The 72,089-nt window shown below is 34.7% G+C and overlaps 1 protein-coding gene across 1 annotated transcript; it reads right to left on the bottom strand.

Moving 5' to 3' along the window:
* Positions 1-20,186: 20,186 nt before the first annotated feature.
* LOC138700438 (uncharacterized) lies at positions 20,187-47,423 on the bottom strand. Its single transcript, XM_069827055.1, has 4 exons — positions 47,152-47,423; positions 33,657-33,759; positions 31,075-31,224; positions 20,187-21,503 (listed from the first exon to the last, which is right to left on the bottom strand). The coding sequence occupies exons 1-4, from the start codon at positions 47,421-47,423 to the stop codon at positions 21,312-21,314; spliced, it is 717 nt and encodes a 238-aa protein (XP_069683156.1). The 3' UTR covers positions 20,187-21,311.
* Positions 47,424-72,089: the final 24,666 nt, after the last annotated feature.

Raw genomic sequence — 72,089 nt, 5'->3', positions numbered from 1 at the left:
GTATTTCTGGATTCGCCCATACGTGCTACATGACCTGCCCATCTCAAACGTCTGGATTTAATATTCCTAATTATGTCAGGTGAAGAATAAAATACGTGCAGTTCTGCGTTGTTTAACTTTCTCCATTCTTCTGTAACTTTATCCCTCTTTGCCTCAAATATTTTCCTAAGCACCTTATTCTCAAACACCCTTAACCTATGTTCCTCTCTCAAAGTGAGAGTCCAAGTTTCACAACCATACAGAACAACCGGTAATATAACTCTTTTATAAATTCTAACTTTCAGCTTTTTCGAGAGCAGACTGGATGACAAAAGCTTCTCAGCCGAATAATAACAGGCATTTCCCATATTTATTCTGCGTTTAATTTCCTCCCGAGTGTAATTTATATTTGTTACTGTTGCTCCAAGATGTTTGAATTTTTCCACTTCTTCAAAGAATAAATTTCCACATCACTTTATTAAAATTTGAAATAGTCGTCAAGTTTGCCAAGATTATTACTACATAAATGGAGCACAGTGGTGGATTTTGTATAATCAAAATTCCACCTGCAATTTTGGCTTTCGGTATATATCGTTTTGACACAAACTTTTAGGAGAAAATGTGCTTCTGACAAGTTTGTAAATACAGTAGGTGTAATCATGTTTCACAGTTACATTTTATTACACAGAAATGATTGTGTGATTGGAATGTTATTTATGATGGCAGTTTACAGAAAAAAATACTGCAATTATTTAAGATCAGATAATACATATTTTGTTCGCTTATCCTGCTCCATCTTTTACAATATATAGTATTCTTTTATAATACTAAGTAGTATAGCTCATTATATTAATATTTTATGTTGACATGAATGTTAAAGCAAGACGAGAAAATATATTGTAAATGTGATATCTCCTAAACCAAATTCATGGCTGAAAAAGGGCATTATATTGTTGTTGTTTTGTCAGATGTTAGAAGACAGGTTGGAACCTCATATGTGAGACCAATAAGGCATCACTCATGAGGCAACTAGACCGGATTTTATGGGGTAGAGTGGCCAGTTCCTTTCTTTCTCCATCGCATACATCTCTGACTATTTAGATCCAATGTCTGACAGCAGAAGTAAACATTGCCGGCAGAGGAGGAGAGAAGTTTAATTGCTATTCAACCAATAGCAGAAGTCTCATTCCACGCTTGTCTTGAAATTGGACGGGGGTAGAACGCTTCAGACCGTCCAACTTCAAGACAAGCATGGAATGAGACTTCTGCTATTGGTTAACTAGCAATTATAGGCCTACTTCTCTTCTCTTATGCCGGCAATGTTTACTTCTCCTTTCAGACATTATGAACGAAGGTCAGGAACATATTACGTTAATTAGACTATGATATTATTATTATTATTATTATTATTATTATTATTATTATTATTATTATTATTATTATTATTATCATCATCATTGTATTTGTTAGTAAATTTGTTTCCCTCCTCCTTAGTTCTTATTTCTACTGCCAGACGAGCGAGAAAGTCTTTTTATATACCACCTGGGATTCAAGATGCGTCTACCACAGTCAAATGAACGAATTTGTGGTTTTATTCGATAGAAATACTCTTCAGTTATTTGTCTCATTTTTGGACTAGTATTTTCCCTGGACCAAATATACAATATAAAAGAAGTAAAAATTAACCAACACTTAAATCGACATCAAGTTGAGACAAAATTATTACATAAAAATATTTTCTTAATTAAATCCATACATGAAGTCGAATACATGATCTACCAGATTAGCAGGAGTTTGATCACAATTAACATAATCAAATCGTGTAAATCTTTCACGGACTTCATCACTCAGTGAAACATATCGCACAACAGTCGAGGCTAGGGATTTATTATAAATGTCAACTGTGTCACCCTTAATAGCAGCAACAAATGATGTCTTATCCACTTCGTTTATAATTTCTGCAAGTACAATGTTAGGAGTGCAATCAGTGACATAATTTTGAATATCAGTTGGAAAACTGTTCTGTTTCTAAATGATTTGAAACGCATTCATCCTTTTGCGCCATAAGCCCTTTAGCCACTTATAGAATCATACAATGTCACGGCATCTAGATTCTTTAATTTTCTCCATTACACCTCACACAAGTCTAAGCACTTTAATAATCTTGAATTTGGAGTGTAGAGAGCTGAATGATTGGACAGTTTTATACTTGGTATGACTAACACACAGCACAGTAATTTTGTTCCAGATTGTTCCATCTCAAACTCGCATTATGCTGGCAGTGAGTATTGTATTATTTGCAAGTATTCTTTTTGCCATTGCAAGACTTATTTTGTGCTATTATACATATATTACTCATTTAATTTGCTTTTGTTTGCTTTGTTTTAATGGGAGATATTGCAGAAAGACATGTCTTGCAGGATGAAATGAAAGAACACATACTTATGAACTAAATTTTACAGGATCCACCAAATGTAGAAGATCAGGTGGAAAGCAATGTTGTAAAAAAAAATTGCTCACAAGAAAAGAATTATTCGAAATCCTTTCTGCCCAAGTCCTTAAAGGTCGGATGCAAACCAAAATGCAAAATGAAAAAGCGGAATTCAAATGATTCCAATGAAAAGTTTAAACATAGCCTCGAAGACAGAGACCACTTGAAAAGGAATGTGGAAGATTTAGTAGAGCAAATGCACCAACTTAACCAGGACAAGGAAGAATTAGCCTTTGCTTTGGGTGAAGATAGGAAAATAATAACCAAAATGTCAAATGAAATGAGATCTTTGATGGAGGAAAAGAACATACTTTATCTACAAGGTAAGATAGAATCATTATCTTTGAGCATATGCTACAAGTATTTATTTCGGTCTAGATAGATTAGTAGTTTACAGAACATTATGGCTCTATTCTGAGGATAAGTAATATGCTATAATTATCGTTGTACGGATAATTTCTCATTATTATACACTTACTCTTTGTACAGTCTAAAGCAATTGTTAGTCCACAAGATATAGAAAGAACCTGTGAAATTAAATTTAAAATATCGAGACAAGATAAGAAAGATTTGTTGATGCCAGTCGATATTTTTCCTGGTTGAGTGGAAGAGAAGGCTCTGGAGCCGTAACTTTGCCAGCTAAAATAAATTATTATTATTATTATTATTATTATTATTATTATTATTATAAGATTCCATTACATGTTTGTTTTTTGCCTTTGAGTGTACACAAAGTTCAGGAATATTGTACACCATAGTTTTCACAAGAAGTGTGACTTATATAAAATATTACAGCTAATGCAGTGGAAGAACAGATTCGACTTCAGTCTCGAACAGTTTGAGAACTAGAAGAAAAAAGAGAACTCGAGAAGGAACAGTTCTCATGTATGGAGAAGAGACTGTATCAGAACTGTGAAATAATACTGTAAGTACCGGATTCATATGTTTAATCTTTATTACACATAGGCCTACGTTTAGAGCAGGGATGCAGAAGTGGCGAGAGAGGGGTGGAAAGCATGGGGAAAGCATTGGTTCCCCGTCCACAGTCCACCGGCGTTGAATGACGTATCTCTGGCCCATACGCAATCACATAAGACAGACACTGAATACAAATCCCCTCTCCTACAAAGTCAATGACGCGGGGATGGAAGGAAGGGGTGAGTGACGTATCCAAAAAATGACGTAACGCCACAATTGTCGCCCAGTTCTCCAAGCCTGGTTTCTTACTTACGACTTTAGAGAACTCGGAGATTCATTGCCGCCCTCACATAAGCCCGCATTCGATCCCTATCCTAAGCAAGATTAATCCAGTCTCTACCATCATATCCCACCTCCCTCAAATCCGTTTTAATATTATCCTCCCATCTACGTCTAGAGCTCCCCAAAGATCTTTCTCCCTCCAGTCTCTCAGCTAACACTCCATATGCATTTCTAGATTCGTCCATACATGTTACTTGCACTGCCCATCTCAAACGTCTGGATTTAATGTTCCTAATTATGTCAGGTGAAGAATACAATGCGTGCAGTTCTGCGTTCTGTAACTTTCTCTACTCTCCTGTAATTTCATCCCTCTTAACCCCAAATATTTTCCTAAGCACTTTATTCTCGAAGACCCTTAACCTCTGCTCTTCTCTCTCAAAGTGAGAGTCCAAGTTTCACAACCATACATAAAACTGGTAATATAACTGTTTTATAAATTCTAACTTTCAGCACTTTTGACAGCAGACTGGATGACAAAAGCTTATCAATCATATAATAACGGGCATTTCCCATATTTATTTTGCGTTCAATTTCTACCCGAGTGTCATTATTTATATTTGTTACTGTTGCTCCAAGATATTTGAGTTTTTCCACCTCTTCAAAGGATAATTGTCCAATTTTTGTATTTCCATTTCGAGCAATGTTCTGGTCACGAGACATAGTCATTTACTTCGTCTTTTCGGGGTTTGCTTCCAAACCTATCTCTTTACTTCCTTCAAGTAAAATTCCCGGATTATCCCTAATATCCTTACCAAACAAAAAATGTTGAGATCTCTTTGAATGTTGTAATTCTTTGAAGTGAGAATATTGTACCGTTGGTTATGTTAGTGTTACTGCATTCTTTTGTGTTTGAATAACAGCCTTGTTAGCAAGAAATTAACTCAGTTACTGATGTTATAGACGTGTTTGTATGGAACTTCTGTTTTGTATTATTATGACTGCTGTGTGCATGATATATAAAAAATAAAAAGGCGTTTATTTCTGTTAGTTGGGACAGAAGTAGCTAGTTTTTTTTTATTCAAATAGTTCATTTTATTTGCATAATCATCATCATCATTATCCACTTCAGGCCTGTTGGTCTGTTTCGTCTTCAAGAAAATAAAGTTGTCTCCATCTCATCAAATGTCTACCTTCACTTCGAAATCCTGTTGGATTGTATGAGTATATTATTTTTGACATCCGTTCTTCTGTCATTCTCACTAAGTGTTCTTGGCAGTTTCTCCTCATTTCATCTATTCTTTCTGTTAGACTAAATATTTGTACTTCGTCCCTTATTTTCGTATTCCTCTTCTTATCTACAATGGAGTAGCCTGCTAGCGATCTAATGAATCTCATTTCGACAGCTTCAATTCTTCTCCTACTATCCTGTTCAGAATTCAGTATTCACTTGCATACGTTACTATTGGGACTGCCATTACTTTATAAAATTTTTGTTGTTTCTCTTGTCTTGTTTTATGCCTTAGTGTTCTTCTTGTGATACCTACCACACATATTCTGGAATTTCTGAACTTTTATATTAATGTCGTTTTTTGTAGTACAAGTCTACAGTAATTTTTTTTTTATTTACAACTGGTAATGAACTGGAATGTCCACAGTTCACTCCTAGGAGGTGAAAAAATTTTCTCGTTGCCGAAACATCTAAAATAGCCCCGACAATTACTCAGCCTCCCCCAACGTTCCTGGGGGCAAAGGTGGTCAGAGCATTGTACAGGCTACATCTCTACATTGTCTGCTACACTCTGGTCTTCTATTCAGACAGCCGTGATTCGATCCTCGTTGACATCAAGATGGGATTTGTAATGCAAAGCAGTCGTTGCAGAGGATCTTTGTTTGGATAATCCCATTTCTCTCTGATTCTATCAACAGTCTTCACCTCCCAATAATTTCGTCTATCATCTGCATTTGTTAAATACAGGTTAGAGTGAAGTTATGGATTTCTGATGCTGATAAAGGAATAGCTTAGGCCTCTGGGCCCTAGATCTTTCAGGCTACTCATCTGTGATGAGTAGGGACCGTACTTTGTCCCAGGAGGCTTCAAGGTTAAGCATTAGTGGAGTTCTTACTGTAGCGGATGAGTGCGTGCATGTAGCAAGCGAAGTAGGGGAGGTTGGGGCAAGTTCGGCATGTTAAGCTAAACATTCACATACATACAGCAAAAATGCAATTTATGTTTCAAAATTTTAATGATAAATCCATATGGTATATTTATATTATGTATATGGATTAAAATTTACAAAAAGTGAAGCATTGAATTAAACACAAATATAAATTAAAGATGCTACATTTTCCGAAGTTGCCCCACATTCTGGGCAACTTCGTCAGAATTTGTATCCTAAACAAAAGAACGTAATTCCAAGTTTCGATTAGATTTACAATATAACAAACTACCATGGGGCTAAATTCAACATCTGCACATATCACAAATGAAATGTCCAAATACATTCTCCATATCTGTGCCTATTCATGCGCTCATAACTTACACTCTTTGCAAGTAATCCATTCTTCCTGTGTAAGTTCATATTGTTCGCTGCAGTATATGCAAAATGTTTCTTCGTCTTCGGTGTTGTGTTTAATTCTGTGTATTTTTTGTTTGGACAATTTTCTGACTTCATGAAAGCCTCAAGTCAGGCAGATCCAGCCATATTCCTGTTTATGTTGAAAGGATGCTCTATATCAGGGCTGCAGAACTGGGGAAGAGAGTGGTGAAAGCATGAGGAAAGAGTTTGTTTCCCTGTCCGCAAGTCCGGAGTTTTCAGTGAGGTTTCTGTGAAGTTTGGCAAGCACAGTGAATACATATGAAGAGTCCACTGCAAGAATGATGGATGTCACTTTCTTGTCGAAAATGAACCAAGACTGTCAATGCATAGCTTAAGACATAAAGAATGTACATAGAGAGTTATATGGCATTAATACTGATAGTCATTGTCCAGTAATGATCGGAAAATCTCAGTTAAGCTTTGAGTGCTAAGCATTTCAAACTTTCATTTGCTTCTCCTGCAAAATGTATTCCAAATGACATCCATCATTCTTGCAGTGGACTCTTCATATCTCTTCTCTCCCTACCCTACAATGAAACGAGGGTTGAAGGGAAGGGATGAGTTACGTGTTCCGGCTTGTGACGTCTGCTACAATTGTAGCACAGCTTTGCATTCCAGCTCTATATGATTGGATTCTGCGAATTCGAAAGTTAGTCTTCAAAATTTCATTCCAGACTTTCCGAAAAAACATTTTCTTCACATTGGTTGCACGCTGTTTCAAATTTTCAGCCATATCTGAAGCAAACACTCTTTTAAACGAGACTTTATTTTGTACACGTGGTGCTAGAAGATCTACTTTCAGCCAATATTGAAGTGTAGTTCATGGAATTCTATTTTTTTTCAACAGAAGACAGGCTGATCTTCCTTTCTTTATGTTCACGTAGAGCTTTGTTGAGTGCGTCCTAGTCATTTTTTTTTTTTTTTCAGTTTTCCTCTTGTAATTTCGAACCATTTTACTGGTAATAAATAGGCAACTGAAATGTATAATTATTTTAAATTACTTTAAATGTCATAATTATTTATTGTACTGTATATAGTTAACAAACAATACAAAACCCTATATTCTTCTTTCTTTCCATTTGGCAACATCGGCAGCTTTTCGGTAGGAAAAAATTACTAATCAGCACCTTATTAGAGGCTTTCAACTGCCTTGCCAAGCTCATAATCTGATACAGATTTGGTCATTCTCAATAATGATGCCACTCACTATTATCATCAGTGTTCTCCTTACAGGTTCCTTAAGACATTCGATATCATAATTACAATAAGCCAGGAGTTAAAAAAAACATATTTACCTGTCAGAACTGCAAATATCTCTCCATACCACACAAGCGTTATTCACATGAAGCGGCCATGTTTTCTCAACACGCTAGTCTCGAAACAAACTCCTATTTGCTCAGGTCTTCAAAACAAATGTTATGACGAAGTTGTCCCTAATGCCGAACTTGCACTGACCTCCACTACTTGTGTGTGCTCGCGCAACTCCTGTTTGGTCAAATTGGGCAGAACAAACCCTAGATCACTTTAACAATTTCACTAATTTTTATAATTTATATTATTTACACTATGTAGGCTACACTAGAATACGCTATTATTACACTACGATAAAGAATGTAGGTCTACATTGATCAAACAATATTTACACTATTACGAGTAGCCTATGTATACTATTGTGTATTGTAATTAAAGATCCTCCATTTCATAATACTATAGCCTACTTATTTTAGAAAAACTGATAAATGGGCTTCAGACATTGACTACTTTCAAAGAGAATGCTTTTCCTCTTTAGAATATGATCTTTTTTCAAAATTAATTTTTAAGAATGTAATTTTTATTTTTGATTCTCTTTTATTACGAAATGTCATTCTTTTGACACAAATTGTTTTGTTTAACATTAAATTGTAATTGTTTAACTCTTTGAATTACATGTAACTTAACACATCTACATTTTATTATTATTATTATTATTATTATTATTATTATTATTATTATTATTATTATTATTATTATTCCATTGCTTTCTGTTTTGTCGTTATTTCTATTTTCTATGCTTTTTTATACAACTTGAGTGCAAGAGAAGGCTTTACGGTCTCAACTCTGCCAGCATAATAAATTAATTAGATAAATGAAATAATTTAAATTGTATGAAACATAATCGTAGTATCAGTCTTTATCACTATAATGCATTGTAAACAGTCTATGAGGTCTAGTTTTGAATCATGAATAGAACGTCAAATTCAGCACAAACAAGATGCTGTGGCACGCGTCAAATATGGCAATCTATGAAAAGCTAACCTTATTTCTGTACGCCCTGGGAAAAAATACGGTCCTTAGTGATGACTGAAGAGATCTGGCTCTATCAGGACTGAGGCAGGATGGCCAACTTGTCACAACCGGATTCATGAATATCACATGGGTCACCTGTGGAACTTGGACAATAATCACATTATACAGGGCACAGAATGGGTCAAAATGAGTCTAGTGCAAGAACCCTTTCTGGGTCCAGCGGCCGAAAAGCAAAGCCAAGCCAAACCTAGCTCCAAGGTGATGAAAGCATGAATCTCTTCCTCCATGTTCCCCAAACACCTCCATATTTATTTATTTATTTATTTATTTATTTATTTATTTACTTACTTACTTTTCTCACAGATTTGCGTACGATATATCTTCTAATACCTACGAATTCTCATTACAATATTTGTGATGTGTTTTACGTATGTGAGATTTAAATTGGAGTAAAAACGTCTGTGTTATGTAGCCTAAGTGTCTACCATCACTGGTATTTCTGTTCCTTTAGAGATATTATGATAGCATTGCATTATTATTATTATTATTGTAGGGATTAAGGAGTAAAACATGGTAAGTGGCGTTTTAGTATTTTGAAGTTATTAGGTAGGTAAACATATTTATACATGCTACTTTTGTATAGTTACCAGGAAAGTAAAATCTGCATACTTCTGCCATCTGTTGAGATATTGGACAACTAGCTACTGCATTAGACGCAAAATGTAAGATACCATGTTATAAGCTACATATCTAATTTTTGGCCAAATTGTCAGTTACCATGTTTTACGCCCGAGTCCATTTTATCTAAATTTACTCTTGAGCATGTTGTATTATTTGCAGTCGAACAAAGTTAATTACAGTATAAATTGCACAAGTTTTTAAATAACCTGGTAACTTTATTCACAAAAAAAATTGCACCATGCTTTATTTTTATTTAAAAAAAGTAAGATGATGACATTTTATTTCTTCCTTATAGTTCAGCCTTAGAACAAGAAAAGGCAAAAACATGCCAGCTTGAGAGTGACCTGTTGAAAGAGAGATATAACTTTGAACAATTGTACTCTCTGTTGCAATCAGAGATGGCAAGTGCTGAGATAGAAAAGCTTAATAGCGCTGAAGTAATTCAGGTGAGGCTTCTTATAAATTATAAATCTGTTGACATTGTAGTTTATCGAAGACATTGTGACTACTGGACAAGGTGGTGAAACACTGGATTTGTATTCCGAAGGTCGCGAGTTGAAATTCTGGGCTGGCCATTCTGCTCGGAGTTAGTCAGTTCTTAAAAATGTCAATGCCAGATTGGTTCCCATTTCCACTACAAACCAACAGGAAATTTTTACAGGACATTAATCCTTACTAGTTGTAAATATGTCTACTATATGGCATAGTAGTTCACAGAGGTGTTGAAAGATGGCATCTTTTCTAAGTATCAACAAATGTTAACAGTTGTTCAGTGACAGCAACAAATAAAATTCAACTTTAACTGATCACTTACACATAAACTGAATATACTGTACATTGCAGAAATGTGTTTTCTTAACGTCCATTTCTATCCATTTCTTGTTTTATTTACATATTTGATCATTTATGCTTGTACGTGGTTATGAAACTTACATTGAGCATAATAATATGCTAACTAGAATTTACATTGGTACCGCTATTAAAGGAATCCATTTATTTTGTAAACTGTCAGTGAGAGTGTAGGTTTACACGTGATGACATTTCTCATGCACGATTCCGCTCTGTTTTTCCTGTGTTTTGTTTGTTGCTTTTTCTGTCTGTTTGTAGGTCAAGTGTTATGAATAATCTATAACAAAGATACATTCAAGGAGTAAACTAGGTGAAAATAAACATCCTTTCCCCAGTCGTGTGAATCAGGCTCTGCCCGAATTGTACAAATTCACGCTACAGGAGAACCGTCATTTTTTGTATCTGATGCTGTATATGTCAATCAGAACCGCAATGAGAGGATAATATGCAGTAAAACACATAAATGGTTGTACATGCAAGTGACAAACATGACAACCGGGATCCGTGTAGGGTCGATAATGCAGTTATCTGTAAGAAATCGGCAGACCTGGTCGATGCGTCGTGTATGATTACAAAAATTATGAATAATGTGCTTCATTGCAACACAGTTTTTGGAGTATATTATATACATAGGTAGAAAATCATAAGATGAGTGGATTTACTGTGTTAGCTTACGACATATTATACGTATATTTTATTACAATATATTAAATGTAAAATTACATATTCTTCAAAGCCCTTACCTGCCTGGTATGTTTTAACATGAACTGTGTGTTGGCTATTATCCAAACAAGAAGTAGCTGTATTACATTTGTTTTAGCAAAAGGATATGTTGCTTGGATATGCATTAGAGAACGAAGAGAAGTTGAAATTACAACTTGAACAGGAGAAAATGCTACGGGAAGCAGCAGCAACAGGAGAAATACCAGTCATAACTCAAGAAGTTCACACGTACACAAAAGAAACGTGTATTATTTATCAAACATCAATATCTTGTGATGTGAGTACATAATACATATTAATCATACTTTCTAGAATAGGGCTTTATTTTAGCGAAGTATTAGTTCCAACTTCTTCACATCCATTCTACTGTCACAATATATGTTTTTAATCATAAGTCACCGTTTCTCAACCTCTGTAATACCTCAGCCCGGAAAATTCTTTCAAAAAAGAGTGAGGCTCCCGGTTATAATTATTTTTAGGTATTGTACATCTTTAATTATTTTTGAAAATATTATATTCCCTTGGAATTAAATAAATAGTTATATTATAATCACAAAAATAATGTTTAGAATCTTAATGGAGGTGTTGTACCACATGACCGCTCCATTCAATCAGGAAGGACATGTTGAATGATCACAGTGTCTTTCATATAGTCACTGTACACCAACCTAGCTAGTGAGCCAGCGAACGACTGAGCGAGAGTGCACACAGGGTTCCCAGCATAATGAAATTCTAATAATGCATACCCGACTTCTCTTACTGTTACTTACAATTAAAATAGTATAAAGCTAGTTTTTTCCGATATGAAACATGTTTTATTTTCGCAAAGACTTAACATAACTTAATAGAATTATTAAACCATAATACTTGTCTAAACTGTAACAATTATATTGCTAACTTAATACAACGTCCATAAAACACAAATTCCAACATTTTTGTCGCAGAACTGACTAATCGAATTCCAACCAAAGAAAAAGTATTGAAGTACAACTTAGGGTAAGGTTGCCTATATCGCACCACTTTAGCATTTATAATTTTTATTGAACAATGCAGTTTTTATTTTCTGCATTCCTTTACAGAGATACATTCACAGAACATTTACCTTTCATGTAAAGAGGAATCCTTGGATTTGATTTAATATTTTTAAGTTAGAATGACATTTTCGAAACACTTGTAAGTGATGCCATTTAGGAAACTAGTTTGCTAAATAACACTTGCGGTTTCTTAAATCGCACCTCTTTATCTGCAGGGAACAGGATGAAAGAAAGCTTTTAATACTGAACATATTGAACAGTAGGCTATTAATATGAATAATGTAATAAATGCAAATTACAAGTTTATTGAAGTTAATGAAAGAGAATAATAATAATTGAAAAAATAGAGCATAAATTACCTAACATTTAAACTTCCTGAATGCGTTCTTTTTGTTACACATTTGCCATGTGCTTCACCAGGCAGTTCAGACTGTAAACCTTTTCTCCGCGATTAAGTCGAAGCCGCCTAAGAATTGCTTCATGATATAGCTGTCTGAAATGGTTTGAAGATAGAGATATCTAAAGGCTGGGCCTATGAGTATTATGACAAAGAAGCTGAAACAGGAGCACACCATTTCCCCAATATAATCTAGCTTCTAAATTTTTGGAATAAGTCGTATAGATGGACATACAGAAGCAGTACTTTTTTCTATGGCAGGTTTGAGTGACAAATAAAATGTTTAACTATTCGACACTGTTGATGTAACCTGACTCAGAGCAAACTAACGATCCTGGAGGACCATCAGCTGCTAATGTAGGGTGCACTGTGTGATGTTTAAAATATATCATGGATGGGACAAAATAACTGGTGCACTTGTACAACACACACTTGTTGTATTAACGCCCTTTTCACCACTTGATATTGCACCCACCTGATGCATTCTTCGTTCATTTAAAAGTTTTGGGGCCTTCTTTTGTACGGCTAGAATTGCTACAGTTGCTCATATCGCACCGGTGCAAATTAGGCACCTACAAAGTGGTGCGAATTGAGAAACTTCATTCTGGCCTATAATCACCACATGTTCGAAAATCCTACTAAGTTAAATGTTCTTTAATATTTCTTTAAACCAATAATATCTTAAGATTAAGGATTCCTTTGCATACAAATCCGTTATTTAGTTACAAAATGTTAGCTAAATATAGGCCTACATCCACCTGAGCTATTATATTAGATAACTTACACAATCACCATGCTGCGGACACAAAGAAATGGCACAAATCAAGAGACATGGTGGAAGTTCATATGGTAGATTGTAACAATACCACTAGATGCCACACTACTACAGTAACTTGTTTTAAACTACCAGTGGTGCCATTTAGGAAGCGGTGCGATTTACGCTACTCTCCCCTACATATTTACATATCTGACTGTATGAAGCGTTGCAATTACCATTTCTTTTGCAAATATACTTGCATATAAATAAGGAAAAATTAATGGCCACCTTGACTCACGACTGATATGGACGCGAAATTACTGATTTAAACAGAGCGGGTCTAGCATTCGGGATGTCTGCAGTTTAAATCCCCTGACCGAACAACCAGCATGTGCTTTTATCCTTGGTTTTTACAGTTACTTAGACAAATACCGGGTTGGAATTTTCATTGCCACAATCCATTTCCTTTCCTCTTCACTGTAGAAAAAGAACTTCGATTTCATATCACATCATTCATCTTCACCATCTCATTCCATTGGCATATTCAGGTCATAACGTATGCCTTCGTCCGCTTATGGGGGAGGGGGGGGAGCGTCTCTTCGAAATCGTCTTTGGGTTCCAAGACATCCGCAATATCTCTGCCAGGATTAATTACTTAAGAGCTCTTCCAAGGGTGCTTCGACATCTTGGAAAAGCAGTTGGAATGGATCCTGTGCTGCTTGGTTACCTTGGTGTTATGAACTTAGGGAGGGCAGGGGGTGTAGGGAGGCCCATTGGGTGAGCGGGTGAAGGGTCTCATGCGGCTGGTGGATTGGTACACCTCATTCCCATTTATCCCATAATTCGGCGTGCATAATAGGCCACTGTCGATACGACTTGTTGAAGGGTCGTTCCTAATCCACCCCTAGCCACTCAATACTACTATTACTACTACTACAGTAGAACTTGGTTATAGCGACTTCGTTTTGTGCGACACCTCGCCTATAACGTCAAATATTCTGTGGTCCTAACTAATTCCCCATAAGACATATGCTTTTCTACCTTGCTTAATACTACAAACGTATATGCGTTTACCTCGCATATAACGTCATTTTCAAGCTCAGTTTGGAATACAATTTTCTAAGAACCAAAGTATTTTAAGAAATATTTTACTGAAATCTGGCAAATCCTTCTATCGTAGACCTCTGGAATGCAGGCAGATTCCCCATTCCATTGTAAACTGCCCAAATTCATGCGGTATTAATAGTAGCTGCATGCAGTTAGTTTCGACAGGAAGTTTTCACTAAGTGCATGCATTTTAACGCAGTATGGCCACTAAAAGAAGTGAGTGACACTTTAGAAGCCATTAGAATTGTGAACATTTCTATGAAGCTAGAGCAGGAAGCAGTGAAATTGCAACTGAAATAATGAATGTAATTTAGAAAGTGTATATTGGGCAAGTAGGAGACAACAGAGTATAATGACTGATTACTTCACTCCCCAGTAAAGAAGTTTGGTGAGTAATGAACAAACTGTTTTAATACAGAATACTGTATTTATAATTGTACGTGTATTTTGTGTTCATGGTATGCTTAAAAGTGAATACATAAATTTAAAATAAGCCTAATTATGTTTATTATGTTTAATTTTCCACCCCACTAGACTGATAATATGATTCTCGGTTACTACGACACTCGTTTATAACAACATAATTTTCAAGGTCCCTTGGATGTCGTTATAACCAAGTTCTACTGTACTACTACTACTATTAGCAGACTCAAACTCAACCCTGAAAAGACGCAAGCAACCTTTGTGGGAAATAGTCGTTTGTTGATATGTTGACGGCATTAAATATCCTAGTAAGCAGTTAAAGTCTAGGAACATACTTAGAATGCAAAAATTACGCAGATATGCAAGAAAATATTGTTAACTGTTCCATGCATTACAGCGGTTAAGAAATTTCTTACTGTCAACACTAAAAAAGTGTTATTACAAACACTTGTTATACCCCATTTTGTTTATTGTGGCATTACATTTATTAACTAAAAAGTGTTAATTTTTACAGAATTATCTTGTTCATAGTGTGAGTTTAAAGTGGGGATAATGAAAGTGTAGTTTCTCACAGTCTAATATGGCCATCACTCCAGTGTTGTCAACTAATATGAAATATCATCAAATAGGGTATAATCACAATGCTACGTACTGAAATAACAACAATAATAATAATAATAATAATAATAATAATAATAATAATAATAGTGTTAACAATAATAATATCTTGCTTATTTACCACATCTCATCTTTATGTTGCGAGAAATTTCCTAAATGGTTCAATAATTTATGAAATGGTACATTTTCCTCCTGGACTTATCGCACATTATGTTGGCAATTAGAATTAGTATGATCTAATAATAAAATGTATTTTGTCTGGCAACATGAAATTCATTGCTTTGAATAAACAGTTTATGATTCGCGAGACCTAACCTAAAAATGTATTTTGTTTGATCATGTGAAATGATTGTCCCTCGCCGTGGCATCATGGTCTAAGGCATCCTGCCTGGGACTCGAGTTTTGGAATGCGAGTTGTTTCGAATCCTCATGGGGGAATAAATAACTTTCTCATGAAATTTCGGCCAGTGTATGGGGCCGGTGCCCACCCAGCAACGTGATGCACTTGGGGAGCTATGATAGGTAGCGAAAATCCGGTTTCGCAAACCAGCTATAATGGCTGGGGTATCATCGTGCTAACCAGACAATAGGCTACTTCCATTCTGGTTGGATGATCGTCCACCTCTGCTTCGGCATGTGAACGTGAGGCCAGTAGCCGCCTGGTCGGTCTTGACCCTTCATGGGCTGTAGCGCCACGGATTTACTTTTACTTTACGTGAAATGATTAGTACGAATTCGGAAAACAAAATACCACTTTTAAATATATAGCCTACTTAAAATACTTACAAGCACTTTCTATCTTGGAGAAGTCACTACCATGCTATTTCCTCTCTTGGATATTTTAATAAAAATCTAAACACGAGAGAAATTCAATAAAATGTGAAATACATTTCCGTCCATGTTTCATACCAAGTAGGTGTTGTGTTGTTTAGTCAACTGTCCGAAGACAGGTGTGAACCTCACAAGTGATACCAAAAGGCATCACTTATGAGGCAACTAAGCCAGGAGATAGTGGGGTAGGCTGGCCAGTTCCTTTCCCCCTCCATTGCATACATCGCCAATTAGCTACATATTACCCTGATCAGACTTCAGATGCATACAAACAATTGTTCTTCCTCTGACACACATCGTCAAGTGAGATGTACTATCTTATAATAGAGGTACATATCAGCCAGAACCTCAATCAGAGGATCAAGTAGGTATATAAACTTTTTTTTTTAAATTTAATTATACTTGCCTGAATACGGAGTTGAATTGGAATCACAACGCAAGAGAACTGAATTCTGTATTGACATTAATATTCATACAAGTATTACTAACTAATTATTATTAATTCACAAGCTTAGGTACTTGAATTTTCATCAGTTTCCTTTATTGCAAACCGAAATTATTGCTGCCAACTTAATAGTTAGAAAATAACTGCCAGTTGTAGTATTTGTCTGTACCCGAAATTCGAAACTAAGTTGGTAAAAGAAAATTCAACCCGAGAGCTAGAAAATCACTATAATTGACTAGCATGTGTAGTATTAGGGAATCATTCATCAATAATTTATTTTATTCCATAGATCTTACATGAGCAATGAAGCTTTAAGATGTGGAACAAGTCAAAATTTTACAATATTACAATTACAATTTTTACAATTTTTATAGTTTTACAATTTAGTCATTTTCTACAATTTTTACAATTTTGTGCAATTTTTTACAATATTTTGGCAAAATGTAGTGAGATGAGGTGAGGTCCGAGGATTCGCCAAAATATTACCCGGCATTTGCCTTTTGGTTGGGGAAAACCTCGGAAAAACCCAACCAGGTAATCAAATCAAAGGGCGGTAATCAAATCAAAGGGGTTGATGACAAGGACTCACCATAAACCATCCGACTTCAGTCCCACAGCTGTGGAAAACCTCGGAAGAAACCAAAGACCAAAGGGGGATCCAACCCAAGCCCGAACGCAGCTCCAGATCAGCAGCCCAGCGAGTCTACCGACTGAGCTACATCGATGGCTCTACTAAAAGTATACAATACATAGCCAATCAGATTATTAAATATACAAACGCAAACGATCATTCATCAGTTGAGCTATATGTATAATACAAAACAAGTAAGTTAATTAAATTTAAGGCATAAACAATTCAACCAGTTGTGATATACAGAAATTGATAATACATATCATGCAAACTACTTCAAATTACAAACACAAACAATTTATCAATAGAGCTATATAGATTACTATTCAATTTAAAGCATATACAATTCATCGGCCAAAACTGTACAAATATATACAATACAAAGTAGCATACTTTCATAAAGCTATACAAATTTGTGCAATTAATATCAAGTAGATTAATTCAATTTATAACCATAAACAATTCATCAGTTGAGCTATACAGACTACTAAACAATTTACAGCATATACAATTCATCAATTGAGCTATACAGACTACCATTCAATTTACAGTAGGCCTATATACAATTCATCAGTAGAGCTACACAGACTAGTAATCATTTTAAAAGCATATACAATTCATCAGCCAAACTATACAAACATATACAGTCAAATTAGTTCAATTCAAAAACTTATTTTCGTTAAGCTATACAAAATTGAACAATTCATATGAAGTAGATTAATTCAATTTATAAACTTAAACAATTCATCAGTTGACCTATACAGTTTACTATTCAATTTACAGCACATACAATTCATCAGTTATGCTAAACAAAAATATACAGTGCATAGTAAACAGATTAAGTCAATATAAAAACATATTTTAGTTGAGCTATATAAAATTGTACATGTCATTTAAGTAGAATAATTCAATTCACAAGCATAAACAATTCATCAGTTGCGTAGAAGGTATGAGTATGTAGAAATTTGGTTAATTCTTTTCTGAACCTTTTGTCGTGGTTCTTCAAATCTTTAAGATAATTAGGAGTGTATTGAAGACTGTTATACATGAATAGCAAACTCCTTTTTTAAAACAGCTTAGACTAACAGAGGGTAGATGAAGATCTGATTTATGTCTTGTATTAAAATGATGAATGTCTTGATTAGTACTGAACTTATCTTGGTTCTTAATATACAGCATCATTAGGGAAAGAATGTATTCACAAGGTACAAGATTTCTAAGTTTCGGAAAATATTTTTACATGATGTCCTTTTATGCACACCAGCCACTCTTAAGATATTAATTAAGTAAGCAGATCCGGACTACACAACGGAATCATGTGAAACTTTAGAGTACATGTCGCAAATTGCAACACTATTATTAATTGTTTTTAAAATTTTGAAGGTGTACTCAGATGTGAAAACCGCGGACATCTGCATTGTTAGCAGCAACCTGCAAGAAAATATGCAGGAATACATGGAGGTCGCAGCTCTTCATCAAACTGAAGAGAGATCGTAATTTTTGAACGCTAATGCATGGTGAAAATTATATTGTTACAGAGTCAAATATTTTAATTGTATGTACTTATCTATTCGACAATGTCACAACTCACTGTTAAATTTATAATTTACCGTGGTCAAATAAATGATTCTCTTATGATAGTCTGAAATTATTGCTTTAATATAAGGCAATTCAGGGAAAGTTGCCCCATTTAAAGTTTTTATCGTTTAAAAATTAAACAAACCAAAGCAGATATTTTATTCATGTGTTACAGCAAGTGAAATACATTAAAGTTTTATGTAAAATATGAAACAATCGATGATTCGTACACAATAAGTGGTAAAATAAAAATTAATCAGATACGATATCATTGTATTATACATGCATATAGGGGAGAGATGCCCTGCTGTGAGAATTGCCCAATTAAACTATTAATTTGATAATAATAATAATAATAATAATAATAATAATAATAATAATAATAATAATAATAATAATAATAATATAATAATAATAATAATAATGATAATATATTATTATTATTATTATTATTATTGTTCTTATTATTATTATTATGTTATGGTATGTTTATTAATATTATTATATATTACAGTATATTCAAAATGTGAATTGTCAATTGCACGAAACGTTAAACAAACGTTTCACAATAAAGTCAGAACTCAAACTAACGATCGGATGAATATCGCTCTTAAAATGAATTTAAAATCGACAATGCACAATGCTTAACATCTGCACAGCAGAACTGTCAAAACAACCTTTTCAATATGTTCCACGAGTTAAATTTGATATTGTGTCGGCTTCATTTTAATACAAAATCGGTTCTAGGCGGCAGGTCTCTCTGTAATAAAGATAGCAGTTTGTTATAATTCGAAAGTGCCGCAGCACCAAGCACGGCAGTCATTTCAAACTGTTCAATCTGTGACGTTGGAGCTCGGAGCAGATCTAGTAGAGCACGTGAGGGAGGGCAATGCTGTGCCCCGCTATTTAAACATCTCCATCCCTTCCACTGCCACTCCACTTACTTTGCTCTTTCACCTATGCTTCCCCTCTTGAAAAGAACGACAGCAGAGACGTGTGACGTCACAGAGCCACCAGTACGAAATGGCTGGAGTACAGGATTATGTTGAAGGACAATAATTGTCTTAGGTCGATGTAGATTTTGTTACGCTGAATTAATAAAAACAGTTTAAGAAGGAGTTCAAACCCGATAACCCTACTTGCGTACGGCCCAGAGGTACACACAGTCCTGTGAAAGAGTATTTCAACAAGTTTAATCTTTTCCAATGTTTATTAGAGAGAAAAATTCGTTCCGGGGCCGGGGATCGAACCCGGGTCCTTGGTCTACGTACTAAGTGCTCTAACCACTGAGTTATGCCGAAGTTCAATCCACAGCACCGGATCGAATTCCTCTCCTCTAGTGTTTTTCCCTTTGTGGCCTGACTCCAAATTCGACATATATGTAGACATAAACCTATTAAGTCCACATGCCGACGCAGAGGTGAACGATCATACATGAAAACTACATCAGGTAAAATAATTAATTAAAGTGTACTACTTAGAAAAAATTATGTAAAATTTAATTTAATTACTAGTCTAAATAATAAGTAGTACAAAACTTCTTTTTCTACTAAGCCAATTATGTAAAATCAATTTTTTAGGTCATTTTTAAGGGCATTTTTTAAAGATTTTTAAGTCATAAATGCATTGTTTTAGGACATTTTCTCATGATTTATAGGTCATCAAAATCCTAGCCCTAATCATGAGTTAGGCTGCAACATGTCACTCAAAGTCCACTTCCTCCACTCACATTAATTTAGACTTCTTCCCCAGCAACTGCGGTGAAGTGAGTGATGAGCACGGTGAGCACTTCCACCAAGATATTTGCGCAATGGAACACCGATATCAAGGTAGGTGGAACGCTGCCAAGCTTGCTGACTACTGCTGGACACTTGTAAGACACGTCCCATAGGAGAAGTACAACAGGAAGGCAAAGAGGAAGCGCTCACGTCAATAAAACTTTATTCAATATAATATGTTGGCACTATGATACCATTTTTGTAAATGATTGTGATTTATGTTCCAGGTTTCTTTATGGGCATTAAGGGAGGCAGAGGTGAATATTTCAAAATCCACAAAATTTATCCGATTTGTTTGAAATTGATCAAGGATACTAAGTATGTTATTAGTGATGGACATACCAAGTTTCAACTTTCTAAGTACAATAGTTCTGTAAATATTAATAATTTTATAAAACTTTATATTGTTTGATATAAAATGCTCCATGCATCATATTGTAAGAAATTTTCAATATTTCTTTTTATTTATATGTTCAGAGAAGGTATATAAATAATGATAAGTATTAGTTTATTATGGGAATAATACAGTAATACAGTTGGTTTTAATTTCATACTTTTAAGGGCACGAAATCAAAAACTAACATCGGAATATCAAAATAAAGATAATAAAAATGGAAAAAACCAAATTTTCATTTTTTTCTTCAGTTTTGTTCGAAAATTTCACCTCTGCCTCCCCTTAATAGTATGACACTGAGTGTTGGAAAAACAAAACAGGCAAGTAGACAAGAATGGGTATAATGTGTTAATCAGAGCAAGAATTTTTGGCAGCTCTATAGGCTAAAATGTACATTCGGAAGAAAGAGCTGTGTCTAATACTCAATAATAAATTATGAATGCTGACCACGTCCAAAATACAACGGACACCAGAGTTTGCATTAAGAAGCAAGATCTTTTGCTAAAAATTGCTTAATCAAACTTTTTGTCTTCACTGTTCTGTTTACGACTTGATTTTTTCCATTTCAATAGCTTGCTTCGTTCTTGTTCCTCATTAGTTGTGTCCTCTTCATATGTTTCTAAGTCTTTATATTTTTTCTTCTTTTTGTTTTCTTTCCCAGCTCCTTTCCCTCTTTTAATTAGTGCCTTTTGTTGAGATCTCATCTACATAAATCAAAACAAATTAAATGAGGTTACTATAGAATTAAGGTACAATAGTTCATGTAAATTATTGTTACAGAATGTGTCATCTGTGATGAAAAATACTTAAAGAGGCTGGTTTCGGCGAAATATTTTAATGATAATGCATTTTCTCCTGTATGTGAAGTCATGAAAACGTCTAATACTGCATGATATTACATTTAATCTTAAAATTTCTACACTCCCTAATAGTAATTAGCTACTACATGATGATCTCCAGCCATCTTTGCAACTTCGTAAAAATATATTGAAAATGTAATTCTGTAAGCTATTGTTCATGTGATACACTCATAACATTACAGTACCAGTATGTACACTACACAACAAATTTTTATAAAAAGTAGAATGCATAAACACAGTAGAGCATTCATACAAAAGTTATTTGAATCAAAGTATTCAGAGTAAGTAAATTATGTCTAAAGGAAACAGTATGACGTCCGACATAGCCCTGGTGGCAGCACGTTTGCCTGCAAATCCAGAGCTTCAGTCGACCGTGAATTAAGTTCCTGATTGGGCTGATTACGTGGCCTTTCCCAATTCTAAGGCGAATGCCAAGCAATCTGTGGCGAATACCATCTTACTATCACCAATTCCATCTGCGCTAAATAACTTAGTAGTTTAAACATTGTCATTAAATAATCAATTAAAAAAATATTTCCCAAATATGGTATGTCGCGAAGCCCCAAGAAATGTGTCGCGCAATTCTAGAATTTAAATTTACACTTTTTGTCATTCAGAAGAAATTCTCCATACAAGACCTATTTTGTATTTATCACAAACCTTTTAGTATGGTACATTTTATTTTGAGACAGACTGTACCAAATGGTCAACATCTGCAACAATACTAAGTTTACTTTTTTCACTTTCTGATAAATCGATGGTGAACACCTACCACAGTCAGTGCTGTAGTTGGGCCAGTTCACTGTATTGTCTAAAACAGTGGTCGTCAGCACTCGCTGAAATGGGTAACAGGTAAGGTGTGTATCACGATATGCTCCATTGTGAAGAAGAAAGCATACCTGCCAGCAGCCACAGATACACGCAGGTGCTGTAAGAGATCTGCAAGTAAGAGACACTAGCTCGAGAGTGCACTGTGCTACTGACGGCTGGTCTAAAATAAAAACTCGCTGTTACCATACCGGTAAAAAATATAGACTCGAAAATATGTTTAACTAGTCTCTAATATACTTTAAAATGAAGGATGTTAGCTATTTGAAAAACATTCTGATTTTAATATCTGGCATAAAAGTAGCAGCTTCCATTTCATATCCTTTGCTTAAAAGTTAGTCCACTCGTTTTATCGAAAACCCTGGTCTGGCACTTCAGTAGTTGTGATTTGTTAATTTCAAGCTTGGAGACGTCGTAATTAACAAGTAATTAACATTAACCTTATGGTATGGTGCCTCAAGAAATCTGCTACACTGATTCCCTAATTTCAAAACTTACATAGATACCTTCGCATAACACTATCTTATGATGTGGCGCCTCAAGAATTCTGCTGCAGTGATTCGCTAATTTTAAAACTCGCTCAGGCTTAATGCTAACAGTTTGCTAGAGGAGGGAAATATTGTTACTTTTCGTGCGTTCATGACTCTTCAGTTTTGAGGTAGTGGTTGAATGTCGATAGCATTGAATTACCTGATAGTGAAAAGATACAGAACATAATGTTCACAATGAAAAAAGTGATAGTGACAAATGTCAGATGTACAAAATTTCCCAGAACATAGCGAGACTTAGGTTTGAAGGATGGCTGGCTGTTTAAAGCTATGTTGGAGTCAGACGAAGTAACTTAAGTGAAAATTTGAAAGTTCTACCAAAAGATTTTCCAGAATGTTGGTCAGAAACTCAGTACGATTAGCCTATTTTGAGAAAGAAAACAGCTGGTTGGTTGTACATACATCATACATAAGTGTTCTGTTCATGGGTAGGTCTTTCACTGAAAACCCAGAATTTTCCAATCTTTCCTATTTTCTGTCTTTTCTTAGTCTCTGCATATGATCTGTGTTCAAGATTGTAAGCTGGGCTTATGTCCATCTCAAGGCACTTGCTTAAAATCAGCCAAAGAATGGGTCGATTGTGATGTTAGAGGTTTTGGAAAAACTAAGGAAAAACAGCAAAATAATCTGCGAATAAAGATACATGAACATAAAAGCACTACTACTCATACAATATCAGAACAAATTAAGAGTGATGCTAATAAGAAGTCTTTAGAAAATGGAGTAGACAAGATGAATTTGGTACAGTATGAAACAACTACTAGAGTTTAGATGAGCATATAAAATTGGAAAATTTGGTAGACCATTCACTAATTTTCCAGCAGACATTGAAGTTCAACAGTTAAATGGATTAGGCTACACATGGACAGAGTTTTACACTCCAAATTTAGCTGCACTAATATCTTGGATCACATCTATAGAAATGAGAAATTAGAACTAGCCAAGCATATAATTTCAAACAATACTAAATTCAGTGTCATGATAGACGAATCAACAACTATCAACAATAAGCCCGTACTAGCCATGTTTAAAATGTGCAATGACAGAAAGTACACCTGTGCATTCTTTCGCGACATAATTGAACTTAAAGACACAATTAGCAGTTCGATCAAGGATGCTATAATACAGAATCTGATTGTCTATGGTTCTGATTAAATTTCTCTTCAAAATCTTATTGGATTTGTTTGTGATGGAGCATGCATTGTTTTCAAAAGGAAAAACGGTGCTGCCACTGAGTTACAAAACCTTTCCACAATTTCAATTTATGGCCTTGTGCTAACTAGAGATTAGAACTCGCAGTCCATGATACAAAAAATGAAGTACATGTGAGCCTCAACCATTTTAATATTTTCTTTGACAAATTTTATCATACTTTGTATGCAGTATGCCCTCAAAAAATCAAATATAACTTCATGGCTGCAGCTGACTAGAGTGAAAAGTTCAGTAAATTTGGGAAGATATTTTCTATTAGATGGGCTGGTTCCAGTACCAGGACAGTGAAGTCAGTGTGGGGAAGCTATAGAGTTATCAGATTTATCTATATGTCTGCAAAGAAGAGAGATAATCATTCCAGAAGCTGATAAAGTTATCAAGCATACCGGTACTGTTAGGGTCTTTGAATCTATGGTACCTACATTTGCCAGAATCTTATACTGAGAAGGTATTCTCTGCTTTAAAACAAAATGTTTTCAAAGAATTGAACTACAAAGCAGCACAAAGACAGCTGAAATAAACACATCAATTTCACCGAAGCCTGGCAGAAAATTTCAAACAGAGGCTTATTATCAATCCCACACAAGCATCTTACTTACTATAGATGAACAACGCTCGAGAAAGCAAGACTAACAGTGCCCGCAAAGCCAAAAACCCGCATAACAATGTTGTACATGTTGCATCGTTGACGTAAAGACTGCTTGTGAGTATTTCGAGACGTCGAGATTGATCACTCCCGAAGTCTCCAACATCAAGCAGCTTTGAATCACCACAGTTGTTTGTTTATACCTGACTGAACTTTTATCTACTTTGGCAACTGTTATATATGTATAAACAATCAAGTAGCCTATTTGAAACATCATCTCTACCTTTCAGTGTATAACGATCCATTCCCCAGTCTTTATTTAATTACTAGGCCCTTATTAAAAGGCTAGGAATTTTCTTTTCATATGTTTGAGATCAAGTGTGCAATCTCAAGTAAAAAGATATTCGTGTTACGTTTTATGTTTCCTAGAAATGCAAATTTATTTGAGAATTTTTTTTTTCTATTTATGTAACCATAGGTAATAATATCATATAATAGAACCAGAACATTTTGATAACTAAGATACTGTTCTGTTTTGTCTTTTTGTCTCATTTAAACATTTATAATGTTATTTATTTTAATGATGTATGTTATTCAATGTTACGAAATTTTTCCATACCGACCAAATGCTATTTCGAGAATGATGAGCGAGACTCGAAGCGCCAGAGAATGACGAGACGAGACTCGAAAGACAAATGCAACGAACACAGCGAGAGCGAGTTTTGTTCATCTCTACTACTTCTATTTACAATCTAAGATCAGTGATACAGAAATGGAAGACAGGCAGAAAAACGAGAAAGATTTGGCTGTTGTAAATACAAACAGATATAACCTGTATTGATACAAGCATCTCAAACTTGTGTGAATATTTCCATCTTGAAGGCAAGTGAAAGTACATTCAGACCTTCAGTAAATATACTGACATCATCATGAAATCACCAGAGCTTTATAGTTTATTATGCATTGTTGTTGTTGGTTAGTCAACTGCCCGAAGACAGATTTGAACCTCATAAGTGACACCAATAAGACATCACTCATGAGGCAACTAAGCCAGGAGATAATGGGATAGGGTTGCCAGTTCCTTTCCTCCTCCATTACATACATCGCAGACTAGTAACAAATTATACTCATCAGACTTCAGATATATACAAACAATTATTCTTCGTCTGATACATAATTGTCAAATGACATAATTATGCTATCTAGTAACAGATTACATATCAGCTAGAACCTCAATCAGAATCCAGTTACATATTATAGATTCTATTCCAATAATTTCAACTAAAGAATGTGAATGGGCATTACTCTGTAATGAATGATATCTGGGGGGGGGGGGGGGGGGGAACTTCTAGGAAAAGAGTTTCTAGGCTTTTGTTTCTAAACAGGTGTTTGGCCGTCAGTGTCAGCATTTCATTCTTTCCCTTATGTGCAATAGTGGCTGCGATCTGGAAGGAGGTCTGCATGACGAAGAAGTAACCTTGGAAAAGAAGTGCAGTACAAGTCCAAATAGAGTCTAGTCTGACCAAGGAGATTTCAGTAGTACCGGTACCTCCTAAAATTTATTTCCAACTACAGCTCTGACTACAGTGCTTAATTTACTCTTCCAACTTGCTAATAAATTGAGTGATTGCAATCGTCAGAATCATATAGGTCAGTTTCAGTTTATTCTTGGTATTTGCAGGTGCTAGTAGTGCAATACTTTAGGCCTATTATAGCACTTCAATTCAGTCTTATCATGGACAGATTTCTGGTTCGGAAAGTAGAAGCTGAATCAAATTCTGGATTAAATGACAGCAATCACAGCAGTGGTAGTTCAAAGTAATGTGATATCAAATTATGATTGTTAGGAATAAAAAACGTAGCCTACTGTGCTTAATAAATACAGTGATGGTTACTTGCCTTTATGATTTCATGTGGCATGGAGACGAACATAAGTAGAACCTCGAGTGCCTTGTATGAGGAACGCATTTCTGTTTCTGATAAAGCATTACATGCTTCATCATATGAAATACATACCGGTATGTGAATTATCTGAGTTAATAATATAATGAAGCAGAAAAACCCTCATAATGTAGGCGAAGAGCTAATATTACCAATCGCAAAAAATGTGAATATAATGTTTTGTGACACTGTTGAAGAAGAAATATCCAAAATTCCGTTATTCAATAACACGTCAGTCAAAGTATAAAAAAAATATCTCTTGCCATTGAAATGAATGTGAACAGTAAAATGGTGGGGGACACTGAGTTTTCTCTACAGTTGGACAAAAGTACCGACGCAGTGGTAAATGTCATTTAATAAACTTTATTAGATTCAGATATACTTTATATTTTATTGAACAATTTTTATTTTATCAAGAGCTTGAAACTACTACCCCAGGCAAAGCTATTATTTTATGATTGTGTCCATAATACTTACTTGAACAAAATTAATACATTCTTGGAAAATTGTTAGCACTGACGGAGAAGCAGCATCAACTGGGAGAATTAAAGGTTTTGTAAGTTACAGGCATTAATAATCATGAGACCGGGTTCGATACCAGGCCCTGGAACAATTTTTTCCATGAAATTATTCAAACCAAGTTCACAGGGAGCTACACCTGAAACTAGATTTGCACAATACACGTCACTGTTCGTTAACAGAAAACCACAATAAATTCAAGTCACACAGAGTTTGTGCACACTCAATGACGGATCTCTGACAGCTTGTCAGCCCACTTGAGGTATGTGGATATAAGGGAAAAATTGAGCTGGTGTCTGGTACATTCCTGTGTAGCTCAGTCGGTAGAGCATTGGTGCGCTCAGCCAAAGGTCCCGAGTTCGATACCCGGCCCCGGAACAATTTTTCCCTTGAAATTATTCAAATCAGCTTTACAAGGAGCTAGCTATACTTGAAAACTATATTTGCACAATCACGAGACTGTTAATGAGGACTCTTAAAACAAGTATTAAGGACGACAATTGCAATTTCTAATACTAATGACGGGTACTGTACTTGACTTTATGTCATTCACCCATAGGGAAGCCAGTTATGTAGAACAATTTACCAACAACATCATTGCCCGGGGTGTTCCGCAGGATTCTAAGTCTAGCCACTAGACCACCGTGCGGCTCTATTGCAATAAATTATAAATGATTTAAAAAGAAGAACAATTAAATCTAATATATTCGAAAAGCTTTGCCAGCCTATGGGAGCAGAACATACCAATTTATTGCTGCATTCTGAAACACGTTGGCTTTTTATGGGAAATTCGTTGATGCGAGTAGTGAAGCTTCAAGATGAGCTTCTTGTTTCCTTTTCCTTTTTAAGACGAATAACCAGAGTATGCAAGACTTTTGGAAGACCATTTTTTATGTCTAAACTAGAATATCTTGCCGAAACGTCCGAGAGATAATTATTTAAATCAACCATGGGGAAAAATGGCTCCGAAGGGCCATTGCACTCAAAGCCGCCTTACCTCACTCCACCGACCCTCTCCTTCGCCTGGTGCTTCTCTAGACACGCTTCATTCAGTGGCGGGTATGGCTTCGATCTCGGGACGTCAGTTTCAGGAAGAGTGGCAGAAAGAATTTTTTGTTACTTACAAAAAGAAGAAAGTCTGTTGCTTAATATGTAGGTTTAAAATTGCGCATATAAAACGCTTCAATATTAAACGCCACTTTGATCGGAAGCATAAAGCGGACTTCGGTGATCTTACAAGTATTTATTTAGAGTTTTAAAAGCTATTTTCGTAATATTTGTGAAAAGATACAAAACAAGATATGTTTATGGTATTTTCAGGATTTAGAAACTTATTATTTTATTAAGTAGCCTATCTGGAACTGAACTTATTTAAAACTTTGAGTGCATATTAGGCCTACTTGATGCGTTCTCTTTCCAGGAAAGATTTTCAGAAGTAACTGCAATGAACATGGAGATGTGTCTGTTCAATAATCCATTTGTATTTGATGTTACCCAAGCATCAGAGCCACTATAGAGATGCAAAAGAGCACTCCACTAAAGTGTTTAGGAAAAAATGGATTAGATCTCTTTAAATACCTACCAGAGGAGCAATTCCCTAATCTGCGCACATTTGCAATGCGTATTGTATCTATGTTTGGCTCAACTTACTGTTGTGAGCTGTTTTTCTTTTCAAAATGAATATGACCAAAAGTATCTCCAGGTCTAGGATCACAGACATGCACTTAGTTTCAGTATTACGGTTCAGTTGTTCTATTTTAGAGCCAAATATATCCTTTATAGTTAATAACAAGAAATTTCGAGGGCAATCAACAACAAAAAAATGAAAACCAGCAGTATAGGCCTACAGTAGTATTTTGTTTCATTCATATCTCATATATTTTGTTTAATATCTTTTAAAGTTAAATGACAGTGGAGGTTAGTTTTACTTTCTTTAGTATTTATAAAAAGAAACAATAGATTTTCTTGATAATTATATTGTGTTTAAATCTTTCAAGTTAAATGACAATGGAGCTTAGTTACTTTATTGGTTTTAAAAAGAAACAATTTATTATGTTGAGCATTGTATCTTTTAATATATTTTGCAGTTAAATGACAATGGAGCTTTGCTTTTTTCCTTATTGTTTTTAAAAAAGAAATACTTTATTATGTCGATCACAAGGCAGTTCAAGAATTTTTCGTGTACATGATCAAGGAATGGTTATACAATTGAAAAATATATAATTTGCCTAATGACAGTAGGTGGCCGTCATAATTATTGTATGATACGTGTACTCCCTATAAACAAAATACTGTATAGATTTTAAAACGATAAATAAGAGCGGAGAAATTACTGATGCGCAAGGTGTGTCGAGTCCACCACTGCACTTCTTGACTTAGCAAAACAACTGCCTTACCCCTCGCCTGTCAATCAAACGAATGTGGGGTGAGTAGGAACGTTTCCTCCCTACTTTGCTTATAGTCCCCATAGCTGATTTAAATGAAAGCATGAAACACAAAACAGAAAATATGATTTCAGCCACAAACAAAATTGAAGGATTTTGCAAAAATAAAATTGTTGTTTTGGCAGGATTCAGTTACAATGGGTAAATTATTGTACTTCTCTTTTATTGAAAGTTTTGAAAATTAGTTACTCAAAAATAAAAAAGAATGCCTGAACAAGTCAATAACAGACTACATAAATGCGTTACAAGCTTCACTACGAAAATAACTTCCTTTTCTTCCCTGTTCTGTTCTGGGGACAGAATGAGTAATTTCTCTTTTTGGTATATTTGGCGAGATCAACATACAAAATGCCACTAAGCTAAATGTCGATAATAAAAATAAGTTGTTAGTCTTTTCAAGCGGTTCTACTATGAAAATAAAATTTCTGGACACTACAATAGAATCCTTTTGAATTTATGCACATTGTCAGTTTCCCTCTATCGCAAAGAGGACCATAAAATTTTGTTACCGTTTTCAACGTCATACCCATGCAAAACAGCATTTTCTACAATGAAAATAGTGAAATTCAAACTGAGATACAGACTGGTACATCTTGAAGATGATTTGCTTGTTGGTCTTGTCAACCATAAGGCCATATGCTGGCAAACTCTGGAATGCACCAGCCGCAGACTTAACATTAATAGGTCAAGTTTTCACAGTCTTAAGAAAGTTGTATTGGTCATTCAGTGTAGATATGCCAGGATTGCAGGCAGTTGCCTTTGTCTTCGTCTCCCTCTTAGACACGTTTTAATTGTAATTTTGTTCCTGTTGATATATTCTTTACAAGTTCAACTTCATCCATCATCAATCATCCAGTCACATCTAACTATTTGCATACCAGCAGCTTTAATCTGAAAAACTAACATTGTCTGCAGAAATAAAAAGAAACAATTCGACATAGCAAATGATAATGTGACATGATGTCTCTTGCTTACTGGTTATTTCAACATGTTCCTTTCTGCTTCATATTGCACGTTGGACTAATTTCTTTTTACCAGACTATGAAAAGTCTGTTTTCAAAATGAATGGGACATGTTGGGAAATGCTTAACTTGAATAAAGCATTCTAAAAGTAGTTCTTATGTATCAGTGGTAAGAAAGACCTTTTGTAATTATTGTGCACTTCTTTTTGTTTATCTTTTTTTTATATGAATGCTCTACATAAGAGAACACAATTTTTAAAATATAAAATGTTGCCAGACGAACGTAATTGATAGCTTCATACAAATATTGTGTACTGAAAATACTGTCTCGAATACCTAACACAATATATATCATTATTTTTATAATGAACTTACTTCATCAAGTTCTTTCATGGTCAGTCCAGATTTATAGAGACAATCACCTCGCCCGAAAAGCCATCCATATGCAGACACAGTAGGATCTCCAATAATAACACTGTTTCGAGAAGCAGTGTAAAGGTAACGAACAATAATTGCTATTGCGAGCTATGTAAAAATATGAAAATTATTAAAATAATGTAGTAAATAAAATTAAAATTAAAATAAAGAAAATATATAGTTTTCAGACTACAAACTTATCAAACAAGGTAAAAGGTTAAAAAACCATTATATTGTGGAGCCATGTTGGAGGACCCAGCAGCGTTGGGGAGTCGAGCGCACGTCCGGCAGAAGGGAGGACACACGGGAAGGCAGGCATGAGGAGAGGAGAGGAAAAGCTGTGAGACGCTGGCCGCTGTGCGGGGTGAGAGGGGAAGGAGGCCAACTGCGGTGGAAGTGGAGAAACGTCTCGAGACTGATTGTTGTAGAAACTTCGAGGATCGAAGGTTCGAGAAAGTGTAATCTAACAAATAAAAGCGAACAGCCTTCGAGTCTGTCAAGCCAGTTTCAGTTGAGCCAATCTAGTTAGACAGTCAGCTGCGAGAAAGCTAGACGTATCCAGTGGAAGTCTTGGGTTCGAAGTACAGTGAACTTAAGTGAGTACTGTGGCAGCGTCCAGGTGAGGGCAACACGTCCGGAAGTCTTGGGTTCGAAGTACAGTGAACTTGAGTAGTGTGGCAGCGTCCAGGTGAGGGCAACGCATCCGGAAGTCTTGGGTTCGAAGTGCAGTGAACTGTTATCTGGAAGTCTTGGGTTCAACGTACAGTGAACTTGAGTGAGTGAGCGAGCTAGAAGAACTAGCCAGGGCAAACGAACTGTGAACTGAGAACTGACAGTTTTGTTTTGTAAATAGTGCTCTGTGAACATTAGTTGAAATTAGGAGTACATTGTTGTTCTTCTCAATAATAAACGTGAATACTCATTGTCGTTCTGTGGAGTGCAATAACAACTACTGTGTTGCAGTGTTGAGTGGAATACCCATTGTTGAAGGGTGTGTGGTTGTTGTGGAAATAAAAACCATATTGTTGTTTGAATTAAAAGTTACAATATTATTATTCATATATTAAGTTTGTAGACAGAAAACTATATAATAAACTTTATTATACACATACAACTTATCTGAAAATATGACATTGAAATGAAAATTATTGTTTGTGTATTTGTCATATTTATAAAAACCATATTATACAGGCTGAACCGTAAGTAATGTCATTAATTTCAGAAAAAAAAAAACATTATATTATTATTCATATATTAAGTTTGTATACTGAAAAGTATATAATAAACTTCATTATGCATATACATCTATCTGAAAATATGGCATTGAAATGAAAATTATTGTTTGTATATTTGTCATATTTAAAAATCATACATACAGGCTGAATCGTAAGTAATGTCATTAACTTTAGGGATTCAATAATTTCTTTGAGACATTTCAAACAAAAAAGTTTATCTACGTAGCCTAACTATAATAATAACTATTGTTACCGTACCACAACAAAAAAGTTTAATAAAATGTTGATCATTTTTGCTTCCTTTTCTGAGAAAAAAATAGTTTTATGTGTAGCATTTCATTGTGTGTTTTGGGAAAGGCAATGATTTATTTCTTAATAGGCACAGTCGATTTAAGAGAGCAGTAGACCTATATTATGATAAGAAATTATTGAACGAATTTTAGTTATGTCTTTAAATGTTCAGAAATTTGATCTGAAAAAATGTGACTTTTCGTTCTGCAAAAGAATTTTAAAATGTTACATTTGTTACAAAACCTCGGGTCACAGACCTTTGGTTTAGCAAATCTGTTGCTCTCAGTGCTTAATGATGCATAAAAAATTATAACGTCCATTTGTCCAATTTTAATGTAGCCTATGTTTTTCTTCTGGTTGTGAAGGATTAATGTGCAAACTTTGGTAAATGTTGATCAAAGCGTGTAAATTTGTATAAAGAACATACATACGAACATACATAGGCGCACGCACGCACACACACACATGCGCGCACGCGCTCTGGAAATTAATGACATTACTTACAGTTCAGCCTGTATACTTATTAGATAAAGTTTTCTTTTAATTATGTGTTTCATCACGTAATTTATAATTTTATACAGTAGTTGTTAATGTAACAATATTAATAAAGAAAGCTATGATATATACTGGTACCACTGAATAATGTTTTACAGTAATATAGCCACTTCTTTAAAGACATGAATTTATACACTACATTTCCTTGACATTAGTGATAATTTTCATAATGAATACACTTTTCGTTTCTTAATACACCACATTTAAACCACAAGGGAAATAACAACTTTTAAGTTTTATCTACTTTAACCTATACTTGTCTTTTCTAAAGATGGGACATGACATTAGCGCTGCGATCGGAAAAACAAATGAATATCACATAGCAGGGGAAGCCTGTTGCAATGGTAACTGCGGCTGAGTTGCCAATGTTACAGTTCCCATGTGCTAAATAGCTCTCTTGCCATCATTCGTTGTGCACACAAGCTTAGTTAGTTTTGTTGAGTGCAGCCATTTGGCTACCCAAACATTCACAGAATAGAAGTGGTAAGCACAATAAGCCTCAGGCTGCAGTGTAAGCCTTCCGGTCCCTCCTCCGTAGAGCCCAATAGCAAACTTGTGGCACCTGAGCGAAAAACGAATTGGCATCCACTTACATGGACTCGCCCAGAGTCTTGCTGGGGGGGGGGGGGTGTTTGAACAGTACGCTCTATGAGTAAGCAGTCACCTCACACACAGAACCCCCCACTCCGAAGCCTCAGAAAGAAGCTCGCGCATATTGGTACCATGAGTTTGCGATCGGGCTCTACAAGAGAGAAAAAAAAATGTTTTGTTTCATGCACTGTCGATTTTTGTATTGTTTTTATACATTGTCAATCTTCAATTAATTAATGTTTTAACGTCAATCATCTAACATTTTTCTCGTCCATATCAATTTTGTTATGTCTTGGTTTGTATACTTTATTACATTACATATTATAGAATAAGAGATTTAAGAGTGCTTTTATTTTTGTTAATAACTTTTTATCTCCCTAAAAACGATTTATTAGAGAAATAATAATACATCCACTTAGAATAAAAGATATAGGCTATATTAACAATTACTCTTTCAGAGGTAGCCTATGTATTTTGAGTTTAAAGTATCAACGTTACAATAGTAAGTGTGTACTTATTTGCTCTTCTATTTTGTAAGTAATTGTAATTTATTTCATTCTTGTATTTGTTTATACGTCAGATTTCATCTATACATTACGCTTATTTCCTACCATACACGACAACTGCACATCACACTTTACTAGTTATACATATTATGACAAAATTGAACTATTTATGTTCTACACATCTATCTAATCCAAATCAATCGCAAATTAAGCACATGCAAAATGCACTCATCTCACAGCCAAGGCTTCACATTCTTCTCGCGGTGTCCATTAGTTGATTTATATATTAGTTATGAAGATAAATGTACCAAAGTGTCCAATCAATTATAATCCTATTTCAAGCTAACTTACTTATGGCTTTTAAGGAACCCGCAGGTTCATTGCCGCCCTTACATAAGTCCACCATAAGTCCTATCCTGTGCAAGATTAATCCAGTCTTTATCATCATATCTCACTTCCCTCAAATCCATTTTAATATTATCTTCCCATTTACGTCTCGGTCTCTCCAAAGGTCTTTTACCTTCTGACCTCCCAACTAATACTCTATATGCATTTCTGGATTCACCCATATGTGCTACATGCCCTGCCATCTCAAACGTCTGGATTTAATGTTCCTAACTATGTCAGGTGAAGAATACAATGCATGCAGTTCTGCGTTGTGTAACTTTCTCCATTCTCCTGTAACTTCATCCCTCTTAGCCCCAAATATTTTCCTAAGAATTTCAAGCTAACACTTTTTTTAATTAGGAAAAGTAAATTTCCTTCAATTGTTACTCCATTTGTGTAGTTACAAAATGTCATCAGAGTTCCTGTAAGATGAAATGCGCTTGGTATTCTGTCCTACATATCTGTGGTTCTGTCTAGCCAGGCGCAACCGCTTCAAGGCCGGATATTCGAACGAATGTCCAACCTCACACTTGATCTGTGACCGGTCGAATATAAACCGGTTCTAAGCACTGTTCTGCAGCACTCTGATAATAACACATGAAAGAAGATAACGAAGACATGGTGTTAACGATTATAAAAATGGAGAATTTCTTCTCTGAGTGACCACATTATTTTTTACTCTGCCTGACTCGTAAGGTACCAGTATCAGATTATTATTAATATATTTCATACAACTTGATAAGAACTCCAATATTTCACATGTGTTAAAAATTTGGTTAGTTTTGCTTATCAGTGAATTGCTTACGAGCTGTCAACATGTAGGCTAAAGTTATTACCAGGGAAAGGATTTATATGTAAATACATATTTACTTATAAAGCTAATATAATTTATATTTTGCATTATCTTTATGTTTCACAATGTGTAGGGTTGAAAAATCCTACTTTTATTTTCCATATTTTTCCATATTTTAGAGTTTAGTACATATTTTCGTTAATTTCCATATATTTTCCATATTTCATATAAAACAGTCCATATTATATTAGGTTTAACAATAAAACAAAACAAAATTCCATTAACTTTTAAAAATACATTTCAACAATAGAGATTTAAACACATGTTCAGTAATCCCTTTAACATCAGAGTTATTTGAAAATTAGCAGTCCTATCAACAATGGGAAAGTAAGTTACAAAACTGTATTAATTTAATTTAAAATTTTTAACAGACTTCAGTTGTGCAGCTCAACAGTTAAATGCCAGTCAGAGTACACATAGGTTCAGTTTTGTAAATCATACTATAAAGACGGTAAATATGCCAAAAGTACGTCATTCAGTCAATTTAAAATCAAAACTAACAAGTTACATTTCAGAATTTAAAGAAGATGGTTTATCAACTGACAATAAAATATTATTTTGTAATTTGTGTCAGTGTGCAGTATCATCTACACAAAAGTTCCTGGTGCAACAACACATTACAACTAGTAAACATCAGGCCAACAAACAACTAAATTCCAAGCAGAGACAATTGTTTTTAACACAACCAACAACATCGAATGTAAGATCTGAGTTTAACATCGACCTGTGCCGTTCTCTCATCTCTGCTGATATTCCTCTCTACAAACTAAAGAATAAAGTCTTCAGGGAATTCCTTGAAAAATATACTCAACATACAATCCCGGATGAGTCAACACTTAGGAAGACGTATGCTCCATCCATCTACGATGAGACAATACAGAAGATAAGAGATGAAATTAAAGATAGTTCAATTTGGGTTTCCATTGATGAGACTCCCGACAAAGAAGGTAGACTTGTTGGTAATGTAGTTATCGGTTTGTTAAGTGAACAATATTCTGAACGAATTCTTTTACATTGTGATGTTCTAGAAAAGTGCAATAACAAAACTATAGTTAAACTGTTCAACGAAGCTATGGGTATCCTGTGGCCAAAGGGTATTATGTACGATAATGTGTTATTCTTTATTAGCGATGCTGCCCCTTATATGGTCAAAGCTGGACAAGCATTATCTGTTGTATATCCTAAATTGACTCATTTTACTTGTGTGGCGCATGCATTTCATCGTGTGGCAGAAGTGGTCAGAGACAATTTCCCTAAAGTAGATTTGTTGATTTCATCAGTGAAAAAAGTATTTCTCAAAGCTCCCAGTAGAGTTAACGTGTTGAAAGAAATGTACCCTGAAATTCCATTGCCACCAAAGCCAATTTTAACTAGATGGGGTACATGGCTAGAAGCAGTTGAATATTATGCCGAACATATAGACTCTATTAACAATGTTCTCCTTGCATTGGACTCTGAAGATGCAGTCTCAATTGATACTGCGAAAACAGTTACCTGTGACATAAGTGTGAAGAATGACTTAGCTCACATTCAGCATACATTTTCATGCATCATAAAAACGCTCAAAAGTCTCCAAAATAGGTACCTTTCACTATCTGAAAGTTTTGAAATTATAAATAGTACTGTGGAACAACTGAATCGTGGTAGAGGTAAAGTTGCAGATGCAGTAAGAGCTAAGGTGGACACTGTACTTTCAAAAAACCCTGGATATGAAGAACTACAAAAGGTTGTTGCTGTGATGAGTGGTGAATCAACAGTGAAGATTAACTTGGACTTATCCCCAGCAGACATTGTGAAATTGAATTATGTACCAGTTACTTCTTGTGACGTCGAACGCTCTTTTAGTCAGTATAAATCTATCCTCAGAGACAATAGAAGAAGATTCACTTTTCAGCACTTGAAAGAAATGTTTGTAACCTATTGTTATGGTAACAGACAATAAAAATTGTGTTTTGTTGAAACTACATTGGAAGATAAGGTACGTCCATTATATTTTTTGTTTAGTTTGATTAAAATGTACCAATATTTAACGTACATAGTCATTTTTTTATAATTTTAAGTCCATATTTAATTCCATATTTTGGTAAAAATCCATATTTAATTCCATATTTTGGTAAAAATAACTACATATATATTTACATATTTCATATATTTTTAGTCCATATAAATCCGTTCCCTGGTTATTACTAACTGAAATTGGATACCGTATCTGATGTTAGCTGCTGACCTGGAGAAGAAAGATTAACACACAGATCCCTATGGCTCCATCCATTGCTCTTTGAACTGATGGTCTAAGCACTTGCAGACATCCTTCTGTATAAAGTGAATCAAGTACAAGGTCTTGCCATATTTTGATAGATTGTGACTGTTGCAATTTGTCATGAAAACATGGAAAACGAACGCTTGGATTGCAACAGCTCCAAGGGACTACAGGTGGCAAAACACGCCCATCGACCTCAGAATCACTGAAAAAAGAGTAGACACATAGCCTATTGTATAAATCCACACAGGAATCGAATCTGTTTTAATAATTATGTAATCATTAATAACAAAGAAATAGTGTCCCTTCAATGATATTCCCGTAAATATAAGGATTGTAACATGACTTCGATACGTTTGGAGATATCAGAATCGCAACTCCACTTCTCCATGTTTTATTGGTGATTCTTTATTTCATAATTTTCCATATGTATGTTAAGTTGATTTGTCCCATATTGACGTACAACCAATAAGATATTATTATTATTATTATTATTATTATTATTATTATTATTATTATTATTATTCAGTGTTCTGCCCAAGGACAGGTCTTCCACTACAACTCAGCATGCTCCAATCTTTCCTATTTTCCACCTTCTTCTTAGTCACCACATATGATCTATGTATCTGATGTATTTTGCTGACCCGAACTTTTCTTCTTCTCACCATTCCTTCCAGTGCATCCTTTTCTACGCAGTTTCTTCTTAGCCAGTGGCCCAGTCAATTTATTATCCTCTTCCTGATCAGTTTCAACATTATTCTTTCTTACCCACTCTTTCTAGGACAGCTTCATTTCTTATTCTCTCTGTCCATTTCACATGTTCCATTCCTTTCCATATCCATATTTCAAGGTGCTTCTACTCGTTTCTCTTCACTTCGTCATAATGTTCATGTTTCTGACCCATACAATGTCACACTTCACTAATCTCTTCCTTTGTTCTTTTTCCAGAGGTTCGCAGAAGATGCTCCTTTTTCTATTATTATTATTATTATTATTATTATTATTATTATTATTATTATTATTACTGTTATTGTTGTTATTGTTCTTGTAGTTATTGTTCTTGCTGTTATTGTTATTGTTATACTTATTATTATCCTTATTCTTATTGTTATTGCTATTGATATTCTTATTGTTATTGTTATTCTTAATGTCATTTTTTATCATTATTATTGTTGGTCTTATTATTATTGCCATTTATATTGATATCCTTATTGTTATTCTTATTGTTATTGTCAGTTATTGTTACTGCTATTGATATTCCTATTGTTATTCTTATTCTAATTGTTATTCTTATCCTTATTGTTATTGGTGGTCTTATTGTTATCGCTATTGCTATTCTTATTCTTAGTGTTGTTAGTTAGTAGTAGTAGTAGTAGTAGTAATTTATTCACCAAAGAGAGTTTTACAAATCATGGCTTCGTCAATCTTATTTATAAGTCTTAATCTAGTTTCTGATTATACTATAGGCATATTTATGAATTTGTAGCTTTCTTATTGCAGGACATCTGCTGACATGATTGAAGAAGAACTGTATCTAACATAGTATAAAAATAATAGTAATAATAATAATAATAATAATAATAATAATAATAATAATGTTCTTAACAGCAATAACGATCTATATGCCTTCACAATTACACATTAGTAGGCACTTTCATGCAAAGTCTAAAGACATAAATTCCTCTACAGTATATGCCATATGATGCAGCAGCAACCTGTTGACTATGCTTTTAAACTTCTTTTGTTTACTACTTATTATGGAGCTTGGAATTTTACTATACATGTTTATGCCTCTATGTAAAATACTTTTAAGACTTGTGGTAATTCTATGAGTGGACAGATGGATATGACTTGATGTTCTTGTTTGATACATGTGGTAGTCTGAATTCAATTTGAATTTTGTTTTGTTTTTATGAAAGAAAGACACTGTTTCTAGAATGTATATACAAGGCACCGGCAGAATTTTGAGTTCTCTAAAAATTGCTTTACTTTGCGACCTTATAGGTGCTTGTTTCATAATTTTTATAATTTTCTTCTGTAGCTTAAAAATTTCCGTGATTTTGCTTGTTGCGCCCCATAATGATATGCCATACTGAATCTGGGAATGTATATAGCCAAAATACATAGATCTGAGAACTTCATTAGAGGTTGCTTTGCTTAAAATTCTGAAAGCATATATATAGCAGTTCAATTTTTCTATAGTTTTCTCAACATGATAGTTCCAAGTTAAAGCAGAGTCAATCCAGATGCCTAGAAATTTTGTATTTTTAACTTCCATTATGTCTCTATAATTTATTTTGATAGGAGCAGAATTTTGATCGCTGCTATTGTTAAAGAGTATGTAAACGGTCTTACTAATATTCAGTTGTAACTTATTTTGCTGAAGCCAGTTTTGGAGGTAGCCATTGCTCTGATTGACTGTACTTAGCAACTCACTTTTATCGTTAGAATTAAATAGCATATTTGTATCATCAGCAAACAAAACTGTCTTAGCAAAAGGTATATGATCTGGGAAATCATTGATATATAATAAAAAAAAAGTACTGGTCCAAGAACTGAGTCCTGCAGAACACCGTGCTTCATAGAGGTGGAAGTCGAAAGTATTGTATTTATTTCTACAAATTGTTTTCGACTGTCAAGATATGATTTAAACCAGTTACCTGTACCTGCTAGGCCTCTTATACCATACCTCTAATTTAGCTATTAATAAATCATGGTTATTCTTATTCTTATTGTTACTTCTTATTGTTATTGTTGATCTTATTGCTAGTGCTACTGATATTCTTATTCTTATTGTTATTGTTACTTATTGTTATTCTTATTGTTAGTTCATTGTTATTGCTATTGATATTCTTATTATTATTCTTATTGTTGGTTTCATTGTTATTATTATTATTATTATTTTTTTTCTTATTTTTATTCTTATTCTCATTGTTCTTCTTATTTTTGTTATTATTATTGTTATTTGTTATTATTATCATTATTATTACTATAAAGTTCAAGTGTAACGGTTTGTGTTAATTAATCATCCAAGTTTTTTCATTAATCTATAAATCAGTGTGATAAACATGATATAAATCGTATACTTTCTGATTATATTTTCTAAAAATTCATGTTTATATTATGTACACTGTACCAATGTTAAACCTATGTTTATAGTTCATTTTCTTTAATTATCATTCAAAAGATATGGATAAATAAAATCGCTCATTGTGCACCTATTTGAGAATATGAACTTCAATTGTCTGCATTCCATGCAAATGCAGTTGTTTGCAATCCCAAAAGAATTAGATACCAGACTTCATTAACAATACTACAGTTGAATTAGATGTACCTAACTGATTTTACACAAATTTACATTAAATAGCTATCGTACCATACTAATGCACTAAGGCATCTATCATTAGTGTTTTCAGGTCCACATGCATTTCCTTGTCTGTGCCAACATTAAGCATCAATAGAAGGAGAAAATGAAAGGCAAATAACAACATCCCACTGGTCTCCTCCAGACTCTCTCCCTTACATCACACAGAAGTTGGATTCATATGTAAAGAGCTACAATGTATCCTACAATGCTCTGATGTTAAGTTTTTGTATGTGCAAGCAAAGTGAAATACATAGTATTAGTTCGTAATGGTCCTGTAACGTTACCCTGCCACTGGCATTTACATTTTATATTTGCCGGAGACCATTTTTATCTTCATGTTGGTAAGAAAATAATTGTTGCGCTTGAATATGATTCACTTACAACCTTAATCAAGGCTCCTACTGTAGGTGTAATTCTCTCTGAACTTTTTAACAAAACTTAAAACTGCGAATGTTAAAGCAACACTATTATGACCATCCGGATGTGGACTGATTTTTCTATCTTAAAATCAACTCTGGTCAGTCATTTGTGATTTATTATAACATAATTTATAGTTTCTTTAGTATCATTGATCTTAATTTTGTTTTGCTTTATATACAGCACACACACTCACACGCACACACATACCCATACAGATATATACATGGCGGAAATAATACACTTGTGCAGATTTTAACAGCTTATTCCTTAGATAGAATGTAAAAATAAAAAATTATAATACCATATTAGTCCTAAATGAATACTTTTCTCAGAAAAAATTAATTTTCATCTAAATGTTAACACTGTTTTACTCGATAAGTACTATCCACATGCTTCTGATTTTTACTCGTATCACTACAGAAAATTACACGGAATTATTTTTATTTTTTATATACAATGGAATGGACGGTTTTCTTGCAAATTAAATAAAAGATTGACATGTAACATTATTCCTTGTCATTAAGAAGTCTAATAATCCTATAGCGGTGAGCGACAGATGGTGTTGCTATTGAGAGAGGGGGGAGGGGGAGGGGGAGGGAGAGAAGAGGGTAGAGAAGGAGAGAGAGGGGATCAGGGGAGAGAGAGAGAGACAGAGAGGGGGACAGGGAAGGAGAGAGAGAGATTTTTTTTTTCGTAAGTGAGGCAGGGATGCACATTTGTGAAAGTGCGCAGACTTTCAGCCTAATCTAATTTGCTAATAAACTATGAAATTAATTACAAAGCACATAATATGTTCCTTATTTATTTTAATGTATTCTATTGACTCCTTCAATTTGCACAGTTATATATGCATATTTTTCATTACCGGTACTTTATCTGAGTTCAATTTAGATATTTTTTCTACTGGTATAGCAATCATTTCTAACGAGATCTTTATAGCACAAGATGATGTCATGAATATGACAGTGACATAACACTATAGAACCACCATTCAAGTGAATATTCTAATGCGAGCTACAAGGCAAAACAGGATTTTAGTTGGAGACATCTTATGTAAATAATGTTAGAAGGTAATTAAAATATGGTACCGGTATCATAAATGTAGGGTTTAAGCCACAGTTGCATTTTGCTACTCTACTTCTAAAAATGCAACAAACTTTGAATGTAAATGTGCAAAAAATGCGACAACCACATTGGACTTCAGAAACGAAGATGGTAACGGAGAAAATGAAATCAGAGTTGTGTTTGAACTAATCTGAATTTAAATTAAATAAATGCTAATGGCATGGGCAATGTTCAAAACGGTATGGAGCAATAGATGTTCAGGAATTGATTTCAAGGAGTTGGTGCAATTCAAGTAAGTTAAGTGAACAATTTCTTCTAATTGATTTATATAGTACATCGTAATATATGATATGCGGAAAATAATCACTTTGTGATTTAGACAGCGCTTATTTATTCGGATCCCGGCCATTTAGTCACTCATAACGAGTGCACTTCTGCAAATGTGTGGACATTGTGCCAACTGTCATTCATTTATAACGCAGTGCATGAGGGTAGGCCACTAGAGGGAACCCAAGAGGTAGAATTTAAACTGAGAGGATTCGATCCGGCATCGGGATGGGAATCCGGTGTGGCTTAGTGGATAAAGCATCAGCACGTAGAGCTGAAAATCCGGGTTCAAATCGTGGTGACGGAGAGAATTTTCTCTGTTCCACTCTTCCATGATTTATATAAGCTAATTTCATCGCATACTGTAAATTGTGAGTGAGGATTTAGTTGCAAGAATTTTGTAAAAACTGGAATTAGAAACTGCCTTTCAGTAAAAAGAGTTAGCACTCTGCCAATAATATATCTTGAAGAGCCTAGCCTACTAGTAAAGAATTTAAATGTTTAGCGTGCCCATAAAATAACGTACTTTAATGTGATGTAAATTCAGCAGTAATTGATTCTAAACATAACTACGTCTAATGATTTACTTATCTATATAAGTAGGCTTATATTTAGAGTGTGGTCAGATGGATTGAAAGTAATAAAAATTACAAGAAACAAATTACATAACTTTTTGTTTTTGCATACTTCATTAATTTCATTTTTCTGCACAATTATTTATAGACTAATATTCCACAAGCATTTCGCAATTTGCACAAATATAATTTTTCATTTGCGCATTTTTGCGACGATTATTTATTTTCTAGCTTAAATCCTGCATAAGTGTAATAATTCCAACTGAGAGACATGATATCAAATTTAAGTTACCGGTACCATTACTTCAAAAGATCAAAATCGTAATATTAGCAGGGACATTTTCATATTGTCAGTTCAAACAGTGCTATCCACCATGAAATCAGCCTTAAAAGTTCGGCACACTTTCAACCCTATAAATTATAGCATGTACACACAATGCAAGAAAATACCCACAGAAGAAGCGAGCTTATTGCAACTGGTGCATAGGCTAATTATAGTGTTTGTGTATTAACCAATCCTCCCTTCAGCATGTTTTATTCAGTAATCAATGCCTGCCTATTCTTTTTAAATGGGTAAGTTCATACAGAAAATGTGCGATATTTGTCCAAAGAAAAGCCAAGATGGATGTGTCAATACAGTAACCCTAGAGCTCAAAAAGTAATGGTGTAGTGTCAAATACTAGGGATATGAGTGTGGGGCTATACTTCTTTATGGAAACGTGAACCAGTACACATTTGGCAAATTGTTGAACAACATTGTAATAGACTTCCTATATGGTTTACCGACAAAATATGAGCAACACATTCAATAGTTAATGTGAAGTAAGACAGCAACAAAACAAATAATGCTACCACGATACTAAAAACTGAGACATGGGAAGCAAGGCATGAACATTGTTGAAACCTAAAACCATATTGGCCAATTTAACACAACGCTTAGTCCACCATTGTGGAGTAACAGTTAAGCACATCTGACAATGAAACGAGTGGGCCCAGGTTCAAATCCTGGTTGGGACAAGGCACCTGGTTGGAGTTTTTTCTTGAGTTTTCCCTCAACCAATTCAGATAGAATTGCTGGGTAACTTTCAGCATTGGACCTTGGACTCATTTGCCATCATTAAAGTACCGGTACATATCATTATCATCCATACTATAGCACAAGTTAAGTTCAGTGTGACGTGCTGTACTTGTACAAGAGCATGCCTTTTGGCAACAAGTATCATTCATAGTACAGGAGTGACAGGCACAATAAGCCTGAGGCTGCAGTGTAAGCCTTTGGATCCCTCCTCCGTAAAAGAGAGAAAAAACACAATGCTTATTAGTACAATGAAAGAAAAGAGTACCTACAATAAGGTGATTTACCCTGTGTCTCATAACAACTTAGGTGCTAGATTCAAATAGCTCCGCATCTATTAATTGGACATATGTTTATATGAATCTTTTTACTGTTATCGATACAACATGCCAAAATATCTACTATTCTGTCTGAAAGCCCCTGTTTATGATATATACAAAAAGAATTATTTAAAATAGCAATATGTCACTGTATAAAATAAAGGTATCCCCATAACATGCCATGAAGGCACTTGGGGGGGCATGGAGGTAGAGCCCCATGCTTTCCATGACCTCGGCACTAGAATGAGGTGGTGTGGTCGGCACCACGCTCTGACCGCCTTTTTACCCCCGGGAAAGACCCGGTACTCAATTTTATAGGAGGCTGAGTGAACCTCAGGGCCGTTCTGGAAGTTTGGCAACGAGAAAAAATCCTGTCACCACCTGGGATCGAACCCCGGACCTTCCAGTCCGTAGCCAGCTGCTCTACCAACTGAGCTACCCGGCACCCACTGTATAAAATGCATGATGAAATAAACAAAAAATTTCTTCTGGTAGTGAAATGTAGATAAACACCATTACCATTTCATGTACCGGTACCATTAGTGTCTATTTTTATCTAATTGAGATGTAAATTAAGTTAATACATTTGCGACCTAGCTATGCTAAATGTTACATTTTTGCCATAATCACCAAACGTTGCATCTATACTTACTGTAGGCTAACATCATCAAATCGTGATTGTATGTCTTAACACAATATACATGTTCCCATATGCAAGAATCAATTAGAACCTCTTTAGAGAAACTTCGAAAAGATTTTCCAGATTTCTTTTTCCTCCTGAAAAACTATGGTATACTGTTACAGGCTAATTAAAATAGTTTCTTCTGAAATACTTAATAGGAATGTTTTTGCACTACAAAAATGATCAGATAATAAATTTCACTTACCGAAGGACTGTTTGTGAATCCTCTCGAAGCAAATCTATATTAATCCATGAAACACGATGCCAATCAGTATAACTCAGTGTTCCACAACATCCTAATTCTTGCTGTAGAATATCGAAGGTCGTCTTCCACTCTGAATCGCTGAGATACTGCCCCATTCCTCGAAAAAATGAGTTTCTTAATTGTTGTAAAAGTGTAGTTGCAGAAATTGGAGCTAAAGCAGCAATAGCAATCCCCAGGAAGGATGTAATGAATCCCGCTAATAACCAGACAGCTAGTGTTTTTCCAGGGTGCAAACTATCAGTGAACATAAAATGCAATAAATTATGAGTGCATATCAAATGTACTTAATTCGTACATTATACGAACATATTAGAGAAAAATTGGAGAAACGAGCGTTGAATGACTTCCACTGATTTTGGAATAGACACCAATGCAGTTGAACTGCCAACATAGAAAACGAAAAATCACTACCTGTTCAAGAGTGCCACACTCAATCGCTATCACCTTCACCTTGACGAGAATAATAAAAGCCTAAACTAACCTCACCTAACCTGTTACTAAAGTCCTAAACTAATCTAACCTAACTTGTCACAAATTCGCCTATAAGGCAAAACAAAAGTCTAAACTATCCTAACCTAGCCTGTTACAGTTTCGTATATGCAAAGCATAATAAAAGCCTAAACTAACCTAACCTCTCACTAAAATCCTAAATTAACCTAACCTAACCTGTCACAGATTTGCCTACACACGGCATAACAAAACCCTAAACTACCGTAATCTAACCTGTCACAGATAAGTATATAAGATATAATAAAAATCTAAATTAACCTAACCTGTCATAACACTCCATTTTCTTACCTCTACACACTTCCCTGAGGTATGAAAATGACCGAATTTCTATTCCACTGGGACATTGCAAACTAGCGTCTCGTAAGTTATGTTGGTACCGGTACGACATGTAAGATGGCTGAAAATGCATATCCGCAATAGGAAAAAAAGTCACTCAACACTCATTTAACCGAAAAATTAATACGGTATGTCAAATTGAGAAAATAGAAGTTATTTGCTAATGCCCACAAATAAAACGTTTAAAACTAATGCCTGCCATTATGTGAATATTTAATTTTATCTCACACTGTGCTATGTACAATTAACACTCCAGTATCTGTTTACAGACCAGCTAAAATATGAAAATATTTCGTAGAAAGTTATAATATAAAATGAAAATTTGCCTAATTTAGAAATTCTAGCCTAACTTTTCACATTTCTATATCGAAATGTTGTGGACAAGCGAAAATTATCACAACAGTTGTAAGCTTACTGTAATGCAGGATTAGCACAAATGTAACACACTCTTAGCCCGAATGCATATATAACCATGACCACAAAACCAAACATAGTTAATGTTCTGAAAATTTTTTCAAATTGCACTCTATCCAAGAAATAAAGTAGGCTTCCCACTGTCAATGTTGTATGCAAGCCTGCTACAAATAAACTCAGCCCAAATATAATCTGAATAATATTTATCAGCACCAAAATTATTGAAAGTGTTTTTCTCCCTTTCTCAGATATTTTAATAGCAACTAAAGCCATAGTTATTTTTTTTTAATTGTTTAACAATAACTGAATAACTGTTTCTTCATTCAGACATTGCCTACATAGATCATAGGAATTCACAGATAGACCTAGTTCATGCACATTACAGCCAAAGGTCAAAGATTTAGCTCCACTGGCGACACCAGGGGCCTATTTCACGAAAGTACAAATTACAAATGTACAAATTTACAGGAAATAAATCTTGTAGCTACAAATTACAATAAAATATGTTTCACAAAACATTCGAAAATATTCCTGTAATTGTAACAGTGATTTATAAAATGTAGGCCAAAAGTGATTTATATGTAACAGGCCTTGGTTTACACAAGATAGGTCATGCATTTTCCAAAAGTATTGTTGAAGTTAATATCAGTAGGCCTACCTAATATAATCAATACCGGTAACCATGAATGCAAAATAAAATAGTGTCAACTAGAACTAAACAATTATGCTGTACCTAGCAATAAGAATAACTATAGAATTTTTGTCACTTTTATAAATCCTATTGCCTTCAAATCTCTCAGTGTATTACCACAGTCTAGTATATACAGTCACGAAGCTTAAGTTGACAAGGGTACTAGGAACAATAGATGTGCCAGTACTGTTTTGCATTGTATGTGATGAGGCAATAGTAGCGATCCTAGTGGTTAGCAACTATCTATGGATGCATATTCCCTACGTATTGAGCTTCGTGACTGTATATACTAGACTGTGGTATTACTATGTAGGCCTAGTGTAAATTGACATACCCTACATCAGTATTAATAACTGATTACAGAGGTTAAAAATGAATGTAACATACATACGGTAACACAAACTTGAAAAAAGTTTATTTTATGCAAGAAAGGACTATAAGAATTTTAAAAGGCTGAACAAAAGTGAGAAACTTTGTGTTTTTAAACAATTAGTAACAGTGGAAAATCATTTTATATATTTTTCTTTTTAAAAATAAGGAATTAAAGTACTATGTAACATACATAACACTTCTCTGTTATATGTTACTAACCTCTATAGAAATGCTATTCTTCAAACCAATTTATACATTTATTATGATTATGTTCTTAATATGAGAAATAATACTTTGCTGTCACATAATACTGATTTTTAAATATTATTTCTGAAATAATTCATCTTATTGTAGACAACGTGAGTTCAACAGAAAGAGTAAGAAAATGGAGGGAGAAATTGAAACAAAATGAAGAACTTCATAAAAAAATATTTGGCGAAAGAAAGAGATAGAGGAAAGAAAAGAGAGGAACTGAAAAGAAAAAGAAATAGATCAATGGATTCCAAAAAATTGAAATAGAAGCATTTGCAGACTGCTGATAGAGCACGGAAATGGAGGGAAAAGAAAAAGGCTGAGTCACAGAAGAAGGGTGTTACTATTCCTCACAAAACTTCAAGTTACAAGTGTCCTCAATCTTTAGGGAAAGCTGTAAACAAAGTGAAAAAAGTAATGTCTAACAGCCCCAGTAAAAGATCAGGAGAAATTAATCAACAACGAAATTCAAGCTGCTCATTGGAGCCATGATCAAGTAAGTTTGTCCACTTGCTGTGTGTGGTTGCAATATACCGTTCATTCCTTTGTTATAGTAAGAAATGATCCTCCCATAATAAATTTTCTGTTTGGGAAGGACATGTATGAAGGAAGTGATGCTGAAGTTAAAATCAGAATTCTCCAACCTGAATTCAGTAGCTATTTTCACAGGTGATTGTGCAGCTCAATTTAAGAAAAATACACCCTTTTAATCTGTGCTTTGTGTAGTTGATGTAGAGCTGGAAGTTCAAATCATGTGCCTGAGTATGTTCCGTAAAAACATACGAAGACTCTCACTGTTGATGAAGAGGTTCTTTCTCATATAAAATTTGAAAGAATACCCCAGATTTTGCCTCAAGCTACAATGAAGACCATTCGGACAAGAGTTTATTATGAATTTCAAGCGAAATTAATGTGTTTGAAAAACAATACTTTTATATTTATTAAGAGATTTTTTTACTTTATTGTTGTTTTATTTATGCCTAAGAGTACCTTAAAGTTTATTTATACCTGTAATATAACTGTAACAGCCATCCTTATGTAATATTACATAATTTAGGTATCATAAATGTGTATTCAGTTGAACAGTGTAACATACATAATGTCTAGTATAACATACGTAATGTAAAGAAATGTATCTATTTAATTTGGTTCCTGATTTATATTTTTTATGCCAGTTTAAAGCACAAGATCTTTGGCATTGCCAGAAAAAAATATTGAAATTCTAATGTTACATCTTAAAGAAACTACATTGTGATCGCATGTCCATTTTTTGTAACATACATAGCAGCTAATTAAGATGAAATATTATGTGATTTACTGAAGTTCACAGGATGTACGTATATGCTGTATGGAGAATAAATTACTCTGTGTTTGGTGAATAATGTCCGATTTTTTTCCTATATCATTTTCATATTATTATAGAATTGTAAATAAAGTCCGAGTGTAACATACGTAACCATGGAAGATTAAATTTTTCATTTCCTTCCACACTCTCCTTTACTATTATCCTGAATATAGGTTTGTATTGTTGTTTATTAATCGAAGTTCACCACCATGGAGTATGTCTGACATGAAACGAGTGGGCCCCGGTTCAAATTCTGGTTGAGACTAGTTGAGGTTTTCCCGGGGTTTACCATCAACCCATTAGAAGCAATTGCTACGTAACTTTCGGCGTTGGACCCTGGGCTCATATCGCTGGCATTATCTATCACCTTCATCACTCAGACGCTAGATAACCATAGCAGTTGACAAAGTGTTGTAAAATAAACCAATTTTTAAAAAATCTAAGTCACCATCAGACAATAATGGGTACAACCCATGTAACAAATTTAAGACTCGTATTGCTGTAAATATAGTAAGCAAAGGGACAATAAAAGTTAGCTTTCTGTTATGTATTAATAAAGCCTTTTCCCAGAATTCGTAATTTGTTGGGCGTGTGAAAGAGATTGGTAAATTTTGTATGTTAAGTAGGCTAAACAAAAGAGTACAGTTTGATACAATTATTGGTACAATTTTCTGTGAGATTTGATACATTTTATTTATGGTCAGTGGCAACATTGATCACAACACAACAATAGTTACCACTTACTGATAAATACACAAAAATCCTATGCGCACATGATATGACCTAAGATGTTAAAGCGTGAATAAATAAACTTAAAAAATCTGCTGGACAATTCCACAATAGAAACTCTGGTCACACCAGGCAAATAACAGATTTGTTTTCTAGTATACACAGTAATAGCACAGTATCTTCGTTAATATGGTCTAATATCATCTCTAAATTTTAATTCAGTTCTTTTTTCTTTAGTTGGTTATTTAACGACGCTGTATCAACTACGAAGTTATTTAGCATTGATAAGATTGGTGATAGCGAGATGGTATTTTGGCGAGATGAGGCCGAGGATTCGCCATAGATTACCTAGCATTCACCTTACAGTTGGGGAAAACCTCGGAAAAAACCCAACCAGGTAATCAACCCAAGCGGACTCAAACCTGCACCTGAGCGCAACTTCAGATCGGCAGGCAAGCACCTTAACCAACTGAGCCACGCTGATGACTTTAATTCAGTAAATGATGTGTTTCTGGTTCTGAAACAGATGGACTTTTTTTTAAGCAGATAAGGTTTATCATCTCCTTTAAAATGATGTGTCTGAAGTTGAAGGATACAATTCGATATTCAAAAGTTGGGGGGAGGGGGAGACAAGGTGAAGGGTTGAAACAGAAAATTCAATTAGCAGCAATTTCTAACTTCCCCCTCGAAAACTAAATCGATGTGTTTGTCCTCAAAATCGCGTTCTTTCCATACCGGTATATAAAATTATTCAAGTTGGGAAGTTTTGAAATGAACACACTGTATTTAATTCTGCTCTGATATTGTCATTCTTTACTTGTTTCTTGCACCCTTGCACAATCTTTAACTGCTTTTTAAATCTCATTTCTGTAGCTTCAATTTTCTTTATATTTCCTTCCTTTATGTCCCAATTGCATACAATATTTGGGGGAAGGACATATATTATAATCTCAATTTAATATTTTTCTAACTTTTTTTAAGAGTTCTATTTATACACTTTCTTTTTTCTTTTGAACTAGTGAATCCTGAGTTACTACTTTATTCTGATCATATGTTACTTGCTTAGCTATGGGTGGAGTAGACATCATAGCAGTATATTGTGCTGAAGAGACCGCCTTCATTTTGGACCCTACTATTAGGTTCGAGACCTCTGCATGAAATTCCTCAGGTTGGTTATCAGTGAAGAGACAAATCTACGAACCAAGAGTAGAATATTTTAAATCTAGATATAAAGTTTTAAAAATACAATTGGCCTCATGATTGGTGCAAGAATTACTATTCCAACATTTTTTGTTAATTTTGAGAAACAATTTGACCACAAAACTTATCTGATTAAAGAATTATGTCTCTTGGGATCGACAGGTTCTCTTAACATTTTATACAATCGTTTATATTCAAATACAATCAATGTAAAGTGATACTACTAATTCCACAATTTGGGACATCTGGCCTACATCTACGGCTGACCATTAGGATCCAGAATACAAAACAGAGGCTAAATTAAAAATAAAATTCAATATGATTTGCGGAGAGAATATGGAACAATGATAAATTAAAAAATAAAGTACAATTTTATTTCGAAGAAACTTGAGATGAAAGTACAAAGAAGAGTAATGAAATGAAGTATATATATATATATATATATATATATATATATATATATATATATATATAGTAGTGTTACACAAGTGATTGTGTAAAATGGATAATGAATCTCTAATACCATTAGACAAATTTTGTTAATGTCCTCATTAGAAACTTTAAGGGACAGGAGAATGGTTTTGGTTGACTTAAATTAAGTTCCCCTAGCGCCAAAAAGAAGTCCTTTCACTTTCCATGTATTAATATTCATTTTTGTCTCTCACTGAAGTGAGGAATACATGGATTGTAAATAGACTTCTTTTCATCGTTTATGTTATTGGCTTGTTGATCATCCTTCTCAAAACGGACAGTTCTTTGATTCCGGCGATCGATGGCTATAATGTCTGCTCTTCTAGTTGACCCATTCTCAGCCAAGCAGTGCACTTCTTCGTAAAACTCCCACTTTGCCTTCTAAAGAGTGGTTGCAATGGAGCTTCTCACTTTATGATGGCGATTGTTCCTCAGTAGTTCTCCTTCAGGGCAATAACCCAAAACATGTCCAAGGGTTTCTACTTCTCTGCATCCTGGATGACGACAGTTTTGATCTTGGAAAATATGTAATATAATTGCTAAAAAGTTTTCTTAACATCTTACAAGTCATTTACATTCAAACTCAATCAATGTAAACTAATATTAAATCATTGTTAATAATATGTTATTTAATTATTTAAGCACGTTTATCTATGTCAATATACTACTGTTGTTAATTGTTTGTTGTTGATCAATCTTTCCTTTCAGAGCCAGAGTGGACTGTCAACCATAAAGAAGATTGAACAGTTCAGAGGCAAAGAGAGACCCTGATGAACACCACAATGACTCAAGAAGCAGAGACAGCAACCCTCTCTACTACTACTACTACTACTACTACTACTACTACTACAATGGCATCACAACCCAAAGTCGAGCCTTAGCTTCCTCAATTTTCTTCCTCCAACTATCCCTGTCCTGTGCTAATCTTCTCCAGGCAGTTGTTCCGAGATAGTTCCGAGAATCGATCATTACCGCATCTATCCATCTATTTTTGGGTCTTCCAATTGGTCTTTTACCATGTATTTTCCCTCCTAAGATCTTCTTTGGTATTGTGTTTCCTTCCATCCGATAGACATGTCCAGCCCATTCAAGCCTCCTTAATACAGCAACCCTCTACTAATATTGGATCTATGCAAAAGTTCGTAGATTTTTTTTCGCTGTGAGAATGTTTTAATTTGAGATGAACAGAAGACAAAATTAATCAATAATATATTCTCCATCTCCTTAATTATGTATGAATCTCTGACAATGCTAGTGTAGTTTTTCGATTCCACATCTGAAGAAATATGCTAGTTTGGAGTTAAAAAATTAGTTAAGCCAAGTTTGTAAAGCATCTTCGTTATCAAAGGAGTTCCTTTGAAGACTGTTGGATAGAGAACAGAAAAGATGGAATTCTGAGGGCGCAAGATAGGGAGAATATGGGGAATGTGGAATCACCTCCCAACCAAACTCCTGGAAGCTGTTTTCGTCATGTTAGCAGAGTGCGGGCATGCATTATCATGTTACAGCAGCACTTAGTGCAGTCTTCTCGGTCGTTTTTCTTCAATTGCGGCCGCAAGACATCTGAGTTGTGGCAATGAATGTCAGCAGTTATGGTTACATTCCTGGGAAGCAATTCGTAGTAAGTTATGTACATGATGCCTTCTTTATCCCACCAGATGCATAACATCTTCAGTGGATGGAAGCGAACTTTTGTACATGGTGTTGTGTGTTGATACGACAGAACCATTTCCTTGCAGTGCTTTCTCTGATGATATTCTCCCCATATACGACACAAATGTTTCGGACCACCTCCGTTGTCTTTTGCTCCTCTATTAAATTCAAACAGGATAATGTCAGAAGTGTTCTTTTTTTTTTCCACTTGACATTCCATCTTCTTTAGCTCCCAAAAAGCACAAACGTTCTTTAAATCCGCAAAATTCGAAGCGTATTTACAAACACAACACTCCAAATGACAAATGACAAACGAAAAACTATCTCGTAACAACACAGTGTTGTAATGATAAACAAAAATGCTATGAACTTATGCATCAACCTAATACTTAATACATAGAGGAGCAAGAGTAGAGATTCTGACGCAGCAGCCCTGTCACTATTCTTACCTTGCTCAGCACTTGTAATGCAGCCAGAGGACATTATTAATATTAAAATAATATGCTTCAAGGGATCAAAGGTATGGATAAACACAATGATGAATTTGGTAATCACAAACAGAAAATAAAAAGATTGGGATTTCATAAAATATTAACAGTTGCAACTTGGAATATTAGAGGAACTTAAAATATTCATTATAATTTCCTCGGACAATGACGGACATCACGTCGAAACTAGTCAGAAAGATAATACAGCGTGGGTTAAAAGTCGCTTTCCCTGAACACTTACTTACATTTAATTACATTCAATTTACAATAAAACAAAACAACAACAATAACAAGACATGACATCGGAAAAATAGCTGATGCACAAACATGATTGTCAACCACCACTTATTACACCAGTTATTCCTTAATTCAAGTTATGACATCTGTATATCTGTACAAGTATGAAACCTAAGAACGAATATTGGGGAAAGCGAATTTTGACCCATCTTATATTAACACAGTACCGGTAAAGAAATTGTAACGTTAATCAGACATTATACAAGTGTTAAATGAGTGTACCAAACAATGAAAAATAATTTCCTCTCTTGCCAGATTTTACAATTTTATTATTACCCTAAAAAGACTATTGTTTTCCTAGAAAACAAACATACCAGTAGGCATTCTGCATTAATAAAACGTAGAAAAATTTCGCAATTTCTACGCCCCCAAGAGCTTTTTGTTGATCAATAAGTAAAGCTTGCTATTTATCTAGCAGTAAATTAATTCTTGTCCTTCTAAAGTTTGCGAAGTTCATACTACTGCAAATACGAGTCTCTTGATATGTCGCTTTTTGCACTGCTATGCGAGGGGAGTTCATTTTAAAAAATCCTCATTTACCACGCACTAGCTTCAGGCATATCAATCAATCAATCAATCAATCAATTAATTTCCAGGAGCTACAATTCATATAGGACTGTGGCCTCCCCTACAGAAGTCGCTCAATTATGTCTGTTCTGGGCACATTAGACAGCTTAGAACTACCACATAATTAATTCGATTTATCATGTGAAGATGATATATATACTCACTTGGTTTTTCTTTCACTTCTATAGACAAATGTATCTCAGAATTTGGTATCTTTACGACTTTCATTTTTAACAGATGAAATTAATACACCAACAGTTACACTAAAAACTATTGACCTTTCCATTTACACAATTTTGACTTTCTTGTTGTATGAATGACGGTTAAAGGGAACTTCTAATAAACTTTCTGTTAGACAGTCATTGTTACCAAAAATCTCTCGAGAAGCTTGCTTTTCTTAAATTTTTACAATATCATGACACAAAAAAAAATTATAAGCTTAATTACAGTATTATAGTTGCAGATACATAAAAAGAACTACACTATTAGAACACATTCACATTCATGCTAAACAAATTTGTTTCTTCTTGATTGCAAAGAAACTGATGACTGAGAAGAAGCAACTGGCTTAGTATTACCGTTGCTTGTGGGAAACAAAGTGAGGATGCAGTGTGGTGAGGAACAGTGAGCAGCTGTCACACCTACATTTGTTTCTATAGAGTGTTCAGAGTTTAGAAAATACCATTGGGTATATGGTCTCTTCTTAGTGGATATTCTCCCTTTGTAATATAACTTAAATAAGTTATTTATGTATTTTCTAAAGTACATAAAATAACAGAAGTAAATCTAACCCATTTATTCGGTTATTGGAAATACAAATACATTTATAAAGTATTTATATTTGAAGCAATGCTTAGTTACAGACCAGAATTTAGTTTTTCATCTGTTATTTCATACACGTTAGAAAATACGTTAATATCTTATTTTAGTTACATTACAATGAGGAGGATATCCACTAATAACATGTCTATATACCTAGTGGTATTTTCTAAACTCCAAACATTCTATATAGTGCTGCCACATTTTGCATATTCTTTAGGTTCGAGAATAAAGAATGTATACAAACGTAATATTTAATATAAACTACTGTAGTTTTATTTTATAATTTTTTTTTTTTTTGCTACCGTGTTCCTGGGAAAAATTGTTTAACAAGAACTTTGGCCTCTGCATTCTCAAGACCTAATGCCATCAGACTTTTTTGTTCGGTGTGTTGCAAAATCATAAGTCTACCAAAACAATTATAAAACTCTCAACGAACTGAAACGTGAAATAATCAATCACCTACACACAGGGACAGGACCAGTTTTTAATCTGGGGGTGGGGAGGAGGGCCGAGGTGGAGCAAGACATTAGCTTGGGAGTGACTATGTTAAAATGTCATTGTGAAGCAGTGGCAGACGGTGGGTTTGAAATTTGAGGAGGCCATGACATGACTGATGAGAATATAAATATACAAGGCCTGTGACATACCTCATTACGGTACCAAGCACAGAATTTATAGATTTTAAAAAACTAAAATTAGCTTTTCCAATCTATGTTTTAGGATTTCTTTAGGATTTTAAATCTTATGTTTAGGAATTTATATGATTTTACGAGAAAAAAATGAAAATAGACAACATACTGTTAATATAATATTACAAGGGCTTGATAAAGATTGCATCTCTTTAGAACATTTTAAGTCCTAACTTTCGAATTAGGTCTTTTTAGGTCATATTAAATTTAAGAATATTACTCATTGCTACAATAAACGAATAAGAAAAGCAATACTTCGAGAGTAACGAGATAGCAACAAAATTGATTCGAACCTAAGAATCCGGGGCTTGCTCATTACTATTACATACCGGTAACCTAATTTTATAGCAAATTCATTGGATGATCCTCTTTATTCCCAAACCGATCAATTAGGTCACAACATACTGAACAACTGCTACTAGAAGAAGCTAGAGACAAATCTGGATTTGTTTCTAAACTCTCGATAGTATTTAATATACTGTATAAGTAAATAAATCTCGTAACACAAAGGAAAAAATAACAGAAACACCCTAAAACAAGAGGAAAATCTACCAACATAAAAGAAAACTTTTATGCAGGGAGAGATAACTAACAACACGTGACTCAATTTTCTAAAACTAAGAAGAGAGAAGCAGTACAGTTATCAGCAGTGGGTAGGACGTCTCCAAATTCGGCTCCTCTCGCGCGTTCTAGTCACATTTAAATACTCTGCTAACCAGTTATCTTATTGGTTGAACTGCTGTTGTCATGGTTACCGAGGAGCATAGTCATATAGCTGCCTTCTCTCTCCCACTCTCGCATAAACACTGCAGACTGCTAGATGTTGACTAAACAGGTTAAAGTGCTATCTGTTATTTTTCAGTACGTATCAGTGGTGGCTCCTGCGTATTTCTTAAGAGGAGGAAAGAAGTTAACAGTACGAAATGACACCTTCTTGATTGAAACATGCTACAAATTAGCCTACATGCATACATGTAAGACCAGGTAGTGCTGGGTTTGGCCTTCCCTTCTGTATAGGAATAATCTGTTCTTGTAAACTGAGTTTCCTAAATTTTCCAAAATTTATTATGTTTTCACTTCCATTCATTGTTGAATAATTGTACAAATTAACAATTACAAGGAAATTCACAAAATTCACACAACCTCGCAGCATTTTTCGAGCACATTACAGCATCACACGTATTGGAAGAGATTATAGCTACTAACACGTAATCGGAACCGTTTTACAGAAATGGGAATGGGAAATAATCTGAGGAAAGCGAGAACACTGCACCCACCCACGTGATCTGTGTTGGCACATGTACATTTTACAAGTTCAGTATCACATGCTTTTGAAGGATGTCAGTTCTTGTAAAGTCATAGCCTACTACCATTATTGTTCAAAGCTGTCGGTGGCCAATTAATTTTTTATGTTAAAAATAATGCAGTTTGGAGTACCTACTTTCAATTTCAAATATATTTGTACAAAACTGACAACTTGGCTGTTGCCCTGTCTAGTAGACAATGAATGGAAGTGAATTTCAGGAGCCAAAAAGATCTGCAATACTAACGTAGAACTAACTACTTCCTCTTAATTTTATATAAACCCAACTTTAACTTTCAAATATTCTTGAAAGTTTTAAACCATGAATAGTAGCCTATATAGAGTGCAATGAATAATATTTTTGATTTATAATTTTAAAAAAAAAGTTTATATGGTGTCCTTCATAGCTTTGCGTTAAAACTGTTTTTATTGTGCCTCCTCCTAGATGTGTTATAGTCTGGTTGAATGCAACATCGTTAGATGGCAGCGGTAGCGAGTTTGCTGCACGACAGTCGGTTTCTATTTCCCGCCCATGCGCTGATTCAGAGGAGGATCTCCTCCCTATCTGTTCATTTACTTGCTTTAAAACTCTGCTTCTTTCTCTGGCCGCTAGTGTGTTGTTGTCTATGTGTGTTAACTGCAGTAAAGGAGGAATGGATTGGCTTTCCTCCACACAAACAATCTCGCATCTTTCTCACAGTTTTCTAGCAGCACATGAGCGCACGTCGTTTAAAACTTGATCAACCGAGGTTTTCTTATAGCTGAGAACTTAAAAATTATCGAATCTTCCTCGAATTTCAAGGCACATATTTTATTTGGTATTTAACTTACTTTCAAAAGAAGAAAAATGTGAGGAGGACGTTCCTCCCTTCCCTCCCCCGAGGAAGCGCCACTGGTACGAATTATTTGTACCATCCACAGTATAGCGAGCGGGCATCACCAACTGAATGTGGTCGACTTTACATAACTTACATCTTAGTCGTAGTGAATAGTAAAATTAATATAAAAGGAAAAATGTTCGTCATTTGCTATAACTTATCTGTGATCTTAATTCAGCTGGAATTAATACTGTCATGTTCTGTTCTGCTAAAATATTAGGAGAGGCACGGCCTCCCTTGCCTCCCCTGAAAATCCGCCACTGTTGTGAAGTGTTAATGTTGTAATACGGCAATTATTCTTGTTTGGAAAAGTTCATGCATTTACATACACAGTATTTAATAATTTTTATTAATTATTATATTATAAAGAGGGACTACAATTTACCATATTTATTAATTTTATATCAGCAATGGAAAAATTATAACTTGCTTGCCTCAGTAGGAATGCTAGTGTAGATTAATGCGTCTATTGTGAAGAGCATCAAATTTGTCTAAGATAATGTCCTTGTTGAGGATCATGGTTAATTCTCTTTCAATGCAAAGAATTACTCGGCTGCCTAAGAGTTCTTCTGCCATTCGGTTACAACGTTATGTTCTTATTATATTCTGCATACACAAAAATAAACGTTCACACGAAGTACTAGAAGATAGAATTGTCAATGCAATAACAGCTAACTGAAATAATCAGTGGCAGCTCGTGATCATTTTTGTTGATGGGACCAGATAGGCATATTTCACAAATTTTGCGTAGACCAGGGTAATTGCAAACGCTTTTCACTGATTTCAAATATATTTCAACATTACACAACCCTCAGTAACGGTAAGCATGACAAAGAAAAATTTTATTATTTTTAGATCTTTCTTTTCCCTGAAAATGGGTTTAAAATAATAAGGTTGACTTTTTTCATCTTTTAATTGCTAGTTTACATTACCTCCACCTGTTTACATTTATCCCTTTGAGAGAGGGGTAATTGTAAACACCAATTTTTGCACAGGCTATCAGACACTGATCATTTTTTGTTCTGTTTCAGAAGAAAGAGTTGTACTCCTTCCAAGCTTCAATTTTGGTCACTGGTACATTTTGCTCCTTTAACCTATGATATATGACGGATATAGGAACTCAGTACCTCTCCTGAGCTTCACAGTAACTGTAGTTAACGGTACCATTTTTCACACCTGTGACAGCCCTCTCTAAATCCTCTACAGCAGGGATGAGACGATATTAGCTCCCAATCACAAAGAGCTCGACCTTGATCACGAGCGAATAGCACATCCACTACATAGCGTTGTAACACAGACACAGGGATGTACATGCACATGCAGCGAATAAAGGCAGCAATTATTACAATAACTTGCGTTAAAAAATTTCTGGCTAATTATTCAGTTGTTATATACATGTACATAGGCCTATATAAACAAATCGCAAAGGGAAGGGTTTTTTAGGAACAAAAAGAGAAATAGAAAAAGCTAATTGTATGTAAACCATTTTCATGTTAAAAGCAATTATTTATTATGTAAATACTTCACTTCATTGGTTAGGAGAAACTAATAAGGTCTACCTGCTCGACGTGTGTGACCTCTAAGTACTTTTGAGTATTTGTTGAAAAAATAATAATGACAATATTGATTGAAATAGATTATATTGATTGTGTGATTGTGAAAATGTAGTCCTTACTCTCCAGTCGTGATTATGTAATTAGTTTTCTTAGAGTGATTTGTGAGATGCACGTAACACGAAAAAACAAATTGATTAAATTAAGATATTGTGTATGTGTATGTATGTATTTATTCACACTGCAATGGGTATATACCCGGTGGCAGTGGTAACTAATTACACTCAATGAGAGCCATCGTAATTTTTGGGGTCAATCATTTAAGGGGATATGTATGATTTTTAAAACTTCCACAATTTTCGGCCAAAATTTGTGAAATTTAAACTACGGTATATAAACAGATGTATAATAATATCTGTACAAAATTTGGTGCAATTAGGTCTAATAGTTTTGAAATTATATTAAGTATATTTTATATTGACGTTACTAAAAAAGCTCTTTGCATCAAAGTTTTCAAAATGTTTAGTTCATATTTGCTCAAAATCTTGAAAATAGTTATTGGAATAAAAGTGAATTAGCTTTTTGAGCTTAGTCATAGTATAAGTTAAAGTGCAATCAAAGATAAAATATTATTTCTAAATTAAAGAAACACGTAGTCTTATAAAAGTAAATATCCAGAAACAAGCAACAAATAAAACATCAACAATACATTTAAAATAAAGAAATAAAAGGAATCTAGATACAATCTACTGACCCAAATGTAAATTAATTTACCTTCGATGTCAATTCCGAAATTAATTTATTTCTCTCTTCTCCTGAATAATGCCTATATTTTTTTCCATGTTGCGTCTCATAATGCCGTTTTATGTTGCTTTTTTAGCAATTTACCGATATTTTTTTTACACAACAAACACTGGACTTCATCACCATGTTCGAAGCATAAATATTGTATCTTCCACTCTTCCTTGAAAGCTTTAAGCGCTTCCGTTTCGTCATGATGCGCTGTGTTCTAAGATCTGTACATTCTTTAGCAATGTTTACAGGTAAAAGAGTTCCGCGCGCGCGCGCACAGTGGGCATAAAAGAGCCCTAGCTCGAAATTACTAGTCACCATCGCAAGATTGTTCTACAGTGCAGTTGGCATTTTCATTACTGAAAAATACGAAATGTAACCATAGTAAAACTTGTTTACAATTACACCAAATTCATGTTTACAATTACCCCCAAGCAATTAAAACTAAGGGGCAAATGTAAACATGTCATAATTTAATAAACTGAGGTTATGGGAGATCTCAAAACCATTGTAATAAATGTTAAATAAAAACAACACAGTCTTAAAAAATAGCAGTGTATGTTTACTTACAAAGCCAAAAATGAAGGTGAAGCAAAATTTTTTCTCAACTTTTTTTGTACTCTCATAAAATATTCGTTCACAACTAACAGTCACTCTTATTTGGCGCCAAACTGCTTTGTAGGTTAGCCAACATGTTAATTTAAATATTTCCCGAATTAAAATTGTTATATTGACAGTTTTGCATTTTTCACAGCACTTGTTTACAATTACCCTAGTCTACCCTACGTTAAATAATGCACAAAGATTTTATATTTCATTTTAGTTCACGGTTTCTGCTTAAAAATTAGTTCAGCACAATACAACTAAAACTAGCTTATCACTCATTATTGCAGCATCATCATATTATGCTTGAGCTATGAGTTTATTTTCTAAATTGAAAGGTTTGTTTTAGAACCTCGCTCAGACCGTTAGCCGTGCGGTCGTTTACCTCTATGAAAGAAAGAAACCTTTCCACAGGTTTACAACCTTTTATGTACAGTATCTCAAAATAATAACAAATTGGCTTTTGCAGGTTGTGTCTGTTGTTACCGTACGTCAGCCTGCACAACAACAAAATCTGTAGAATTAATGTTGTTTCAGATGTCTAATAATTAATTTTGTATAATGTGTAAAGTATATTTAAAAACATAAGTACATACTGTTTAAGAGTTCATCCCGTTGCTTACGAGATTGTATAATCTCGTAAGCAACGGTTCATCCAATACATTATTAAGACTGGTAAGTAAAGATAACAAGTCTAACAAATTTCCCCGATTTGCAGATCCCTGATTTTCGTTCTGAACCCTCAGTTATAATTCGTGAGTTGCGCAAAATAGGCCTACTAAAGAATCTTGCTGGTATATGTCTGTTTTTATGACCTGTTCGTTGTGTTTCTGGATTGAACATTTGACCGCGGAATCAATTTGTGTTGCGGTATTTAAGTTACTGTCCCAAATGTTTAAACTTACAAGCATTTTCTAAATGTACTGTACTGCACTTTCGTCTTGTTTTTTGATGCGATCCCTTAAATATTTTAGATCTTTGCAACCTGTCGACGTCCGTAGTCCCTCGCCATCAAACAATAGACAATAAAAAAAATAAACTTTGTTTTTCGTCACTTACAGTTTGCCAGGACTTCTTTGTAAACCACGAGTTGCAGAAAGTTCTCCTTTTCTTACCATCCGCTTGTACAAAACTGAAGTCATTAGCTTGATGTGTGGCTAGTCGTTTAACTTCAAGTTTATCTTCTAATTTTAACGAAGAAAACGATGTTTTAATAGGTAATCCACTTTATTCATGTTTTCACACTTCGCTCGCATGCACTATTCAAAGTTCACACGGACACCTTCTAGAACTAACACACTGTTCAGTGGCACTGCGACTCACAGTACAACCAAGTACAACAAAAAATAACTGCGACTGTTGCTTCCGTCCGGCAGGCGGGCCAGGCTCGTTGGGGGCGTCGGGGCCCAACGAGAAGCATTATACTCGTGACTGTAGGCTAACTTCGTGAATCTCCGTCGATAGCGAACATTGCATACCTCGCACCATGGCAGTTGAGCGCTAAAGTGATTCAAGTTGTGGGGCCTTTTGACGTGGGCTCAAGCTCACAATATTTAGTGCCATATAATCTTTGCCGTTTTACTGACACATATTGCGCCATGTTATGAACTTTACTGAAACAATTATGAATCCAGTACACTCTCCTGAACAAAATTTACGCATTTTAAATGCGAAAAGAAAATTGCTGGGGAATGAAATGTTGGTGAGGCACGGCCCCGGTGGCCCCTAAGGACGGGCCGCCCCTGGAAATAATAAAAAAAAACTTTCTTTCACTCACTTTCATAGCGACTTACTGTCTTATGAAGAAGTTTCAGTTCCACTTGAACACTCTCTGTGTCACAGTTCGGCAAATGGCTTTAGAACTTCATATGCTAAGGAAGGTGGAGTTTCTGGATGTAAAGCACTGATTCCACTAAGGCTGGCGCTATTTACAATCATTCTTCTGTTCGGTTCTGAAATTGCCCTTTCAGTTATTGAAATAATATACTGGGCAAACACCTAAATTGCATTGTGATAATGCAATCCCCAAACTGTGTACTCTGCAATCTTAATGAAGAGATGGACAGTCATCACCTGGGAAAGTGTCCAGCTCTCCACTCCGCCTCCGAAGTTGACCATTACTGGGAAGCCAAAATGAAGATGTATTTGAGTTAGCTGAAATTTTCCTAATACCAGTACTGTTTTTGTTTGTTTGTAGTCAATGACTCCATTGGTCATGTACTAGCCATTTGCAAAATAAATACCGTAAATAATATAATTATTGGAATACAAATACCTGTGTGCTGTCTTAAGTCATCCTCATTACTTAGATTTTTCTTGTCTGTTGGGTAATTGTTCTATCACAATATATTTGTATAAATGTTATGGAAGTCGTCTCTTTTGTGAGTACTAATATTAATTCAACACTGTTTTGCCCTTTGACAATAAAACTTGAAACTCTATTAGTGAATTTATCATATAATTCAATCGTTCAGTATTAGCCTGAACAATAATACAACCATTTCCTATGTTACAGTCTTTATTTTAAAGGAAATCAGAAATAAATTTCAAGTCCTATGGAATTATGGAAAACAAACACAGGTGAAACAAAAATGAAAAACTTAGTTGTTCTAGTATCCCTTGGGCTTCTGTAGATGTTTCCTCTATTTTCAACATGATTTGTAAGCACCATAAATATGGCGGAATTAATATTTGTTTTAATAGCAATACATGCTTGTAATTTGGCTTGCGCAACGAGTCTCACTTATTGCTTCAAGTTCACGTACCTCAAGCCCAGGGACGTATATTGCAGGTGTTCAAGGTGTACGCTGGACACCCTGTAAATTCGGTATCTCGTTTTTTTATTTGAAGTTGACTTATATAATGCAACAATAATTTTAATTTACCACCATTTAAATGCTTGGTAATCTCATTTGAATGCCTGCACCACCATATCCAGAACGGCTTTCGTTTTATAATGTATGAGCTGCCTGACAAAGTGGAATAAGGTATCTGGTCTGGTTGTCCTACCTGTACAACAGAACCTCGGCTGAGAGTTACTGCTATAATTCTCTGTGCACGCATGGTGGCATGGTGCGGATACTTGCTTCTCTCAAACTTGCAGGTCGTTCTGTATGCAGGAGCTCAACTTGCCAATTATAGCGTTATAAAATATTGTGTTTGATGTATGTGTGTGAATGAATTTACCATGTTTAGGTTTTATTAAAGTTCATAGTGTGTGTCAGCTCAGGTGAACAATTTAAATTACTTATTTAATGATAATACCACTTGGAAATGTATACTATAAAAGATCTCGACCACTAGAAGATAAATCACTATAGTGAATAATGGTAGACTTACTCCACCACTTCCGAATTTAGTGCAACAATATTAAACAAAAAGCAAACAATACACTAGAGATTTTTCTATTTCACAATATGAAAATGTAGAAAGGTTAGCGGGTTGTGACACTTCAAACAAGTTATTTTGCTGGCCATGCTCATTGTTTTCTAACAAAAAAAGGAGGTTTGGAGTAAGCATGGACTTTTCTAGTGCACAGCAAAAACATTCAAAATCTCAAACTCATGTACAATGTTTCCTGAAATCAAAACTTTTTGGCAAACAGTGAATTGATACTTTACCTTTTAATCAGCGAAGAAATGATACCAGTAAACACAGCAAAGAGGTGAAGAAAAATAGAGCCGTATTGATGTGAATCATGACGCTATTTGTCTTCTAGCTAACCAGGAGCTCCCTCTATGGGGACATGACGAATCAGATAGTTCTTTGAACAAAGAAAATTTTTCAGAATTTTTGATTGTGTTAAAAAATATGATTTACTTTTATAAAACCATCTAAATACATGGAAGTGTTGTTAAATATAAACAATACGTACTGAATTATATAATAAAAATGATAATTAATGCAGACCTGATATTTCACTTATAAGAAAGAACTCTGTGAACTATATATTTTTTAACAGAACACCCATACTCCAGGTTCAGCATGTGCCACTGCTCAAACCCCATATTTTTCTGTACGGCAATAAACATTTAATGTCTTTTCAATCCAGATATGAATTTACATATAACATCTGTAATTAATTAAAGAAATGTGCTACAGATTTTATACCTTTCCAAACATCAACAATTACTAAGTTATTTGTGTAACTTCAATTTGCAAGAGAGCTTGAACACCATAAAGACACAGCTTATAACACTGCACCATGGAATAGAATTTCAGCATTGCGGCCTTTCAAGATCTATTACGCCAACTCTCAACCTAGGTACATTCCCAAACCCACACCAGCTGACTACACTAAGGTTTGCTGTGTACCAGATTTAGAGCAAGCAACTCCACTCGTCCCTAGACCAGCCAGCATTCCGGGAATGCTATGGAATGATGACGGAATGGAGAAATGTTGACGGAATGATGTAGATGCCTAATATAGGGAAACGGGAGAACCTCGAGAAAAATCCCAACTGCGACCTTATCCATCACAAGTGTCACTATGGATTTTTCAATGAAAAATTCCAGGCCTGACTGGGAATCGAATCCAGACCACCTGCATGACAGGCTGAAGGTCTGACTGCTCAGCCACCGCAGGGTTATACTAGTACCATAGTAAGTATGTGCTTCGCACTTCTGTATGTCAATATTGCATTTTGCTAATACTGTTTTTATATAGGTAACCTTTTCAGTGGTATAGCCTATGCTTCATTGATTTGGGTAACAACTGAAATCTTGCTAGCTTAACTTTTCATTTCCCTGTACCAAGAAACTATAGACATCTTATGTACTACACTAGGCCTATTTGCATGTTTCCTAAACCAGCATCCTTTTCCAGTGCTCGCATCCAGTTCTCATAACCACAAACGAATGCATTTTTACTTCATCTACCCTCTTTCGAAAAAAATCTGCAATGAAAACAGAATGCTGCATCACGCTCAATAGGCTACTGTATTTCAGCCAAGGAAATAAATAATTGATACCATTCAGATTGAAATCTTCTGAAATCCTTACCATAATGAGTTTAGGAACGGCTGTCACAGACCATCGTTTACTGAAGTATAAATATTCCCTACAATTGAACTGACACTTTCACTTACGACTGTACTGTACTCCAACCAGAAGAAAGTCTCAGGGGAACGAAACGCTGCGGGGTAATGCTGTGAATGAATGTTGATGTCACACATGTGGGTACACGTATCTCCATTGGCTAATTCTCACATCACAAACGATAACACTGATACACACATACTTATACTACCCTAGTTACAAAATTAGATCACTGTTAATCTCCTGGTCTTTTAATCCCTCAATACAGGAAATAAGATATGCAGGAGAGCGTATGTTTTTTAAACTGATGTTATAATGGTAATATTATCTACTTCGCTCCAATAGATGATGCAATAGTAAGCACATTCCTTTCACAGTTAATCTCCTGGTTGGAGAACAGTATTAGTTTTATCACCTTCTGCACAGTAATCACATCCTCTTCCCGAAAGAGTGATTCGTGAACAAGTTTTGCATCGCCACAGTCAGTTTAATTACCCTCATCACTACACTTTGCTTTTTTTTTACTAGAGGTGAAATGAAAGAAATATCTGATAGACTGTTTACTAGGACCTATCATAACTAAAACTGCACTCACTACAATACTATACTACACTATTAGAATATGTTGGCAGAATGTTACATTAAAGCCAGAAGCTTGTTTGATAAGTTCTACCGAGCTATTGTCATTAATTGTATGCAGTATCAAAGCAGAAGCATGAATATGTTGAATCATTAATAAATGCATGACTTAAAAATAAATAATACTGTTAGTTCTTTGCACAACATTTATTCAATTTGAAATGTATTAATTTTAGGGTGGGCAGGAAAGTTTCTGATTGGGCAGGTGCTCTCCCTCATCCACCCCTAGCACCATCACTGACAAGAAGAGGAGAATTTTGAAGAACAATTTGCAAATTATGATACATTTGAATATTATTTTACCTTTTATTAGCAACTATTTCAATAATATTTATCATGCCTTTCAATTCCGCAATTTGTTTCTTCATTTTTCGTGTCAAACAACAAAAAACACGTATTTAAATACTTTTCTTACAGAATTTTCGTATTTTCGGTGCCAGAATGTACATAGTTACATAGAGTGTTTCCAAAGAAATCTATTTCATTGTGAAGTCATACAGTAAATTGTTTCCAAGAAAATGTTAATGATAGCATCCAGACACAAAATGCTATAATTTTATTTAAACTTCTATACTGAATAACATAAATGAATAATAAAAATGTTTTTACCTACACTTCAAATAACTTAACACTTAAGTACTTGCGAACTATTTTGTGACATTAGTACTCGCATGGGGGTCAAAGTGATCCCAACGCAAAAATACGAATTAAAATATAAAATTCATAGTTCCACATAAACTTTCTAGCTCATATGGGTCTTACTTGCTAAAATGTTCTCAAGTAATAATTTGCATGTATACACACCACAAAAGTAACACTTTAATACTTGTGGACTGATTTGTAACATTAGTAGTCTCGTGGGGGTTGGAGTGACCCTCAGTTAAAAATACGAATTAAAATATGAAATATCCTGGTTCTATGTAAGTCTTCTAGCTCATATGCATCATTGCTAGCCATAATCTTCTAGAGTAAGAGATTTCACGTACAGAATCACAAAAATAACACTATAGTACTACTTGTGGACTAATTTATGATATGGGGATCAACAGAACCCCCAGTCTAGAAAATTTAAATTAACGCAACAAATGACAGTGATAAACTGGAAGTTATCATGTAGTTGTATTGCCGACACCCTTTCAGGAAGGTACTGATAAGCTGGAAATGTAGGCAACAGTGTAAAAATAATACAAACCAACATATAACACTGGGGACCAACATGACCCCATGCAATTACTTAAATGTTAATGGGATCTCTCTACTTTTCACTATATTCAGTAGTGACATTCTGTGTTTTCTGGAAGGTCTGGTCCCTGACTATTAATACTACTAGAAATCCACGGCAAACTTGAGCAACATCTAATTCCCTCAAACAGTGAATTACCACAGTCTAGTACATACAGTCACAAAGCTTGAGCTGATGAGAGTACTAGGAACAATAGACTGTGCTGGTACTATTTCGCATTGTCTGTGATAGAGGCAATAGTAGCGATTCTAGTGGTTAGCAACTATCTATGGATGCATATTCCCTACGTATTGAGCTTCGAGACTGTATATACTAGACTGTGGAATTACTTTATGTCTGCTCAAGTTCTTTTTCAGCTGTGTCTCTCAATACACTACAGTATGTGCTATGTGAGCTTATTTCGAGACTGCCAACCAAGGCTCTACACTTGTCCAATGTGTCACCATTGGCGAAGAATGGGGCTTGCTAGCACATCTGCTTGTGCAAAGCATCCCAGACTCGTGGGGAGGTGCCAGTGTACTAACGTACAGACAGTCCATATGGGCAGTGCCTGATGTACACTGGTGATAGGGATCCATCTGAAGAGTCATGATGGACACCTAACGGGTGTCATCAAGATGCTCCCCCATGCCTCCTCTCAGGTGAGGGGGGGTGGTGGGATTGGAGGCGACACTTGGTTATTTTGCGAGTTAGATAGGGTGTGGGTAGGGGCATCGTTCCTCTCCTCATGACTGCTACCTTAATATGGTTGGAGGGCTTGCATGCCTCTTCGATCTTGAATGGATCAGAGAGGCCACACTAAAGGCAGTCGGACAGAAAAGATAATCGGATAGTTGGAAGTTAACAGAAGGATGATTCCAAGAAGACAAAACACAAATGAAAGGTAATAGAAACAGTACAATCTTGTGTTAAAATAAAGAAGACAAGCTGGGTTTCAAGGTCTTTTTTTAACCCTAACATTCTTATATGTACTAATGCAGAGTTGTAAGATATGTCCACTAACGTTAATGATTTGCTAAAGAATCCTGTAACTCAGTAGTCTCCCAAACTTTTTCAAGGCGCGACCCACTTTTGGCGACCTCCCATTATCATACCGGTACTTAAGCACTCTGGAAAAATATAAATCCTGTAAAAGAAATAACGATAATTTTTCTCAAAACCCAACTTATAACGTATCAGTACCTGCAAAATGAGTAATTGGTATATTCAAATTCATTTTCCAATTCTCTTTGACTTCTTATACTGGCCTTCTCTGATGATATATTATTCGAATACTTGAATTCTTTTAATTGTGGTTTGCAAGGCCAAGAAGTAAGGTCTGTACTATCTTACGCATCTGAGACTTGCCCATTGTCGAAGTCAGATGCGACATTATTATGTACATTTGAAAGAAAGATTCTAAGGCAAATCTTTGGACCAGTTAGAGAAAACGGAACATGGAGAAGAAGATATAATTTCGAACTGCACAGATTATATAATGAGCCGGACATTGTTAAATTCATAAAAATAAGAAGATTGGATTGGGCAGGGCATGTTGTGAGAATGCAAGATGATAGAGTTGTGAAGAGAGTTTTTAAATTTATTCCGATGGAAAGGAGGAGGGTTGGGAGACCGAGATTGAGATGGGAAGACTGTGTGATGGATGATATCAAGACTTTGGGTGTTAGAAATTGGAGAAGTTTGGCATTGGATAGGGAGGAATGGCGAAAACTTCTGAAAAAGGCCAGGGCCCATGAAGGGCTGTCGTGCCATTGATGATGATGAAGGCCAAGAAGTTAACAAATTGTAATAGTAGCCACAGAAAAAAATAGACAGATTTGTAAGGAAACTTGATTTCTGGTCGACATCATTTGACAAAAGTACTTTTATTCATTCCAGTGTACTAAAGAACTCGTGGAAGATGTTGCAACATACACATATCTGGTCCAGCAGTCTTGTGGAGTGTTTGCAAGTTTTTTTATTTCATCCATTTTCAAAATTTAATTCATGCACTGAATGATATCTTTCTTATAGTCAAATACAGTGTTAACACTCCTAGTCAGAAGGTTCCAAGTGTTGCTGGCTCAGGGTAACCTTTTCTTAACTACTGAATTAAGAACTGCAATCTGCTATGGGCTAACAGAAAAAAATGTGCAGATACCTTGTAAATTGGCAAAAAAATTCTAACATTTCTATTTATCGAAGCGGCCTTTCCCATTACATGGTTGTTTTGTATTGTATTGTATTGTATTGTATTTATTAACATTCCATGGTATTTGTACATTGCTTCACAGCTAGAATATGGAACAAGTCAAAAAACTTAATACTATTATAAAGTCTTAATTTATAGTCAAAGTCTAGTTGAAATATATACAAAAGAGGTTTACAATATAGTATACTAGTACAACACAAAGTTTTAGTATCAATTTCATGAAGAATTATTGAAAGTCATGAATTCACCTACAGAATAGAAGTCGTGAGAAATTAGGTACTTCTTTAATTTGGCCCTAAATAATCTTATGTTTTGAGTTTCAGTTTTTTAAATCCATAGAGAGGCTATTAAAAATTTTTACTGTCATATAACGCACTCCTTTCTGATAGCATGATAGACTTGTCGATGGAATATGAAAGTAATTTTTTTCTACATGTGTTTATGCTATGATTTGTTGAATTAGTTACAAAGTTTTCACGATTACATACGAGGAAGATTATTAGTGAAAAAATATGACAAGCCATGGGCATTATTTGTAGTTTTTTAAAATAGTCCTACATGATTTCCTAGATTTGGCACCTTCTATTATTCTAAGTACTCTTTTTTTTTTTTTTTTTTTTTTTTTTACTAGGAATATACTGTTACTATCTGTGGAATTTCCCAAGAATATTATTCCAAAACTCATTACCGAGTGGCAATATGCAAAGTATATTGTTTTTAAGGTATTGATATTTACAATCTTTTACATAGATCTAATAGTAAAACATTCTGAATTCAGTTTGGAGGTAATTTCTTTAATGTGATTTTTCCATATCATATGATTTTTCCAGTTTAACACATTATCGACTTTTAAACTAAGAAATTTGGTTACTGTTGTTGTTTCTATTAGGGACCTAGTGTTAATTATTGCGCTTGAAATTTGCAATGTTGAATTTGAACAGGATTTAAATTTAATTATGTTAGTTTTTTTACAATTTAATACTAATTTATTGACTGAGAACCAGTCACATATTTTGAGGAGAATTTCCTCTAAGACTGGAATGTGTTTGAGTTATTGGCTGCTATTACTATACTTGTTGCTGTCAAAAAATCTGAAAGTTAGAATTTATAAAACAGTTATATTA

This window comes from Periplaneta americana, chromosome 5, assembly GCF_040183065.1.
Source record: "Periplaneta americana isolate PAMFEO1 chromosome 5, P.americana_PAMFEO1_priV1, whole genome shotgun sequence".
Lineage (NCBI taxonomy): Eukaryota > Metazoa > Arthropoda > Insecta > Blattodea > Blattidae > Periplaneta > Periplaneta americana.
The sequence above is the reverse complement of the archived record's forward strand: the minus strand, read 5'-3'. Positions and strand labels throughout refer to the sequence as shown.

What these genes read in the sequence shown, in the direction of transcription:
- LOC138700438 (XM_069827055.1), bottom strand. Translation starts at nt 47,423, where the DNA reads ATGGCTTTAGTTGCTATTAAAATATCTGAGAAAGGGAGAAAAACACTT. An exon ending in TGTGCTAATCCTGCATTACA is followed by an intron (nt 33,760 to 47,151) that starts GTAAGCTTACAA and finishes TTTTTCGCTCAG; the next exon opens with GTGCCACAAGTTTGCTATTG. An exon ending in CCATGAAAGAACTTGATGAA is followed by an intron (nt 21,504 to 31,074) that starts GTAAGTTCATTA and finishes TGATTTATGTAG; the next exon opens with ATGAGATCTCAACAAAAGGC.